This window comes from Poecilia reticulata, linkage group LG23 (genome assembly GCF_000633615.1).
Source record: "Poecilia reticulata strain Guanapo linkage group LG23, Guppy_female_1.0+MT, whole genome shotgun sequence".
Taxonomy (NCBI): domain Eukaryota; kingdom Metazoa; phylum Chordata; class Actinopteri; order Cyprinodontiformes; family Poeciliidae; genus Poecilia; species Poecilia reticulata.
In genome coordinates, this window is record NC_024353.1 from 1971621 (window position 1) to 2032869 (window position 61249).

The following is a 61249-nucleotide window of genomic DNA, read 5'->3' on the forward strand; positions in this document are numbered from 1 at the left end:
CTTGTGTGTTGGCGGGAAGAACAAATACGGAGCACTGGAGGAGACAAACGAGCGATATCTGAAGGCCAATGGGGGGAAATGGATGTTGGTAGGTGCTAATTATTTCTATAGGTAGAACGCTGAGCTTGTTTTTGTGGCGTCTGGGCCGGAGTTGCAGAGGGAGAATGCGGTGAGAAATGTCTGAGTGTTACAAATGTGAGAGCAGTTAACCTTTAAATGACCTAATTAAACCACAGAGCCATTAGGAAACCTGTGATTAAACCGAACCTGCTCAATGACGGGAATGAAGGACATCTATTCAGCAGGTTATGTAAAAATCTTTTTTATTATTCGTCAAAAAGGGGAAGAAAAGCGTATATTTCTGTCTATTTTATATGTTTATTAAATGTTTCTTACAATATCTGTGAAATAAAGTTTGGTGTTCTGTTAAGGAAATCAGTTTTAGAGATGTAGCAATAAAAGCTGGACATTTGTGCCATCATCTCAACTATGATTAAAAGCAAACCGTTATTCTTCTGCAGTCTCACTAAATTTGGATGATAAAAACACTAAATTCTGCAAAAATTTTATGGAGATCCATTTCAGCCAAAATTAACAAGTATTTATTTAACTTATTTAATTATACAATACTTTTTTATTATTTAGTTTTGGCTAACATGGCTCTCCGTATTCTGTAAGTTGTAGCCTGAAACAAAACTAAAAACTAAACTTTCTGTCTAACTCCTGCACACGTAAACATACCCAGAATGTTTGCCCGAATGTTTTGTTTTGTATTATTATTTTATTTAGTGTTTTGTCATCCATTAACATCCTTGAAATTAGACAGAAAACCTTGGAATGATTTGAATGTAAAAGAGTAAAATCATTTTTCTAATGGATCACTTGCTTGTCTGTTTTGATGTTTTTAAAACATCTCAAATGAAAAACAAACTTTTATCAAGACAGAGGAAAGAGCTTATAAAATAAAAATAGTGGAAGCAGTATGTATAATTTCACATTAGATGATAAACCAATAAAAAATAAATCAGAAAAATGTGTTGAATTAAACTGTGACTTAAAAAATGATTTAAATCTTATACTCTTATTGTAACTGGAATCCCACAGGGAACTGTGTTTGGTCCCTTTATTCAATTATTTATTTTATTTCAATTAACCTTTCAGAAATATGCTGCAAATTTTCAAGTCTAATCTGATGGATTTGTCCAGAATTCAATAAAGAAAATTATATTTTAATGTTAAAAATCTTAAATCCAAATAGCTGCTTTTAGAAATTTAACTGCCTAAAATCTGAAAAGCAAATTGAAAACAATCAATTTCATGTTCTTAAAGTCACAATTAAAAAAGCAAAAGTGTCTTTATCAAACTTCTACATTGTTTTGTGGGGTAACATTTTCAACAAGTCTGACAGATGTGTGTAATTTTTATTTTTGAGCTTCCAATCATTTTACTCCCAAATCTTAATGTATAATTTCAGTAATCAATGATGGCAGCAGACTTTAAATATGCAACAAAGGATTTATAGTCTGGCAGATGGACGATTAACTTTTAAATAGCATAAGAAATATTGTGTGGAAATACAAATACTTTTTATGTTAATAACATAAAATAGCTCCAGAGTATCTAAGAACCCTGGATAAAAGACGAGCAGCATTTTCTGAATATCTGAAGCATTTTTTCCACGTGTTTTGGTATTTACCCAACTTAGCACAACATTTCAGAAACCAGCTTTATAATGGAGATACTTTTTGTGTAAACATAAGACGATAATCCCTGTCATGTCACTTGCACTTGTAAATCTGCCAAAAAGGCACTTAGTGACAACAAGGGCTGTGAGGATAATTAACACAAAACAGTCTTTTCAGGATAGCGCTACCAGGGCCGCTGGGGTGTCATTAAACTGTTCAGTAACAAATTGATCCAGCTTCGCTCTTTACACCTTTGCCAGTGGGGAAAAAAATAGAAACCACAGCAAACAGAAACATGATCCAGCTCATCTAACACTGCCAAAACCTGAGAAGCTCCTGAGACAGAAACACGAAGCTGACGGTGTGTTTGTGTTATTATATCAGCTGCACATCCGTGTGCCTGACACTCAGAGACGGGGCTGCTTCTCCGCCTCACGTTGTGTCGGTGCATTTAGATTCCTGATGATGTTCTCATCGTTTCCAAACTAATCAATTAGTGAGGTAATTTCAGTGTTTTCCTGCGTGTGTTTAGTTGCAGGCATGCAGCTGGAAGCCACCTATGTTCCTGCTCATGAATGTTAATGATGAAATCGTTTCTCACTCATCGGCTCCTTTTTCCAAAGTCAGCCAATGTGACAGACTATGTGCTGTCTGTCTCCTCTGTGGGTTTTGTTTTTTGTCTGAAAATGATAAACAGCTTCTAGATCAATTTGATCAAACCTGGTTCAATTAAAAAATGTGTTTCTTCTTATCCTCCCTGACATAACAGGCTTTCATCCTTGCATGCTGCTTGCTCACCTTGTTCTGCAGGTAGCGGAGGGAACGCTTTGTACCGCTCCTCTGAAATATCAACACTGTTGCATTGGAGGCCACTTTGCTGACATTTACCATGACATTTGACATTATCACACTCTGTCCTCCTGCACGCAGACGCAAAGGAACACAAGCAATGATTACAAACTTGCTTCAAAAACCACTAAGTGTCTGAGTTTCTCACCTGCTGACTCCACAGAGAGTGAATTTTGTCTAGTTTTTGCTTTGCCTCTGTGTATTTTCAAACGTAACTGTAAAAAGTTTTGACAATCCTCTAAATTTGCCCAACCTTCTTGTAATCTTAACGTTTCTACATTTTTGCTCAAAGTCTTTTTTGACTTTAAGTGTCTATTTTCCCGAAATGTACATTTCCACCAGAAATTTTCTAGAAAAAAACAAAGAATGTCAGGGCTCAAAAGGTGAAACATTTGCAACAAAAATCTGAGGACATTTTTAATTAAACGTCAAAAAACGTTGACTTTTAAAACTCAGAAAATTTCTTAGGTTTTTATTTAAATCTCTGGTATTAATCTGGTATTGACATTGGTCCTAATATGCCACCGTAGGACCTAGATGCAGGTAATATAATATTTAAATTAATTTATGAAACTAAAAAACTGCATACAGCAAAAAAACACAGAAGGAAATAACAGCAAAGGCTCATATCGCAACCAGTAACAAATCATGATTTCTTTTCCTTAAATTGGCAATTATTAGCTCAAATAAATAAAAAAGTAAGACAAGCTGTCATTTTTACTTTCAGGTTACAGCATACTGCAGGTTGGGGAAGCGTAGATTCATTAGTGCAGAATGAAATATTTGAGCCACAGTCATTTTTGCACCATCATAATCTATTGAAACAACAAGCTAACAAACTCATTTCTGAGGAAAATATAGTGAAAATTGGACAAACAAGCAGTTTTCCTTATAGTCCAATGTAAATGTTGTATTATTCACTCTGTAATGAAACTAAATTTGTGTTTTACTAAATCATGTTCCAGCAGTTTATGAAGGCAAAGCGACAAGAGGCTCGTTTTGATATCATTGCAGTAATTATCTCAATCTCAGAGAAAAACAAAAATATTAACAAATCCTGGCTTTTGTCCAACAGCAATGAAATAATACAGTTATTATGAGTGTTAATTTGACTTCAGACATGCGTAAATGGAGTACAACAAATAACCCACTCCTCATTTTTCTCTATCAAACTGTAAATAAATTGTGTTTTTGCATTGAAAACCATCAAAAGTCCAATGGAAACCATGTAAGATCTTTGGAAATATGTTCGTGTCCTTGGAAGCAAATCCCTAAACAAAGCTGGATTAACCAACACTCAGGATTATTTGGTGTAATTCTGTAATCCAGACCTGCTGCATGTAACATAAAACACTACACACAGGTTTAAAATCAGATAAAAATCAAAACTGACATTAAACTCCTGATTTTATAACATCGTCTCATCTCTAAATCTCACCACAGAAATCTAAAAAAAAATACTCAGTTTCATTAGAAACCACACAAAAGACTCAGAATCACTGACTTATAAGACCCGATAAATCAATTTTAATTCAGTTTTTCATCAAAATACGCTGGAAAAGAGTTCAATCATAAAAACTACTTAAGGATTTGATTACAGTTGTGGAGTCGTAATAACAGCCGTTTCCTACAGAAACCGAACCCAGGAGAAAAATATCATTGATTGCAGCGACATTAGCGGAAAATACTGCAGTTCAGCTCTTTTAACAAGTGCAAAAAAATAATCCTGCAGTTTCAACTGTTGCCTCATCAGCTGAAAAATCAATAAAATCTAATCGTATAATCAAAGAACAAAATAGAAACAGATCAGTAACTTCTCGCTCTGAATTATGAGCATTTATTACAATTCATTTCTATTCTTTCCTTCTGCGCTCTAAAAGCATTCCTAATTCCTGCAGGTTGACACAAAACTGAAAACGAGGCGCCTGAAGGTTGTTAAAGCTTAAAAACCAAACACCTTTTAGATAAAATTATTGTTTGGTCTTCATCTGGCATTTCAAAACAAGAGCTGATTTCACAAAATTATTTATGACCGACCATAAAGACGCAGCAAAATCTCAATGACTGAATAAATAAAGTATTTTTTAAATTCAAATTTAATTGATTGGACTGGTCTTACATAATAAAAATTATGTAAGACCATATCTTCACAGATTTGTTTAAAAAAAATGAGTTTATCTAAATTGAGAAAGCTTGATCAAAGCAAATGAAACTACAGCAGAAGAAAAGAAAAAAACTGAATTTTTCCACTGAAAGGTAACCTTGGATGACAAGATTTATTAAAATCTAAAGACTATAACAGGATAATTCATCTGAAACTAATGAATTTATCATTACTTTCCCTCCTCAATAAGGAAAAATGAATCAAGGGTAAAATATAACAATGCACATAAAGAAAGACTGAATCAATGTGTATTGTTCGTAAAATCTTTTTTTCTAGCCGACAGCATCGAAGTAAATCATCGCCTCTTCTTCGCCTGACGTTAAATCCATCAGAAAGTAAAAAAACATAATGAAGAGCAGCTTTGAAAAAGATCTAATGTCGCTATTCACTACATAAAGCTGTGGCATTGAGCAGAATAACCGTCTCACTGATCTAACTTGCAGGTTAGATCATCCAGAATCACCACAAAAACGGGCAATTCATCGTCCCAAAAGGCCAGATCAGAGTCCGTGGAGGAGGGTCTCTCTAGCTTCTTAATTAAACAATTAATCAAATATAACCTGACCTTTTTTATTAGCTCTGATTGGTCGCCAGCAGTTCATCCTAAAAATGCAATAAGAAACAAACATTCTGTTCTGCAGCTGTGCTTTGTGTTTTCAGAAGAGTTCAGAGCTTGTTCTGTTCCAAAACATCCCTGCTAACAGTTTTAAAAGCACTCATGTTATTATGGAAAATCTCAAAAACATTTCTGTTTCCAGGGCATATTGATGCGCTTGTTTTTGTAGAGCTGTGATGAGACTTATTTAAATAAAAAGCAGTCCTGGTTCTCCAAAACCCGCTTCCACAAGAGGCACAAGAGCGGAGTTAATATTTTGTTCCATCTTTGGGCTCCTAATGAGGAAGCCTGTGGGGAGAGACAAATAATGTGGACAGTGATTGCTGTTATGTTTACGTCTTTGCATCAAGATAATCGTTTCCTGCTTTCAGCGTTCCAATTACAAACCTATAAATGCCAATTAAGTGTTTACTATGAAGTCATTTTGATTTTTTTTTCAGCCACACAACAGAAACTCAGACAAACTCAGAGACTGAATCAAACCATCAAGTTCAGAATGAAAGCAGAGCAGGCTTTGGGAACGTTGTCACGGCGACAGCAGGGTTCGGTCTATGAAATTTCAGATTTTTGTACTTACATTGTAAATACAAAGTTTTAAAATGAACCTGTGGCTGGCCTTTCCGAGGAGGTTTGGCTTTAAATATGGATGCATGGACTGAAATATAAACACTTTCTCAGCCCTCAACAATCAATACCAGATAATTATATATTTATAACTGAGTAATTAGTTCAACTTCTTAAGACTTTGAAGACTTCCCAAAGTCCAAAAACCTTTTTTCTAATCCCAGATTTTAGAGCATGGTGATCCAAAATCATGTTCTATCACATCAGGGATTTATTTATCCTTCTGCTGCGTCATTTCTGTTAATCTTTATTGATCACGACACTCCAAAATCTGATCTGATCATTGATACAGCTCTGGAAAAAGTTAAGAGATCACTTAAAATAATCAGTTTCTCTGATTTTATGTTTCATAGGTTTATGTTTGAGTAAAAAGAACATTGTTATTTTATTCTATGAACTACTGTCAGCATGTCTCTGAAATTTAAAGCAAAAATTTTGTATTTATTTTCAGGAAATGGTAAATAAAATAACAAAAAGGTGCATTGCTTTCAGACCTCAAATAATGCAAAGAAAACAAGTTTATACTCATTTAGAAACTATACTATTGTTTTAACTCAGGAAGAGTTCAGAAATCAGTATTTGGTGGAATAAAAATGAGGTTTTCAATGGTGTTCAGTGCAGTATTTAGGATAAATATTTTACAACTTTCACAATAACAAGGGTTTCCGAAACAGCCAATGTGCAGCTTAATGTTTAAAACTAACCAATGAAATTAAATTGCAACCTCATGCAGATCAGATAAAGTCACCAGCTGGATGTTTGGCTCAAATGTTTTTGCTTTAATTTTTGGGGGGACAATTAAGGATTTTAGACAAATTCAGACATAAAATCAACTGTATGTGACGGTTTGAGTGAAGCCCTCATGAACTGAACTCCACAGGAGGCGTCGTTGGTCTGAAACGATTCCTTTAGTGTGTTTCACGTTGGCTCTTCTGTGCCTGACCTTTTGATTTCAATAATTTGACCCACAACTCAACTACATCTAGTTCAATTCAACTTTTTCACTTGGTAGTTAAATGAAGCTCATTTAAGAGATGTACAATTGATGAAAAGGCTAAGAAACAAATTAAAGCACCACAAGAAATACTGAAAGAAAGTATTCAAGTTGAAAAGTAGCAGAAAAAATGAAACTAAAACAGTAAAAAGCACTCGAATTTTAATGTAAACACCAGAAAATACCCTAAGATTACCAGCTTCTGCAGCTAATCTGACTACAGCTCATGAAGTAAAAACTTGCTGCCTCTATAGTAGCACCAGGGTTTATTTTTTATTAGTTTGATGACATTAAACTCAGAGAACCTGGGAAATCCAACAATATGGAGAGTAAGAAGAAGAGATTAGCGACGACGCCAGAGGATTTAACGCTCTGCTCGTCCAACACACAACAGTTCCTCCAACCTAGGAGCGACTTCTGGCATCTGATGGCATCCAGCAGAAACAGCAGTTTGGACCCGGTCAACACCGTCCTGGCAAAGCACATGTGACAACATGACAAGCCGCCTGCTGGGGGCTGGAGGGCGACTTCCAGAAAGTACCGTATGCATATGAGAGAAAGCTCTTCAGTCTGCAAATGTTCTCATCCTGCAAACTCTTAAACATTTTCATTCAAATAAACATCTATTTTGATTATTTGCAAAAATAGTTATGAATAAGGTGAAAAATCTTAAATAGGTAAATGTTGAAATATTTCAGACATCTATGAAAACAATGCCACAGAAAATTTGTGCTGTATTTAAAATAAAAAAAGATCCAACAACACAATGAGAGATTGTCACTTTTTTTTTTGCCTTGTCAGTGGTTACTTTATCAGAACTTTAAAAGTACTTTCCAGGAACAAAGTATTTTCCTGAAACTTTGATTGAACTTGTTATTTAATGTGTTATTTACTTTCTTGCAACTTTAAATAAATATATTATGAGACCTTATGCAAAAACGTTGCTTGAACTCAACAAATACTTTCCCCGAACTTTCCAGAAATTGCTTGCCACTTTCCTGGCAACAGGCTGAGTTAACTTTTTACGTACCAGTACTTTCTTGGAAATGACTGGTTCTTGGAAAACATGCATTTTACTTTGTAGTACAACAAATCTCTGGAGCTCCTTAGGAGGTGGAGGCAGCAGTGATGTTGGCTAATATGAAGGCAGCAAAAACAATTAAAATAAAACTCCAACGATAACATTTTCCTGCCCAATTGAAGCTCTAACACGTGTCAAACCCACTGTAGCTTTTTATGTGGTCCTCTAAATTTCAGACTAAACACTAAATGTGCTTAAATATCATGTTACCAACTAAATTAATGCAGTTTTTATCTATTTACTGCCAAATTATATCAATTAGTCCCTCCAGTTTGTTGAGAACTAACGTGGAAATTTATGCAAAAGCAACAAATCCCTCCACTTTTTTGCACTAATACATAATTGGGACATTATTGCAGATTTTTTTTTTTTTAAATTGTCAAAAACTGTACTAAACCGCTGCCTCAGCTTTAATTGATGTCAGATTATAGTCCATAATCTGCACAGCGAGTAATAAAAAGTCGCATTTACCGACATAAACAGACACAAATATTTCCAAATTAATACCACAAAAACACAAAAGTATCACATAATCCTTGAGGGACTGAAAAGTTGTTGAATTTTAAGAATTCATTGATATTTTAACAGTTTGTGATCAGGTCTTATCAATGCATTCTGGCACAACCGGCCCTTTAAGAGCATCCCTGATCTTGATTTGACCCAAAACAAAAATGAGTTTGACTCCGTCGCTCTTATACTTTCTCCTCACAAACATGTTTGCAGTAAGTTAGTCAGATGTGTTTATATGACGCGTCTGAATCATAACTTCAGTGAAAATGTTTCTCTTTCCCTTCCGGTTAATTTCCCCTCGTTGATAACGTCCCTTCAGGACAGTTTCGACTCAGAAGCCACAGCTGAAGGTTTCTGAATCACCCTCGGTTTGGATGTGTCACTCTCCCGCTACAGCTGTTATTGCTCTCCTCTTTCCACGGCAATTTCCAGTTTCCCTTGGCTACAGCTTCGTGCCCCTTGGCTGGCACAGGGTATAAGATAATGAAGAGAAACACCATGTGACGATAGGTTGGATAAGTATCTCCAGGGAAGCCGTAACAAAGATTGAAGAACTTTCTAACTTTAGATTGTACAGCCTTCTGTGTGAAAATGGGAGCAATGCCTTGGCATTCGTTGTTCAAGATGATTTTTTTATGTTATAATCAAGTTACTGAGAAATACAGACATGTGAACATCAACATAATTCAATTGTTTTTGTATGTTTATTACAATTAAGTAAGATTAAATGATTTTATTAGATGATAAATAACTATTTACTAAAAGCTTTAAAGGGAGTTCTTATAACAATTAGCAAAGTTGGACAATTTTTCTGACCTTCAGAAATGAATAAAAATGCAAAACACCTATCATCCCTTTTTGTAAAACATTAAATAATCATCCTTCTATGGTGCTGGATGAAATCCTTTATTATCCTCCGTGTTCTGATTATTGCAACATGTCTTAATCCTGCTTAACGTGTTATTTTTGCACTGCTTTGTTAAAAATCCAACGATATTTTTTCAGTTTCAAAAGGATTAAACAAAGCCTGAATTTCACCGTCACCCATTTTTTCTATAGAGTTTTCTTTTGTTAAGACCAAACATGTAATCTTAAGCTCCTTGTTTAAAGTGTGAACGCCTGTTTTAGTCCTCAGAGAGTCTGGTCCATATTGACATGACGGCATCAGTAGCTGCAGATTTGTCGGCTGCACATCCATGATGCGAATCTCCTGGTCCACCACATCCAAAAGGTTTTCTATTGGACTGAGATCTGGTGACAGTCGAGTTCAGTGAACTCATTGTTCAAGGAACCAGTCCGAGATGATTGGCGCTTTATCCTGCTGGTAGCAGCCATGAGAAGATGGTACACTGTGGTCATAAAGGGATGGACCTGGTCAGCAGCAACACTCAGGTAGGCTGTGACATTGATGTGATGCTCAACTGGTACTAATGGGCCAGGAAAATATCCCCACATCACTGCACCACCACCGCCAGGCTGAGCCGTTGATACAAGGCAGGATGGATCCACGCCGTCGTGTTGGTGACGCCAAATCCTGACCCAACCATCCGAATGCCGCAGCAGAAATCGAGACTCATCAGACCAGGTAATGTTTTTTCAATCTTCTTTTGAGCCTGTGCCTCAGTTTCCTGGTCTTATCTGACAGCAGTGGCACCCGGTGTGGTCGTCTGCTCCTGTAGCCCAGCCGCCTCAAGGTTTGACGTGTTGTACGGTTAGAGATGCTCTCTGCATTCCTCGGTTGTAATGAGTGGATATTTGAGTTACTGTTGTTGTTCTATCAGTTCCAACCAGTCTGGCCATTCACCTCTGACCTCTGGCATCAAGAAGGCATTTACGCGTAGTGAATCTAGTGAACTGCCGCTCACTGGATAGTTTCTATTTTTCGGATCATTCTCTGTAAACCCTACAGATGTGTGTGTGTGTGTGTGAAAATCCCAGTAGATCAGCAGTTTCTGAAATACTCGTTCAAAGTCACTTAAACCACCTTTCTTCATCGTTCTGATACTTGGGTTGAACTGCAGCGGATCGTCTTGGCCGTGTCTACATGCCTAAAAGCACTGAGCTGCTGCCGTGTGATTGGCTGATTCCACATTTGCATTAATGAGCAGTTTGACACTTGTACCTAATAAAGTGGCCAGTGAGTGTATTGTGGAAAAAAAAATTTGCTGTATGGTTAAACTTCTAGATTATAGCTAAGAAGTTGTGATCTTATTATATTTTAACCTTTATATGTTAAATTTGGACTAAATTGTTCAGATTTTGTTAATTCTTTAGTCATTATATGATGTAAAAACATGATTAAGTTACAGGAATGCATTTTGAATCGTTTTCTAGGTATAATCAAAGCATTGGTTTTAATGTACTGAAGTAGGAGCTGCTTAAACAACACTGATTACGAATTGTTACAAGATTTCACCGTTTTAACATGATTACTAGTGGTTCTTCAGCCTGTAATCAACTGCTGAATTAATTGCAAAACACTGTTTTACTTAAAATTATAAATGATTTTAATTAAATAAAGTTTTATGTTCATGTTTCTAAATGAAAATCTCTTAAATCCCATCCAAAGAAAGTTGAGTCTTTGGTAAAATGAGCCTAAAATTTGATTTAACCGACTGTTTTTAACACAAACAGGGCAGCTTTTCATTGAAAAGTTTGTTTCACAAAACTGGAAGAAAACCTTTAAGAGGCTGTAAAAGACGCGAGACTGGAACAAATGTTCTCTTTCCAGCAGGAAAACAACCCTAAACATACAGATCTCTGCATGTTTCTCAACGGTCCAGTCAAAGTTCAGGCCTAAACGCAAGTCAGGATCTGTGACCAAGATAGAAAATTACAATTATCGCAGATAATTCACTAAATCTGACTAAAATTGAGATATTTTGCAAAGATGAGTTGGCAGAAATGTTGGTTTCTGGATGTTGGAAACAATTTTTTTCTTTCTCTTCATAATTTTGCACTATTCTGAGTCGATCTAACGCCTAAATGTTTGGCGTTAACGTCACAAAGAGTGAAAGTTCAGAAAATAGTTTCGCCAGGCAGCATATGTGCATGAATAACACAAAGAGGTCAAGTAGAGTTTATTCATTTCCTTCTTCAAGTGACAAACTGCAATAGCCGACACGTCCTGAACATTATGTCCTATTATTTTAATCTATTAGAATAATAAACCTTCTGGTGTCCATCCAGAGACAAACAGGCTGCAGACTGGAGTTTATAACCCAGCATGGCAGACGGGGACACGCACAGGTCGTCTGTCGCTCAGAGGGAGAACTCCAGTCATTACCAGAAAAAGTAATCTCGTTACAACCAGCAGCCAACGGGATTCACAACCAAACCGAGGCGCACTGCTATTGGGTGCAGCGGATGGGTTGGACTCCGTCACCCCGCTGACTGCTACACTAATCGCGGGAACGCGACGCGGCCAGTCGCTCCTCTGCCTCCGCTGCGCGCTGGTTATGGATCAGGACGCAGCGCGCCTCCCTGCTGTCTGCGGCGCGTAGAAAGGTGCCCAAATGAACCGCCGCCCTCCCGGCTCCTCTGGAGTGCAATGGCTTAACAGGAGAGACATGAGTGTCCGAGCGGACGACAGCATCACCCTGTGCCAGAGGGCTCTGCAGATCGTTACGGAACTTTGCCTTGCGGGACACGTGGACCGAGAGAAATGCGCGGACATTTTTCCCTTGGAGAGCAGCATACAAGGTAAAGGACACGCAGGTAAATTTTTTTTTTTTTTTTAAGTTTTTTCCTTTCATCTACTTTTAGCCATTTTTGGAGTAAAGAAAGTGAGCGCAGCAGAAAGACGAAAGAAAAGCACTTTGTGTTTAGTTCGCCATGTTCTGAAACTGCGCCTACCTGTTACGCCACACTGATCAGTCTGCAACAGGTGCATCAGAAAGAGCTGCAACAATCCTCTCTTTCTCTTCACTTCATCTCCCTTCTCAGTCTTTCAAATTATTATTTTAGGGATATGAAGTGTGGATGGGGAGGAAAATGTGGAGGTAAAAAAAGTGCCACTAGTTTAAATATTTCATGTAAATACAAATACGACAAAATATTAATTTAGAGCTCTAATGACATTAAAATATATAACGCTTTTTCTGTATTTGGGTATTTTGTGGTCTGGAGCTGCGGCTCATTAGGGGGCGGAGCCAACAGTACACAACTCAGTAGATAAGAATATTCCCCAAAAGTGAACATATTTGAATTATTATACACCGTATAGATCAATTATGTTTGCTGCCTTATAGAAAATGAATAAAACGCTTCAAACTGTCCAGAAAATTGAGCATTTACTGAAACTTTGTTCTGATGCACAACTGAACATCTTTAGAGCAGATCAGATTTTTAAAAATGAGATATATATGTTGGCCAGTTGATTTAACGCCACTACAGACCATAAATGCACAAAATTACAAGAATATTTTTGTAAAACAACTTCCTCTTCCAATGAACAGCTTGCTTCTGTTAAAAATAATTATTTAAAAGTAGCGCAACACATTGATATGAGTTTAACTTAAAGTGATAAAAGATTAATTAAAAAAATCATTAATTTCTTAAGTAGGTGCATATTTTCCAAACTGGCTTCACAATATTCTCAATGCTGTTGGTGTTCCTGTTGTTTGAGTTTCTTATTAACTAAATTTTTTCCTTCCACTAAATTTCTACGAATGTGCTGGAAAGGAGTTAATTTCAGTTGTAATTTGTGGCATACTCTCTTTATGGAGGATGTTCTTGATGATCTGCTGGACAAAATGTGATCTTTGTAATGTGATAATACCAGAACATTTTGACATTTAAGATTCAAAGCTGGAATTGTGATCTGCAAAATCAACAGTTGGGTAAAAATATAATCACTGTTTACATGCAGTGATTCTTTATTTTTTTAATTTCTGGCCATCAGATTAAATTTTCAGGTGTATTGTGAGTATTTTTGACATTGTGACACTGTAGACACTCAAAGCTGTTTACCAAACAGATGCAGATGCTGCCAGCTCTTTCTTACTCTTCTCTTTCTACCCTGTCTGTCATGTCTTTCTTGTGTCTCCCGTCTTCTTCTGTGGTTTAATAAATGCAGACATCTCTATCAGCCTCCTTGCTGTGGTTGTGGGTTTCTGTGGCCTCGCCTTGCTGGTAGTCTCTCTCTTTGTCTTTTGGAAGCTGTGCTGGCCCATTTGGAGGAGCAAGACTCTGTCGACCCACACCGAAAATGGCCTCCACGTGGGTTTCCCCGAGGCGCCTCCTCCCAGTGCCACCCCGGTCATCGAGTGCAAAGTGGCAGAGGTGGAGAAGAAACACCCTCCGGAGGTGAAAGTGAACGGACGGAGCAACGTGAAGTACCTTGAAGGAGCCATGAAGATCAGTCAGACATCGCCAGACATCCCTGCAGAGGTGCAAACAGCCCTGAGGGAGAAGATCAGCAAACAGCCGACGAAGATCCAGAGGCAGACGACTGAGCCGACATCCTCCTCCAGGTACCAGACGCAGCCCTGCATCCGCCAAACACTCACATATCCGCCAAGGCGGGAAAACTACTCAATTTTCTACCATGTCACTCCTATGGTTTAAAATTATTTTAATGAAACGTCGAAGACAGGGCTGCAGTGAGGTTTTAATGATGCAGCACTGCCCCTCCCCCACCTGCTGCTGCTGCAACTAAACTAAAAAGAAGCCGTTTTTCTCATAGGACAATAATTTTTTTTAACATTCTGCTAGATTATAACTACAAACCTTAAGTGATTTTCTGAAACTTTTTGCAGCAGATCATCATGACGTTTCCTTCATATTTCAATGCAGTTGAAGCTACAAGCCTTTAGTGGCTTGTCGTCATAACATTTATGCATCTAGACACTCAAAGTTGTTTTTAATCCTTTTTACCAAATATGAACAACTCCGTGAAGTTGGGTTGAGACAATCTAAACATCAGTTTTTAAGATTCTCAGTTGAATTTAGGTCCAACATTAATATTGTTTGATCCAAGCTACTCCAATTCAACTCTGCATGTAGGAAAAGAAAGCACCCTCACAGCATGATGCTGCCACCACCATGGTGCAAATGTGGATAGGAGGTTTAGGCATGTTAATTTTCTGCCACACATTTCATCTTGCGTGCTCCTTGTTTAGTAATGTTCTAGGAAAGCAGAACTTTTACTTTGTAAGACATAGAAATAGGGGTGCACCGATTTCAGTTTTCTGGCCAATTGCTGATTACCGATCTTTTAAAAAACCTAACTTACTGACTCTGATTTTGGCTGATACCATTTTTTTGTCTGAAATGTTGCTCAATATATCTTGAAAGTTGCTGAACTGGCAACAGTGGGGTGACTTTTGTGAACTGTAAATGTGCAGACATGACCTGGTAGGCCAGTTTGTCAGTCAAACTTTTCGCACGAGAGAAAAGAAAATCACAGTGGTTGATATTTAGACTTTTTCTGAGGTTGATAACATCGGTGGACAAGATCGGCCGATCGTTGATCTCCGAAATTCAGGAAATCGGCAGGTCATTGCCAAATACATGTTAAAAAAATTAAAAGCTTAGTTTTAGAATTGAAATTTGGAAGAATCGCAATGTCTGGGCAAAAGTTAGACAAAATAAAAGCATATCACAGTTTGCATATCAATAATATGCCATGCAGTTATAATTGAAAGTAGATTTTGTGGCAAAGTTTACTTTCAGGTGTTTGCAATAAACAGAATACACAAGAACAGTTCAAACATTCAAAACTAAAACTCAATCCAAGTTCAGCTGTTAAACCTACTTTCAGTGATTTCTGCTGTCTCAAAATTTAAATTCTTGAAAACCCTTGAAACAGGAAGACAGTCGCATACATCAAAGTCAACCAAGGTTGAGCTGCCTGACTTGTACTGCATTGAAAATCTGGTGAAACTGGAAAAAATCTCAATGCAGCACTCAAACCCAAGAATATTAGAAAACATGAAACTTTGGGTAAGATTCCTCAGAAAAGCTGCTAGAAGTTGGTTGTCTGGTCATGAATTATGTTTGCAGCTTTGCTAAGTACTAAACATGCTTGTCATGAAGCTGTATTAAATTGTTATTGATTTGTTTTGTTGCAAATTTCTGCAGGTTTGCCTGTTGTGTTGGGACGACTAATTGTAGGTGCAATTTAGAAGAAAGGAGGTCCTGTTATCTGTTTTTGTAAACATCTCATACCCGCCTCTGTCTGCTTCGGTTTGCATTATCCTCCCCAAGAAATATTAAAAACTGCTCCCTCGGTGCAGAGGGCGGCTCATGACAGTGTCCTCGAGGTAGTTTGCCACGCGTCGTGCAAATCATCGCTGACTGCCTGGTGACCTTGGGCAGGCATAGCAAACTGAAACAATACAGAGAAAGTGACGCTCCATAGCATATCTGACATCCAGTTGGAACCCTATAATCACTTGTGCGTGAGAGTCGAGCTGCTATGGCAACGTCGGGAAGAAACCCCAGTCATTAAACAATCAGCTCTCGCTTCTCTTTGTTCCCCAGCTCTGTGTTTAAACTAGAACGTCCATAATTAGCAGAGCTGCGGGGCCGGAGCTGTCACGGTGGAAGGGCAGGTTCCTGGTGACACGCAGCGGGCAGCTGCGATCGGCTTCTCACACGCAGCCGCTATCGACACTTGCTTTTGCTCGTCATTAAGCTCATTAATTCAATTATTTTGCTGCCAAGGTCTTCATGAATCGCACACCCACCGGTCAAGCTGAGAGGCCGAGCCGGAGATTACGACGCCCACTTTCACAGGCCTTCCTCCCACTTTTCTGACAGCCACGCCACTCTCTAAGAAATGCCTCCGATCGCTCAGCTTGGGGATGTTATGACACCAAAAAACAGTCTTGACGTTTTGCTTTTTTTTAATTTTTTTTATTAGGAGCTATTGATTTGTTGGAAAAAATAGCAGCAGCTCATGTTTTAAGAGGGCTTTGGCTTCCAGCATGTCACATTTTAATGAAACATAGTTTGAATCTAGTATTGATTAATACTGGGAAATGTTAAATGAGTAAACACAGATCACATGGTGAGATGTAATTTTAGATGAGGGGGGGATGTGTTTTATTTTTTATTTTTCATGTTTCAACTGGAGATGCACCAATCTGGTCCCAATATTGAAATTCTAGACAATAACGACACAACCAGAGGTCAAATAAATTGTGACAAATAATTAGGTGCAAAGTAAGTAAAATTCATGGTGATAATTTTCTCTTTAGCCTCATATAAGCTGCACAGCCTCCCTGTGTTGTTTACTGTGCTTTAGTGTTGCATTTAATCTTCCGCTGTGCTTCCCATGCAGTACAATTTGTGCCACTGCTGTGATTGTCTTACTGTCGGAAAGCAGAAGGGCCAGTTGCTAGGTGACAAGATTGGAGACTCAAACAGAGTTTTGTCTGAGGATATCTCACCAAAATCTGAACAAGGAACATAATTGGTAAATGAGTCTAAATGTGAATGCATAGGATGCAATTGCTTTTTCCGTACAACAAAAGGAAAACAAATCTAGTTTGTTTCTTAAAATTTAATAGATATTTTTTCCAACAATTTGAATACGGTTTTCAGTGAGTCTTTTTGCTTCAAATGGCATGAAAGTACTTTATTTAAATGATGATTTAAATGGGTGACAAAAAACATCCAATCCATTCTTTCCTTACCTGAAGGTATAATTGCCTTCCTTGTTCAATCATGAATGTGATTAAACACATTTTTGTTGCTAAAACGCTACAACTATCTCAAAACATAATTCGTCTTGACCCAATCTATAGCCCACCAAAGCTGCTCTTGTGTTCTTTTCTTTCTTGCCATGTATTCTTGCATCTTAAAAACATGTTATGTAGATGTAAACATGGTCAAATGAACCAAAACCACTTCTGAATAATGTTCGCACTGTTATCAGTTGTGTTCATTTCACTTTTTTCACTTCCAAGTGTCTTTTGATACTGATCAGATGCAGAAAACAGTGAAGAATTAACTTAAAACTTTTGTTTTTTAAAACAGACTGAATTATAAATGTATTTTATAACTCTGCACCAGTACAGCTCATTTAAATACAACAACAGCTCCATAAGCAGCCTTGGAAAAACAACCTTAATTTGTTCAGTCAGTGCAATTAGCAGAATAGCAGCCAATGTAAAACAAATAATCAGGAAACTGGAACTGACAATGACTACCTTGGTCAAAAGTAAAAATAAACTGCAACACACATTCTTTCAAAATGGTTCAGAAAAAACAATCAGGCATTCTAAATATAATGTAAAATAATAAATAAATCACTCAAAGCATAGAATTAGACTGAATAGATCTGCTGTTACGGATCAGGTACATTATCACTGATACCAGATGTAGAATTTTTCTAAATATTGGCACTGATACAGCAACTGGATATATTGCTTTTCCTTGACATCTCAATGTTGTTTAACTCATTTGGTTTTCAAATTAAGCAATCAAATGAACATTAAGGGATGAAATTTCATTACTGTAATGTCTTGATGAAAAGTAGTAGATCTTCAGTGCTTGTGAAATGCCAAGCCTAAAGTTTTTTAGGTTTAAAGACAAATATTAAGTTTGAATAGATGTTTCCTTGAAAAACACCATTAGAAATCCTCTGTTGGTGTCTGCAGGTGAGATACTAATCACTCATAACTGCTTCAATAAAACATGAGCTGTCATATCAGATGTTAAAATGTTCTCCAACTGTGTCCACAGGCACAATTCGTTCCGGCGCCACCTCCCTCGCCAAATGAATGTCAGCAGCGTAGACTTCAGCATGGACAAAGTGCCTCTCCGCCAGTCGTCTACGGTCAGCATCGGAAGAATAAAACCAGAACTGTACAAGCAGAAGTCTGTGGACTCTGAGGATGAGGCCAAAGGTCACGTCGAAATCTGTGGGAAGCTCAGTTTCTCGCTGCTTTACGACTACGAGGAGCAGGCCTTGGTGGTGAGGATCCTCAAGGCCTTGGACCTTCCGGCCAAAGACTTCACAGGCACCTCCGACCCGTACGTGAAGATCTACCTGCTGCCAGAGAGGAAGAAGAAGTTCCAGACGCGAGTTCACCGCAAGACTCTGAACCCCACGTTCGACGAGACCTTCCGGTTCCCCGTGGCGTACGACGAGCTTTGCAACCGCAAGCTGCACTTCAGCGTCTACGACTTTGACCGTTTCACAAGCCACGACATGATTGGCGAGGTCGTGGTGGACAACCTTTTTGAACTGTCTGATCTGTCGAGGGAGGCAGTGGTATGGAAGGATATCCACGCAGCAACCACAGTGAGTAGCAGCTTAAAATAAGATCTCACCAAATCCTCAGATTACTGATACTACGAGTATCACTGCAGCCAATGAGGGTAAACATTCTGTTAATAGGGTATTTATGCTGTTTTTAGAAAGCTCTCATCAGTAAACATCGCACCAATTGACTTTTGAGAGCCTGAAATCCTTTGCCCTGCTTGACATAAGAAGCAGGTGGAACGCATTACATAATTCAAACGCTTTGGGAAATGCATTTAATCAGCCAGACACCCACACACATTTTCCAGAAACTGCTGGGTATTCTGCACACATAAATAAAACCAGCGAGTAAAAATATCCAGCAGCAGATACAGTGGATTTTTAACAACAAAATAAACTGAAAATCCTGGCTGCTTAAGCAGACTTCACAGCTACAAACTACTCCTGATAGACGGAGTAATTATCTCTTTAACACCAACATTTATCACACTTTGCCCCTTCTTTAATAATGAAAGCATTTACTGCGATAAACGCTGGGTTTGTGTTTATAATGCATACTAATTTTGAAGCAACTGAGAACCTCAGATTTAGTTTCGCACAGAATGAACCTAATGAACAAACAGATTAGAGATTTTCTGAAGAAGTAAACAGCTATAAAAACCTTTTATGGTGTTTGCTGCTACATTTTTATGAAGATTTCTGCCGTTTGCTCCCTGGAGTTACAGGAAATGTTGGCACACAGAAGTGATCCTGATTACAAGTTGGCTACCAAAACTGGTTTGTGTGTCTATCCTCTGTGATAAAACACCAGAGGCTATTAAGATGTTTGCAATATCAACTTTAAAAGTGCATGAGTTTGTGGAAAACTGGTTTATTTCCATTTGAATGGAGATTAAATTCATTGTAAGGTAAATGCATTGTTGAAATTTGCAAGTCCAAATGGTTTTGTTGGTCACTGGCATGAAAATTAGGCCCAAGATTATGATAAAATGTTAAATGGGGTTAAGATCATCACTCTTTACTCCTAAATCCACAATCTAACCTTTAACCTTGAGATACTGTTGCAATTTTCTTACAATATCCTGCAAGAATTCCCAAAAAGAGGCAATATGGTATAGAATCTCATCTTGATATCACGTTAAGATCAAGTATCAAAGTATGTTTTTTGTATGTGCAGCCCACATTTTTAACTCACTTTTTACTACTTCGGAAGGGAAATAAAAAGACTTTCCAATGTACATGATTTATTGCCAAGAAGCATTATTACATACAGAAAATATCCACTAAATTCAAAATTTCATTTGTGATAAGATTGTATAAAAATTAAACCAATTAGCATCAAAATATTTATATTCTTAAAATTCCTCAATTTACAAAATGAAATGTTTTCTTCGAATGTTGCTTCTCTGGTTTTGTTATAACACCTGGTTTGTTTCAGACAAAATAGGATTCAGATTACATGATATAAATGTTTCTCAGACAGTCTGTGAGAAAACTGCTGTGACCTTGCAGATGCTTTGGCATCTCATAGCTTCTGATAAGAAAACCATTACCCAGCTGCTTCAGACACTTTTTCTTATCTAATCCCCGAGCCAAACATCGAGGCTGAAGCAGCCATTCCCCAGATTTATTTTTTATACTGAATAGTAAAAATAAAAAAACAAAATTAGATTGTATCAGGGGTTTCACTCCTCTGCAGACTGTCCTGTTGTCTGAGCACAGAGTCGAGGCAAGAACGTTGTAGGCTTGTAATGGGACAAGAAATCACAGCTTGGTTTTATTATAATTTGGAATGCTGTGTAAAAGTATTTGCCTTCTTAAACAGTACTTCTTTTGTTGTTTGTTTGCTACATTTAAAAGTTTTGTGTCATGAAAAATGGAAATTTTAAGTATCAGCATCCAAATGATGATATAATTTGGTAGCCAACATATCACACTGTCAAAGTGCAACTGCACAAGATTAGTTATCATGAAGATATTGACGGAAAAAATATTTTAAAACTTCATTGCTGGACAAGAAAGGCAAAGTTAGCTGTTTAACTTCACAATAATTCCTGGTCTGATGACTATGAATGCAAAGTTTCCCCAGAAAACCTGTTAAGCCCGGTGCTAGGGCAGTCATTCATCCAGCGGCCCGTCGTGTTTTTGAGTTAAAAAATGTTTAAAGTTGATAGGAAATTTGAAAATATCACTTGATAATTATGTGTTATTGGAAGATTAACACCTGAACACCAACTATAGTCTTAAAAATTTCAAACATTTTAAAAAGACTTAAATAAATAAACAATGCTCAGCCTGGTGTGGCTGCAAGTAAAGCCTGGTGGCCCGCCAGGCTTATAAAACACTGGGAGAAACCCTGGAATGTGTCTGAAAAATGCAAAATTAATTTAACCCAAAGAAATGAAGCAACAGTTATCATAGGCCACGTTCACACTGCAGCCTGAAGTGACACAATTCCGATTTATTTATTTTTTTGGCACTTCCAAATATATGCTGCCTGTATCTGATCTCCAGTGTGAACCGCAAACGACCTGAAAGTGTCCCGCATGCGCAGTAGAGGGCGCAATTACGTCACAGATGAAGAGTGTGCTCAGTGTTTTGCCAACCGCCATAAAAAAGAAGAAGAAGAAGAAATGCTCTGTGTTTGGGAAAGTAAACATGGATGGTAACGGTGGAGCTTAGCTTATGATTTTCAAGTTGTAGTCCGACCAGAACCAGAACATTAACAGCTTAATCCTCATTATGGTCCGCCATGGTTGTTTTTCTTCCCGCTTGCGCGCATCATGACGCAGAATAGTGTCGTTTGCCGAGGATCAATGACGCCCAGGTCGAATGAACACGACCTGGAAGTTCAGATTCTGGTCACATTTGAAAAGATCGGATATTTATCAGATATCCAAGTGGCCTGGGGCGCATTAAAAATCCGACCTGGGTTGTTCAGACTGTCATTAAAAAATCAGATACGGGTCGCATTAAGGCAAAAATAAAAATCGGAATTGGGTCACTTCAGGTGTGAATGCAGCCAAAGGTTCTGCATTGCTTTAGAACTTACGGGTGTTTTTAATATACAGAATGAGGTCTGCTCATTCAAAGCACGCAAAAAAAATGTATGTTCTCTCCTTTCCGTCGCTTTAGGAGAGTATCGACTTGGGCGAGATCATGTACTCGCTGTGCTACCTGCCCACAGCGGGGAGAATGACCCTAACAGTCATCAAATGCAGAAACCTCAAAGCCATGGACATCACAGGCTCTTCAGGTAACCCGAAAGCAGATAAAGCTCACATCAAAGCAAACCGAGGCTTAAATTAACTGAAACGCCACAGCCTATAGCGGGAAAAAGCGGAGGAGACACGAGATAAAATTATTGTTTCAACTTCCTGAGAGAGAATATATTTTCCTAGCTGTTCTCCTTTTTGGTTTCAGTCAAATTCAGCACATTAAAAACACTAAATTTGTCTAAGGCAGATCCGTATGTGAAGGTTTACCTGGTGTGTAACGGACGGAGACTGAAGAAGAGGAAAACGACAACCAAGAAAAGCACACTCAACCCTGTTTACAACGAGGCCATCATCTTCGACATTCCCCCCGAGAACGTGGAGCAAGTCAGCCTCTCCATCATGGTCATGGATTACGATCGGTAAGTTATCGAGCCAAACCTTCTGGTTGTATAAAGAGATCAACCAGTTTCACTTATAGTGATCAGGATGAATGCAGCATATTTAAGGAGAAAATGGATTAACTTCACGAATCAACCAAAGCAGCTCCAGGGATGCGTTAAAAGGTCTTAAATTCATTATTTATGGTTTTTTTGCATCATTAATTAAATCAGACTTCTTTCCGCATGCACAGAAGAGGAACGTAAACGTCTCATAACTGCGCGCCGTTTAGTGAAGGAATAATTGACGCTGCCATTTGTAGATCAGTTTTAAAGTTCAAGATCAAGGAAGTCAAAAAAAAGAGAGACCAAAACTAAATATCAATGGGTTTTTGTGGAGCAATTTTTGTAGAGGAGTCTGTTTGAATGTGTAGTCAAAACAATTAGTCTTGGGATTGTGATGACAGACGATTACATGTCAGACAGCTGATCCAAAACGCTGCTGCTGGCGTTCTGATTAAAACCAGGAAGATAATGAGATGGAGCTCTTTATCTCAGCCCTACACTGGCTCACTGTAGCTCAGAGAATAGATTTTAAAATACTGCTGACAGTCTATAAATCACTGCACAGCTTGGCATTACAATACATTAAAGATCTGCTGCTGTTGAATCGACTTTGACTTTGTATTTTTAAGATGTAAAGCACTTGAAAATGCCTCGTTGCAGAAAGGTGCTATTCTAATAAAATCTGTTGTCTCACATTAATGACGGATAAAATTGGCCTTTCTGACTGCTGATGCTTGGATACATATCCACCACATATGGAAGTGGCACATATCTGATTTTCTTGAAGTGTGAAGTGAGCCGTTCAAACTGCAATGAAAAAGATGAATATGGGTCACATATGAGCAAAAAATAAAAGTATTTTATCGGCATTCAATGTGTAAACGTAGCAGCGACTTTTAGCCTTCATGCACTGGTGCCTACTCTTCCTCTTTTATATCTTATAATAGGATATAAAATTAAAATGTTTATGTTGCGTATTCACCCCTTCTGCTCTCTGCATATGACTAGTTCAGCTCTACTTTTTCAGTCTTAAATTTAAAAAAATCACAACTTCTCTTTGCCAATTAGGCCCAGAAAAATCACTGCTTTATGAGTTCAGGTGCATGTTAATGTAAGTGCTTTACTCATAACAGGGTTGGACACAATGAGGTGATTGGTGTGTGCCGAGCCGGCCCAGATGCTGTGGGCCTTGGACGAGATCACTGGAACGAAATGCTGGCTTACCCGCGAAAGCCCATCACACACTGGCACGCTCTGGGAGAGGTACACAAACACCCCTTCTTTTAATTCAGCTTGTTTTACTCCTGAGTGAAAGGAGCTGCGACTTACAGAAATTCACAAAGGTTCCTGAATGCAACATTTACCAGAATTTTCTCAAACTCTTTGAGTCAAACGGCTATAAATCAGCAAATGTTACAAATTGATGGATTTTGTCTTTTCAGACCAAAATATTAACTGAAGAACAACTGAATGCTAAAACTTACTTCCAGCTTTTTTTTATTAGTTTAATGGAAGTTTGAAATACCAAAAGCACAGCTGGAGTGTAATCAGCAGCTGCTTGTTGATGCATGGAGACATTTAAAGCTACTCTGAAAAATGTTTTTTGGCGTAAAATCTTACAAAAACAAAAAAATTACATGTAAGCAAAAGGTGCAGATGCTGAAAACAAGATTTCTTTAAAGTTTTTCTCATTTTACTTTAACTTTTGCATCTTTAACCCAATGAAAACAAAGTTTTCTTCTATAAGAGAGCTGCTTCACTGACGTTAGTGTAATTAATTTCTTGTTCTTCTTTTGTCACACCTACTCTCCACCTGATGAATAGGAAAATACAGGTGATTGCATATTTTCCAGTAGCAAAACTGTTTTACTCTTTAGTTTTAAAAAAAAACTGTGATCAAAGGCAAAAAAACTGACCAAACAATTTTTTTGATCCTAAGAGATGTTTCAGAAAGTCACGACAAGATCAACATTTTACAACTTGTCTATTAAGTTTTTGTCAATATTCAAGTTGTGTTTTTATTTTAAGTTGTTTGTAGCTGGAAGCACTAAATAATACAGCAATACTTTCCTAAACTCACATCTTAAACCTTAAACCCTCAACTCAAAAGTAACTGCTGAAAATATACTTATTTTTACAGATCTTATTGGTTATTTTCATGTCTTATTTAAAGGAGATTACAACATTCTGTCAGGGCTGCACAATATTGTAAAAATCTTAATAAATGTCTCTTAAGTTTTCATTAACTTTCATTAACTTGTAAATGATTGGAATGTTCACCGACTTCAGTCTACTTTTTCTAAACTTACAAGTTTATTTTGAAATATAGATGATATTTCCTCTGGTCTTATACTTTTACAAAATTTGCAAAACATGCACCTTATTCTTACTACTACTTTCTAAAATTATTTAAGATACTTAAGTGAAGTTGGTGTGGAGCTGAAAGTGAAATCTTAGAAATAATTGGACTTAAATTTACAAAGATCTTTCCAAAAACTTACAAGAAACTTTTCTGAAAAGTACAAAGAACTTTCTTGGTAAACTCTAATTTTCAAGTATATCATAATGCAACCAAAAGCTATTAATTTATATTAAATGTGAAGTAAATTATACCTGAATAAGTTATGACATTCATTCATTATGGCTTTGAGTCTGCGCAACATTGAATTACATATTTATTACATATAGTGTTATTATTTAAGCTAAACAGAGATTGGTTAACAGTTTTAAGACATTTATTCATGAGTTGAAGTGGCTGAAACAAGGGAAAATTGGGTCTTTTCTTAGTTTAATTAATACTCTACATTTTTCTAAATCATCAGAAACAGGAATAGTGTCATCTATATTTTTAACGGTGTTGTTAAAAGATAATTGACAGACTTTCTGAAGGTCCTTTAAAGTTGTTTTGTTGTTTTGGGGACTTAATCTACACAAAAATCTTCAGGTATCTTTCCATTATTAACATTATTTAGCTGAGGCTTTATTTGCCTATGATCACAGTGAGTCCGTCCTCAAAGCCACAGACATACCAGATAAGTTCCCAGAAGCAAACCCAACGCCTCGGTAACTTCGCTCTGTTATATTTTGCAGTGGCAGGGAAGAGCTGCAAGCTTTGAGAGTCAAGGTTCGTGTCCTTCGCCCAAACCTCTGCAGACTCCCTGACGATTCCAGGTAGAGTCAGAGCATCGCTGCCGTGGGAAACCAGAGATATTTACTGTTCTGCAGGGAACAGGGATGGAAAACTGATCATTTGTTCTGGGAATTATTCACTTGAATCCAACGTCTTTTAGTGAACCACGGAGACGGCTATGCACAACACTCACAGGCATTCAGTTCGACAGTCTATGGAGAGTTTTTACCATCCATCTACAGAGATTATATCAGTAATAATATTAATAACAAGCATCTCTTCAAGGAGTCCATGATAGTTCATGTGCAACTATTTAGTCCCTTTCAGTATTTCAGCTCTTTTAGCCTTTGCTATTTTAATTTGAAATGGCACAAAGTTAAAGGGCTACGCCACTCAGAGCCATGGAAACATTTAGTGAACAAACAAGTCACCATCCGATTTCTGCAGGTAGCTAAACATCTGCAAGGGCTGCGTAAAATTGAGAAAATTCATCCGTCACATTCAGAGAAACAGCTGCTGCTGCAGGAACGAGTAGCAAACAAATTACCAGAGCGATGGAGATCAATGAAATACAAGTTAGTTTGTCTGAAATTATTCTGTGCTGTTAGTTTCTGAAAGCCAAACTGAATCTAATAAAAAAGCTGAGTATTTATTTTTTTACTGACACAAAAGTATTTAATAAAACGTAATCTTTGTACTTCCTTTATAGTAAAGCTGAGGACTCCATTGATTTGGCTTCAGTTGGTCAGAAGTTTCCATTAATCTGGGGCTTTTACTGATCTGTTTGAATCGTTTTTTCCAAACTGGATGATTATAGAGCTGGAAGGAGTGAGAACATTTTCCACCCAACAGTTTGGACCCACTTTTACCTCTAAAACTGCTTTAGTTCCTAATTAATTTGATGAATAAAAGTGTCCATTTTGACATTACAGCTTTAAACAGCAGCTGCAAACTCACCCAGTGCATCAAGAATGTGGATCTTGAAAATATAAAATGGTGTCCTTTTGCATTTATTATGGGATTTGAAAAAACTCTGCTACAAGTTTCAACAATTTACCAATTCTTAGGACGGACATTTCCCAGTTCGTTTTATGGTCACAAAAAGACGGTTCAAATAAATCATCAAAAATCTAAAAATTATCAACTTCTATCTGCAACTGTACATCAGTCAATCCCACATTAACAGATTATCTCACATATTGAAGAATTGGGAGATTGAACAAAAACCTCTTTAATTAAATATTCTTCATAGTCATAAATTCAGGGAAGCATTCTGAATTCATCCATATCAAATTCATTTCTGAAATCTTCATGTTGGTAATAAAATATTCAGCCTAGCAATTAGAGAAAGGCTATGTACTGTTATCTTATTGCACATGCAGTATATGATGCTTTCCTTCTGCTTTATCCTCAGTATGAAAATGTCCTATTTTTCTTGTAGCATGCCTGTTGCCACTTTAAATAAAAAAAGCACCTACTGAAGGGAAAAGAGTGCAATGTTTAACTCTAAAAATCTTAAATTTTGTGTTTACAGTTGTGTAGATATGCACAGAATCCTGGGTGCACAACTCTGTTTCAACAAAAAGTTGGGACTGTGTAAATAAAAAGCAGAATGCAGAGATGTCAACATTAAATTATCGTAGATGGCATAATAATCACAACAAAATTTGGATTTATACTCATTAGAAAAATCACCAAATAAGTAATTCTGCAGATAAAGAATCACCAATATGGATCCACTGCAGTTCTCGGATGGATTATCATGGTTTCTATGCTAGAAAATAAGAAAAATATATTTATTATCACTATGTAACTGTATGCATATTGCAAAAATACTGCCTGATTGTAAATGTTGCCTAATTACTTAAGTAAAATGCATAAAATAATGAGTTTGATTAAAACTGCAAATATTGAACAGCTCCAAACGCAGAAAGACATTAATACATTTTAGCTTTTCATTTTCGTTTGCGTTCCCTCGCAATAAGCAAATGGTCTATTTTCTATTCAGTCACAAACGTCAATTTAAAATGTCAAATATACAAACATTTAAAGAGCCTCAGTGAAAATGTGTTTATGTTCTTAACTTTAATTGAAAATTTATTTATTCACTGCATGTTTGTGTAAGGTTGAGATGGAACTGCACATTAATTTATTAACCATTCAGACTACCAACACAAAAAAGACAACTAAAACTGTCAGATATTATATTATTACCCTGTGAAAACGATCTATTAACATACATGGAAAAACCTTAAGAAAACCTTGTATTATAGCAGAAAGTACGGTGGAAAGACTATTAGCATTCAATTACGTTATTGCGAAAGAACGCAAAAGAAAACAAAATCTTCCCTGTCCACTAAGGAGCTCCGTAGATTAAACAAAAAACTTCAACTTTCAAAATTAAAAAAAGAAAATTCCTTTTTGTGTTAAAACTGTTTTCTGCTTCTAATTACATCCCACACAGATCCCAACTGCGTTTTGGAAACAGGGTTGTTCTCGTCAGCAGCTACGTTTGTAAATACCAAGAAGTGAAACCTGGAAAGTTGTTGTGAATTTATGGAAAAACAAAGACATCAAAAATGTATTTCTATCGTTTGGTGACACTTTAAAAGTCTCAGACTCGTATTCAAGTGACATTTCTACATGTCCTGTAATAGTCGTGAACAAATGAGTGGAGCTGGGAAGCCCAGCGAAGCCAACTCTTATCAACTCGTTCTGTATGTAGGAGACTAGAGCTTTGAGCTGTAATTGTTTAACTATTCGGTTCAATCTGTATTAAGCGAGAAATACCTGCTGCCAATGTCATGATGTGTACAGTTTGTGATAACTTTTGTAAAACATTTGAGATCTGATTTATTGTAATTGTTTCATATGTATTTTAAAAACAAATAAAAATGTCATGGTTTGTCTTTTAGGTGTTAACGGGGATTTTCTTTCGCTTTTTGGAAAAATTTTAAGGAGTTGTAGTCAGATAGGGAATGAAAATATTCTCCAAAAACTCAGATTTGAAAGCTTTTAATGATGAAACATGCCGACATTCCACAGTCTATTTCATGTTTGTGACATATTTAGTTTGACATATTTAGTTTTTCTAAGCGCCTCTTGTGCTATGCCACACTGACAGGGGGCAGTGTTGAGCCCCATTAGCAGAATGGCTAAAAGGTGTTGTTCTTCTACGATTTGAAAAGACCAACAACATGCAGTCGGAACAGAACCGACCCATGAAGACTCGTCTTTCCTAATCATCTCCATTGAAAATATTAAAAACTGTAAACAAAATTTGACCTTATAGGCATAAATAGAAGCTTTTAAAACAAATAAACATTTCAGGTAAGTTTTAAATGAGAATATAAAATTCTATTTTGGGTTTTATATATTTCTACATCTAACTCCGGAGGTTCCTCTGCCTCATCATGAATGTCGCCAGCACAAAGTTTGAACTTCGACCAGATGTAGAAACATTTGAGGAAATGGGAGCAGAGACTGTGTCATCTGTGTCATCCAACATCAGTGTCTGACCTCACAAATGGTGAAAAACTCATTCCTAAACCTTGTGGAAATCCTTCCACAAAAATAAATCTGTTAAAGTTTATTTTTCTATTTGTTTCTATTCTTCCCAAAATATCTGAGATGCTAGGTTAATCAACAGAAAATGTATTCAAATTTGAAAATAACTGCCATGATTTAAAGAAAAAAAGTATAACCCAATCTATAAATCAATTTAATTTTTGTTGTCATTTTAATATATACTTCCTTGTTTGCTTGCTTGCTTGTTTGGTTATTATTTTTATTGCTGTTACTTGATCTATTACCTGGTTAATTATTTTGTAGATCAATACCGCTTCCTGCTTTTTGTCAGTAATGTTTGTTGTATGCACACTAATTGGTGAGTTTAAAGAAAACCTCTCTGTTGAATGTGAGATGTTAATAGTTCATGTCTGTCGAGTCAAACGACCTAAGATTTTTATCAAATTCAAATTAGCATACAGAAATAAACTGCAACTATACAAATAAATTCACAGGTGGAGATCAGAAACATTTCTGCTCAGAGTAAAAAAACAAAAAACACATTTTACTGACTGTTATTCCTGAACTTTCATTAAATGTCAATGAAAAAACCTTTTGCTCTGCAGGTGAAATTATCTCCAACCAACAAGGTGAAAATCAAGCAGTCATTCAGTCTGAGTGATTACACTGTGTCACCTGGCTGGACTTTTAACACCTGCCTAACAGATGGGAAGAGGTCGAACACAGGCCGACTGCTGGCAGTTTAATTAACGCCCCCTTTGCACGTTTCTTTGATTGCTGTCTGTTGCAGCTCTGCATAAAATCTTGTCAACAAATCAATAACAACAATAAACAATAAACTTTTTCTGGAGAGGAAAGCCAGCTGTGTTGTCAGCAGATTGAAGTGCTTTTCACTAGAGAGAAAAATATGTTTTCTATTCTCCTTCCACAAAATTTGATTCAGAGTAAACATTTACTCTGCTCTTTGCAACATTTCTTCTATTATTCTTTATAGTGAACAAATTAATTTGGACTCTAATTTGCTACAAACCACAAATACTTTAAAATCTCTTATAATAACATTTCTAACTTAACATTTTAATACTTCATTGATCAAATAGATGTCAATAAGTATTAAAATACAAAATGCAGGAGCTAACGTCCACTGTCTTCCTTATTGCTTTTTCAATTCAGCCAATCAGCACCAAGGAAAATAAATGCTGCTCCCTGATTGGCTGCTTTGTAAATGCCAGCCAATGGCATGTCGAGTAGCTTTAAATCTAGATATTTAATCTTCCAAAGATGATTTTTGATGGATAAATAATTTGTTACTTTATGAGTGGCTTCACTGTAATATTAAATGTATTCATTATTTTAGTGATTCTAATCTTTAAATTTTATTTAAAATGTTTATCCTTGCATGAATCTTAAAATACAGACATTTTCTGATTCTTCTTTTTAGAAAAGTGAAGAATTCATCTTTCAGATTTATGAGTAAAAGTTTGTATATTAGTATAATGTTAAAATGTCAAATTATCCCTCATTTTCCAGTTTGCATTTCGATTAGAGAATTTTTTTTTGCCTTCCCAGCTCACCTTCTGTGTTGACCATCTGTCCTCTTATCTGCGCTGTCGTCGGCATCGTCCTCATCTCTGAAGTTTGCCAAGGTCACGCTGCGTCCTTGAACCTCCACCAGCCAGAAAATGATAAATGTTAGAACCACTCTGGGTTTGGGCTTTAATAAAAACCAAAACAGCTCCTCTCATCTTTTTGATGAAGAGATATTCAGAGGACATTTTGCTCCATAATTTCCTTTTGATCGATGGCACAAGATAAACAGAAAAAGGAGGGTATTGCATTAGTTTCCTTGGTGATGAAGGCTGCCCAGTTGTTGTGTGCTGAGCCCGTATTTAGAGCGTAGTTGTATCTTTAGTTAGCGTCTAATAGCTCCACATGGTGATGGGTGTAATTAAAGCTTTGCCGTTTCCTGACTGGTTATTTGTGTTTGGTATTTAAAGCTGTTTAAACACAGAGGGCTAATCGTCCTTCTCAACGTCAAACAAAAGAGTGGATTCTGCAGAAGACGAGAAATTAATTTAAGTTCTGAGCTTGAAGATTTGCACACTGTGTTGGACACAAAAGGTCAAGAGTCAATTCATAACCTGCAAACTAGAGGAAACTGCTTTTATCATGAGAACAATAACATTTAAAGGGGGAGAGGACAGATCATTACACAACGCCTCACAAACACTGCAGCCTCATGGCTATTTTTATGGCTCGGTTTGTCGCTGCATGACATAAACCCACAAATCAAATTTAAATTCATGACTTAAAATACAAAAAGCTCCAAGAGATATGCAAATTTCATGTGGTTATGATAAAAGGCTTCATGTCGGGGAACCAAAACAAGAGCAGACATATAAACTACAGATCAGATTTGGATTTTCTGTTGACACATTTCTCCGTCTGGTGCAAAATCAAAACCTTTCTCACATTTTCTTTACTCCTCTTTTGTCTAAGTTTTCATGAAAACTGTTTCAGAAAACGTAAACAATAACAACTGAGCAGAATATTGCAAGATGATAGCATGGAAAATATGCAAAAATCAAAGAAAAGCAATAAATAAATACCACGAAGAAAACACAAAAGAAAGAAAGGAATATACATCTGCAAATTTTGCACAGTAGTATGAAAAATTCTCTGCTTTAGCATTTAGCAAACACAGATGAGTTTGATAATGGCTAAAAAATACAAAACATTGCTTAAAATTTAATTTGTTTCAGGAAAAAGTTATCTGAACCAATCTGGAAATGGTTGAATGCCGTAATAAATGAACAAATAATTGTGATAAACCACAACATTATGCCCTCAACACCATCCTGGCAACATGACGTAAGCACTACAGACCATTTTTACCTCACTTAAGGTCAGTTTTCAATATTTGGCAATAATAAATGAGCTACAAGGTCAAAACAAACCGTTTACTAAAAAGTTTCTTGAAGATCCAGAGACATTTGCAGGTGTTGTCGGGATGGAGAATGTCCATCTGTTTCCTGAGAAGGTTCACCTCTGAATGAGGGGTTTGGAGTGGCCTAGTCAAAGTCCTATTTAAGATGCTGCTTCATACCCTTTAACAGGTCATTTAATAATGAAAAACCATTCAACTTGACTAAATAAAAAGGAGACTGGGTCTAAATTAGTGATGTAAAACACTTAAACTTTTGGATTTGGGGTTCAATGCTAAGCTAATGGGTCACAATGAATGTAATAAATAAAATCATTTGCACTACTAATGTTGAAACTAATGGCAACAAGTTTTAAAACCAGGTAGTTACATAACCACCCACACGTCTCATGTCAATTTATTTTGTTTATAATTTGAAATAAAATGACATGATTAATAGAATGCCATTGCTTTGCATATAAGGCTTAATTTATTTTTAATGTAGCCTGAAAATGCATCTTCTGGACCACCAGTTATCACTATTACTGGCATAGAGGAGATAAACTGTTATGAAGCACGATTTAGAAATTAGAAAGAGGAAACCCAGAGGGCATGTACGGATAAAAGTGGTTATGAATAGCCGTTTCCCCGTTGGGTGAAACCAAAGGAATCCTCTTTCATTCTTCAGCTGATTCGTCTTGACAGAGACACCCCGCTCCCTTCAAACATGATTTCAATTCATCCTGAAAGCAAGAATGGACGCACTCGAACTACAACCGTTTGTGTTCCTTTAACTTATGAGGATGGATCTCATGATGCGAGATGGACGTAAATCAGAAGATGACATACAAAAACCAAAAGGACACAGCTTCTTTTTCAGACCAAATGTCTCTTTTAGGTTAGTTAGAAACATCTAAAATATTTCTATTTGCTAAATGGCACAATAATGAGAGAATATTGGCTGATTTCAGTTTCACATTAAGTTTCAGTATATTTATAAACGGCATTGTGAGCTTTCTGGAGAAACAAAGGCTCCTCTCTGGATCCAACAGGTGTGTGCAGCAGCCCTATCATCAGCGCCAGCGGTGACGGGAAGAACACGCTGTAATAAGAGGTTAGCGGGAGAAGCGTCACTGAGATCAGGCCTCTCTCCAGCTGCTCTGCTGATTTACATGGCAAGCAGAGGTGGAGGAGTCGTCATGAATCAGCCGAGGGAGAGCGAGAGCCCAGCGGAGGACGTGTGCGTGAATGCAAATGCAGCCGTTTGGCCAGGGCTGCTCATTCCGACACAGGCATGGCTCATCCGGCGCTGCGGTGATTCATAGCTGGAGACAAATCCAGAGTCCAAATGCAACAGGTGGGAACATTCGCCAGAGCAGAGAGGAAGCAGGAATAAAAACAGATGCATATGAGCGAATTAGTGCAAACAAACGTCCTGACATGTTGTCCTCAAGCAAGCAGTTTGGCATTCCTAATCAAATAACCACACACACAACGTGGACCAGACACACTGGTCAACTCAAGGAAGGAGAAGCATGGATAAAAGTAAATATGCTGCAGCATTCAACTCATCTGGTAGAGAGACAACTTAAATTATGTATTAAAAAAGGTTTTTAAAGATGCGCATCCTTAACATTTTTGTTAAATCCGTCTCTATTCTTCGCCATCGCTAATTCCAGTTCCCCCTTCACATTCACTCTGGATAACTGATATTATGTTGTGTATGGACTTAGAAAGGATAACATTTACTGTTCGAAGTTCTAAAAATAGATTTTAGAAAGTTTGACACCCCTTCTTAATTGTTTATAAGTATCCCGTCATTTTTTTATTCATTTAAATTCACCAGTTTCTCTGATTTTACATTTTATAGGTTTATGCTTGGGTAAAATGAACATTGTTCTTTCATTTTATGAACTACTGACACCAGGTCTCCAAAATTCCCAGCAAAATGTATCATTTATTTGGAGAAAATGAAAAGATGCAATGAAAATGTCAAAGAAGTGAACTTTATTTCAAGCTAATCAGATTTATCGTAAATGACATCAGATGTGAACTCAATAAATTATTTTTAAAAAAGGCATTTCAGTAACTTTTTTTATTTTTTAGAGATGCACTCACTTATTCAACCACTTTTTAGTTGAATTGTACAGGAAATGCTCCATCGAAAGGGTTTTATTTTTATTCGTTGTGCGTACTCGTTTCAGATCTAATCAAACCGGAGGAGGTTTTTCAGGTACTATTGAGTCCTGTTCCTGTCATAAAAAAGAAAATCTTTATTTCCACGCCGAATGCTCCTGTTGGGCGTTTGTACTGTATCAGCGCTGGCTTTCAGTGAATGAAAAGCTCCCACATGCCACAGAGTGAGTCACAGTTTAACCTGTTTAATGCTAAGTTTAATCTTTGCACTACGGTGGTGGGAACTGCCTATATTTGTCATGCATCCCCACAATATGTGACGACAAACAAACACGCAGGCCTGATGTGACTCAGACACGCCAATAAATATTAATACTCCTCTTTTTCTAATAATGGGTTTCAGACAACATGAGCCCAGAAAATCAACTTTTCACTCTGGTTTATTTGGACACAAATGATCTTTATATCATGAAGCTAAATGTTCACAATAAGCAATAAATCAATTAATCTCAATTTCCGTTAGAACAATTTATCATTTTTCATTCTCTTTGCACCACAAATTGTATGAATAAAAACAAATATGTCACTTAAACATGAACAATTAAAAGGACATTTCAGGAATGAAGGTTGTTTTCACACATTTGTACATATCAAGCCCTTCCTGGGGTTTACAATGCAGCACTGATAAAATACATGACAACATTAAATCTTTATACAGCCAGAGGGATGGTGGCTTGAACATTTGCCTAGATGGCATATAGAGATTAATGCCCTGCCGGATTGGCTTAATCTCCTTTATACCCCTCAGTGTTACCAACTCCCACCTCAATTTGAAGCAGACTGCAGATAAACCCGACCGGCTCCATCTCTGGGGAGAGATAATTTATCCTCAGGCCAAAGGTAGCAAGAGACACTCGGCTCAGGAATCCCAAGATGGTTTCCCTCAAATGACGTTTTGTGTGTTTAGAATAAGACGGCACAGAAATCTGCTCCAAAAACAAACAACTATATAGAAAAACTGCCAAATAACCAAAATCTCATCAGCATCACTGTTTCATTATTTAAAAAAGCATTGAGAAAATGTAACCCCTTTATGCAGGAATTATGATCCTTTATGTCAAGATTTTTTTCCCCCAAAGTTTCCAAAGGTGGGAAAAAAATTGCCCAAAAAAAATACAAATAAAATATTTTAGGATTTTTTTCTAGGTGATCAGCTGTAATTTTCTCCAAATACAAAGTTGTTATTTGGAAAATAAATTAGTAGTATTAGTCCTTACTACTAGTATTAGAGGTTACTTGAGATCACAATATTTTTTATCTGCAAAACTAGGAGGGACTGGATATTCCTGAGTAGCTCTTTCGTCTGTCGGCCATATTGGATTCAACAAAAATTTTCTTGCACTTGCAGTGAATGGCCAGTAGTTAGCAGTGTGCTGGTTGACGCACTAATGTCAGTGGTCTGTGTGCATTTAAAGCATAAAAACACAACAAACCCAAGAAAATGGCTTTTAGATATTTAGATAGCTGTCCACTATTTTTACTCCCAATAAACAAAATAATTTGGAAAAGTGTAATACAGACGGCATAAAAAGGACAGGTGTAAAACCAGCATAATTACAGGATTTGAATCTTTTGCCTGCTGCCTCCTGGATGCAGATGTGTTGTATGTGGGAGATGCATTGATAAAATATCTAACGCCTTCAGCTCTGGATGGGGTGATGAGATTAAACTTGAATGGAGATTTAAAGCAGTTGGACAGTTTCCCTGGAAAACTATGAATTCCTTCTTTGTAAGTCTAAATTTATTTCGAACTGTTTTGAACTTGATTATAATAGGATTTAATTGTTGACTGCTTTGGAGATGTATGCACTTGTTTAGTTTATCTGTTCAGCAGCTTTTGATGACTTGGATCTCTATGAATAAACCAGATACAAAGAATTTCTACATCTTGCTGCACCTGCCTGCATCTTCCACCATGCTGCAACAAGTTGAACTGCTTTAGAAAAGTCTTCGTATTTTCCTATTGCAATTAAAGCCTTAATGCACTTTGCAAAAGTGTCACATTTTTTAAAAGTTGCAACCACAAACTGCAACATCAGGGTTAGATTATGTAACGTCAAACCTCCCAAGACATGGATGCCCACTTAAACTCAGCATTGGCATGTCAGCAGGTAGTAATTAGTTTACTGCAAATGTCCATCATCAGTCAGTTCTGCATGATTTGACGCCTTAAATCATATAGAAAATAGAAGTTCGCTTTTAGAAATTGTCACAAATATTGGCATATACTGAAGACTTCAGTCAAATCCAGATTTTATTGCAGAAATGTTTTTCTCTGCGATATTTCAGCACCATGAGTAATCAGTTCCTGTTATCCACTTTTCTACCCTTAAAAACGGGGAAAAAGAACATTAAATTCAATTAAGGCAGAAACTCATCTTCATAAATTAAAAAAAAAAAGATTTAATGAAATAGCTACTTGCCTAAACTTGCTCATATTTCAAATAAAAATGTTTTTTTTGTTGTTTACTAAAACCATGGCCAAATCGACTGGGAGAAAAATAAAAACATCTTCAGTCCTAGAAATAAAAAGCATAGAGATCCATCCAGTTGATAGAGGAATTGTCCAAAGAGAAATAATTAAAGATTATTCTCTCTGTGCTCAAAAAAAAAACAACCTACATATACTTTGGGCGTTTTACACATCTTAATGATGTAAACAGGATATATTTTCCAGAACCGTGTGGAATAAATCAAATTATCTCAACACCTCATAAGTAATCAGAGTGCAGCTCTTCCTCCTAATTAAAACAGAAATCCAGTCTGAACCGAACCAGACAACAAGAGTCTTGTCAGAGTTGAAAGTCTGGCTCAAGAAGTGTCAATCATGCAGCACGCGCATTATCTGCCAGTCTGTGCTGAGTGCTTAATTAACAAACAACAGCCTTCCTCGTCCATCCCCTGATGACCCAACACACACACACACACACACACAAAACACTTTACATGTTTTATATAAACCCCATCCTTCACATCCAGAAACAAATAGGGACGTTCAGGGAACATCTTGTTCTTCGGTGAGACATGAGGGGGCTGCTCATGTTCTGCTCTTCATCTCTGCTCAGGTTTAACCGAGCATGAGGGAGACCTGGATGCAAGCGCAGCCTCTCCCCTTTTCCATGGCAACCGGTGGGCATACCGTCACATCTGGCAGAGTTTAATGGCTCGTTACGGCCATGAGGGCACAGCAACAGTTAGAAGAGCAGAAACTGCAGGGGGGAGAGATGTCCACTCATTTATCTGAGCTGGGCTTCTCTGCAGCTACTGCTGGTGAAAAGGGGGCATTTCCTAAAAAAAAAAAAATCTGCAAGTTCTTGCAAGGGCTGTGTTATTTACAAATGTTGCTCTTCTGAAAAAAAACCCCCATAAAACTGGCTTCATGTGCCATATTTTAAGTTTATTCCTACATAAATGCCATTTACTTTGTACGTATTGGATTGAATAGCTTACAATTGAAATGCTCGCAAAGCGGGTTTGTAGTGCCACCTAGTGGACAAAACATTTACTGTAGCGTAGAGACGACGTCCAGATTATTATTCTGGAGTCCTAAATGCTCCGATATCCAGTTTATAAAATGTTACCTCTACCTTTAGAAACACTGGTATATTTTCTTAGGTTGGCCACTTCATTAGGTACACCTTTCTAGTTCATTATTGGACGCCATTTTGCCTTAAAAGTGACCAAAGTTCATGATGGCAACGATCTAACAAGGATCAGAACCATTCCTCAGAGTTTGGTCCATGTTGCTGCAGTTTAAATGTATTTTTAAACTAAAATTTATGTTGAGTTTAAAACACATCTTATAAAAATATTTGATCGAGAAAAAAATAAATACTTGTAATAAATATTTTGTTTTTCTTCAATAAGTTGTGAAAGTAAAATAAAATGAAAAGCTGTTGAATCCTTTTATATCCATTAATATCGTTTAAACTGATGTCTCCTGCCGTTATAAATATAGAAACTGCTATTTTTACTTTTAGGTACATAACTCTCAACTTCAAAAATATAACTTCTGTTGAGGAAAACCATTTACTTGCTTTGTTTAGTACTGAAGTGATCCAAAGGTTGTTTTTTTTAATGCGATGTTAAATCTAAATGTTTTATCCCATTAACATTATGTTTGAAACTGTTGTCATAATTTGACAACTAGGATAAATAAAATCAAGTGTGGGCTTTCAGGACGTTTCTATTGCTCTAATTAAATCTGCAAAAACACAACTTTCCCATATTAAAATTTTGATTATACAACTTGGAACAATGTGCAGAAACATTGATGATAAAGTTGATGTTTCTTCTTGTTTCACAGAGGAATAATGAGGAAACACTGAATGCTGCTCCTCAGTCTGTGAACCAAAATTAGCTTGTAAAAAAAAAGAAAGCCAGCCACGTCGCAGCTGTTTGACTTTTGGACTTTTAACTTGACCCGTCCCAAATTTATCGAAATGTGTCAAGAGGTTTCCAAGACCAAGAACCAGGCAGTCAGTCATGAATTACAAAATGGACAGAATAGCTTTAATGAGAAGTATGCAAGTCTTAGCGCGTCAACAATAAACAGAAATAATCTTTAGGAAGGTTTGTGGAAAAATTTAAAGCTTCACCAAAACATTTTATAGTCAGATTGTTTTTTTTAAATCCTCAATTTATACTAAACTTGGTTAATTAATTCATATAATGCCTTTCAGTCCCCTGAGCGTTCAGAAGGAAGGAATATGCACCAAAAAGTCCAAACGGACCTCAGTTTCTCAGCTGTTGTAGACCCTGAGCTTTACTTCCAGGAGCCAGCTTTCCCTTTGGCCCCGCGGGAGCTCTTGGACGTTTTGGAGCCTCTCTGGTGGTCGCTGACTCGGTTCCGGAGAACGTGGATTTCATATTTTTGCATCTTCAGCTTCTCAGCCAGCTCAAACTTCTCGGCGTGCAGCTGGTGGAGCCACTGCCACAGGTCCTGCGCCTTCTCCACCAGCTTCTCCTGGCTCAGGTGGTCAATGTTGAGCGGCTTCCTGCGCTCCAGCAGGGCTTTCTTCTTCTCCTCGCGGGCTGTTAGCTTCTTGCCCTTCTTCTGGTCTACTTTCTGCAGATAACCTCCGAAGGACTTGTTGGAGAATATCTTCTTCTTCTTGGCTTCCTCCTCGGCCCGCAGCTTGGCGGCCTCCTCTTCGCGCCTTGACCTCTCCTCAACCACCCGAGCTTGGCGCTCTCGCTCCTGTTCTGCTCGGACTCGCTGCTGCTCGGCCCGGTCGGCGCGGCGCTGTTCGATGCGGCTGCGCAGGGCAATCAGCTCTTCCTCCTCCTTCTGGCGGCTGGAGAAATGCTGCTCGATGAGCGTCTGGAGGTCGTTGTAATCCTTCTCCACTCTCTTCCGGTGGAGATCATCAAAGTCGACCTTCTCTCCATCAGGGAGCTTTGGAGGAGCCATGTTTGGTATGTAGGTAGTCTTAAACCGAGGTTTGGACCCTTTGTCATGCTCGTTCTCATCCTCTTCCTTCTCTTCCTCCTCTTCATATTCCTCCACAATCTCCTCAGTGTCTGACATGTTGGATCCTCTGAGCAGAACAGACCAGCTGGAGTGGTGAGCACAGGAAGTAACTGGAGGTCTAAGTCTGCAGGTTGGAGGTTTTAAAGGTTTCCTTCATCACGTGACCCCACAGAAACAGTCTCCAGGGTTCGGGTCAGCAACAGGGTTGATTTGGAGACAGATGGAGGGTTCTATTTTCTCCTCCACCAAATCGTGTCATAAACACTCCCCTACTTTATCTTCTGAAGAGCCTCCTGCTGCCTACACTGACCCCAAGGGCCTCCTCGTTCCTTTGTAAGGACAAAATGAGGGACTATTTCAGAGACACAACAGATGCATGCATACTTGTGTTCTCAGATCTCCCACAAAGCAGCGCTGAGATTATTCCAGCACAAATAGCATGCATACTCTGAAAGACGTAGAAGAGCAGCTGGTGATGAGCAGAGGAAAAGTAGCAAATCAAACTTTTGCAGTGATTCTCTTAGAAAAATCTCTGATCCTCCACTTAAGGTTAAAAGCCAGTGTTAATCCAAACAGTGCTTAAAGCCTCCTTAACCAGAGTGTGTTGCAAGGGTTTAAGTAAGCCTCCACTTAGTAGGATTTTAATAATTGGTAAATTAAACCCTTTGCAATTTCCAATGTCAACATTTCCCTCTAATTACATTTTCACTATGGTTTAGTGAGAAAAATACATCTAAAATGTGATTTTTGATCAGGTTTTATCCCTAAGACATGCTGAACAAGTGCAGAGTTTTTCAACAATATCTGGACATATGAATATTTGACGTCATGCAAGAAAGAAAAAAATTCAAGACCTTCTGAAATTCTGGTGAGGAATAAATTAGGAGATTGCTTTGTTGAAAACTCAGTTTGTTGCAGTGGGATTGAAAAGAGTCGATTGTAGATTTCTATGAGTTTGGTAAAGGGTTAACAAAGGTAAACTGTCCAAAAGATTATCTGTGAAGGGGATTTAAAACAACTGTCAACCTGAAAGAAGCCCGCAAGATGATAAAACAAGTCCTCAAAACCCTCCAGGAGGTTCTTATTGATATGAAGGCACCAGTTTAACTTTGACGGAAGGTTTAAAGGAAGTAGACATTTGCTTTTTAAGAACTTAATGACCATGGACAACATAGACAAAGACTTCTGGAGTATTGTTCTTTGAAGGGATACATCTAAAAGTATATTATTTGTGCATTTATACAGGTAAAATGTTGACATTAACCAAATATAGCATTTCAGGAAATTAACGTCGTACCAGCTGTGAAGCATGGAAGTGAAGAAATCATGGTTTGGGAATACTTTCCAGCTCGCCGTCATACCATCCAGGGTGTAAACGCAAGACCATCTGTGAAAAAATAAGTGAAATTAATTAAAATAAAACTATCCTGCAACATGACAATGAGCGACAACATACCAATAAATCCACCAATGACTGACTGAGATTTAAGAAATCAAAAGTCTTGGGTTGAGTCAACGGTTGATCTTGATCTGACCTTTGATCTCTCTGCTGGACCTAAAAGCAGAGAAAAGAGACGGTTCAAATCAATCTGGGGAAGGATCATAACCCCATCTCCATCTCTCTTAAGCAGCAAAAGCCAGTGAGGTGGATTAGCAAACAGCTGGATGACTCCATCCATTGTATAAAGACGCATGTTTCTGCAAGAATAATTAGATATAGTTTTGGCTTCACTCTTAGGGATTTAATTAAAGGAGGCATTCAGCACACAGAGGATTAAAGCATAATTACTTTCATTCTGACATCTAAAAACATCAACAACTTAGTGTTCCCAAGTCTTGAGTCATCTCTGGAAAAGGACAGAACTGAGTGCCAGCAACAGGTGCTCCTCCGTGTCTGGGAAGCCTAATTAACTCGATCTGTGTGCCTCCTTGGGATAAAGCTCTTGATGTTATTCTACTGTAAATGTCAATGATAGACACGCTTTTATCTTCGGGGGATAACATTTCAACCCCAGTGCAAAACTTGGGAGACTCTGTCTGAGTGAAGACAGGCTAATTACGGCCTGAGAGGATAACAAAGCAAATTTTTAATGTCTTTCCAGTCTCGTCCCAGAGAGGACTGGTAAAACATGACGACAACAGGTGGTTAAACTATATCCAAGGCGCTGCTTGCCGCTGGCAAGGGACAACTGTGTCTATCACCAGAAACAGGCAGCAAATGATCAGAGCTATGTATATCCACAATTGTTCTGCTTTTACTCATGTGTAGCCAAAAATGTCACTTAAACTGTAAAACAGCAGAAACACCAAGTGCCTTTAAATCTAGACTAAAAACACATCTGTTTAGAGTTGTATTTGAAACGTATTCAATAACAAATTTAGTGATTGCGCTTGACTTAATGTAATGTTTTGATTGTTGATTCTATGTTGCATGGCTATGTGTTTTTGTTTGTTATGATGTAAAGCATTTTGAAATGCCTTGCTGCTGAAATGTGCAATGCAAATAAAAATTTATTTGATTAGATTTATTTAGCTTAAAATGCGTATGTTCAGAGTAATATTTGTCTAATTGTTGGAACTATGAAATTACCGCCATTGTGCGTGCTTGGTAAAACAGCGACCTCATGTGGTTCAGGGTGCAGACTAGCTTGTTGGATTTTTAGCTTAATTTAACACTATAAGTTTCATTTTGAAATAAATGTCCTCCGTTGTTGTTTAACGGTAGAAATATAAATTAAAGAACTTGAGGTTTAGATTAAATAAATATTAAATGAATCGTCTTTTTCTGATGAATATCAACTTATCACACAAAGTTCACATTGGCATTTTGTGATTTTTGCTCGCAACGTCCTGTTTTATGTCAGCTGACAGACAAGAACTACGATTTAAAATTTGAAAATACGATAATTAGTTTCGAACAAAAATAGAGGAGCTTGGCATGATTATCGTTGACTTCCGAGGGCCTTTCAAATGACGTAGGCTAACTGTTAACAGTTAGGAGTTTGTTTGTTTGTTTGTTTGTGGTCAGCTAACAAACCTAGCTAGTTCTAGCTAGCTTGCGCTAGCCGAAACCTAGCGAACTAATTAAATAAAAATAAGTATTGGGTGTTTATTTATTTATTTATTTATTTAAGGTGTGTTATTCTACCTTCCTGTAAGCCAGGTGTCTCCATTTGGTTGACAGGAAGTTGCCAAAGGAGACAGGAAGTGTTGCTTCAATGAAACGCATGAAATCAAAACTGAAGACAAGAGTACAAATATTATCCTTGGAGGTCTAAAAGGCATAAATTCAAGCTTTGTTATATAATGTCATGCCTTTTCCAAATTATTCTATGACTACAAACCTCAGCTGACTTTTCTAATTCAGCTTTTTTTTTTTTTGCAGTTATTTCATTGGTGCCTCTTTTTTATATCATAAATAATATCATACTTGTGCACTTTCAAGCCCGCTCACACAGTTTAACAAATTTACATGCACATATCAAACCTTCCATTCTATGTAATCACATTTCTAAATGGTGCAACTACAAATACTCACAGTAACAAGCCATCCAGTCCATACAGAAAAATCAAATAATTAATTATCCATAAATGATGTGTAATATAATGATATGGGGAAAAAAGTATTGGACACATGAAGAAGAAACTACGCAGAAAGACAGGCACCAGGTGAAATCTATTAGTAATTAGATAGCAGTCCTGCTAGTTCTAATTAATACCAGCTGGTACAGTTCTTGATGAAAGCCTGGAAAATTTCCTGTTCAGTAAAGAAACATGAACGAGGGGATTATGTATGGAAAATGACATTTTCAACCATGGTGTTGTCTTGCTACATTTTCAAAATATTTTCTGTAACAATAGAAAACATAGTTTTTTGTTTTAATGCTATAATCAATAAAGTATCCAGGGTAACTTTGCTAATTGAAAACTATTCAACGTGTCCCGTGTTACTTTTAGGTCGTTTTCTTTATTAGTTATGAAATCTAGTATTTTTCTTCCCACGCATCCCTATAATTTATTTTAATATATTTCTTCTCTACTTCAGCAGCTCTCCTGTTTACCCGCCGAATCGTTTATGTAAACCCTGCAAAAAGATTCGCCTCTTTTGGCTTTAAAACAACTCTTCACTTACTCCTCCTCCTTGTAGCTTATGTGATTATTCCTAGCATACATATTGATAAAAGTAATCTCTGAAATTAATTATTTTGCTGTATGCAGCCTCATCTGAAACGGGAACCCGCTCCCATAGGTCACCTAAAAGAATCGGCTAATTAAATCGGCTCGACCGCGAACGACACAACGTGTGTGTGCTTCCGGGTGTTACGTACCTTTCACGTGCCTCACTAGCTCCGCCCCCAAGGTTGTGTAGCGTTATGAAAGCAGATCGGTGGGAATGACAACGGAGTCACAGCAAAGAACCCCCCTTAAAACCGGTAAAATAATCCACATTATTGTTCATTTTATGTCAAATGAACTGTAGCGATTAATGTTTTTGGCTGCTGTCGTTACAATCACTCCCTTCCGTGTTGTGCTGCTGCAGCTGTGGCCTGGCGCAGTCATTGGTTTGTAATACATACATAACAGGCACATGCAGCATCACATGTGAAAGACTGCAGTCATAACTGTAATCAGTGGAGATCATTTTCTTTTATATAAAACCATAATAAGTGTTGTTTCCCTAAATTATACACAATCCTTGATTTGTTCCCACATTTGGATGTTTTTATGATTCACTCCATTTTTTAAACTAATGAAAATCTGAAAAGTGTGACTTGCTTTTGTATTCAGCTCCCTGAGTCAACAATTAAGACAGGGGTGTCCAAAATGTGGCATTTAGCCTTTGAAATGATTTTGATCCCCAACAAAATAGAAAACATCTGAAATTTAAATAAACAACAAAATAGAACCACAAAAATGTTTATATATTTTTTTGTTTTTCTTTTTTTTAAAAAAAAAACAAGTCTGAAATATTTTTTTAAATGTTTTAGGTCTTTAAATATTTATAGATTTCATAAAAGTTGTGTTTATTGTTGAGCAGGTAAATGTTTAAAAAAAAAAAGAAAAATTACAATTTAGTACTTTTTGCATTTTAAATTCAACACATTTTGACGCCCATGAGTCGTTTTAATTTGCTAGTTTTGGCTCTCAGGGCAAAAAGTTTGGATAGCACTGGATTAAGAGAATCATCTTCCCATCAGTTCTTGCTGTTATCTGGTAGAAATAAGGAATACATACAATGTCCGTGCTGAAAAAATACCGCCACAGCATGATGCTCCCACCACCTTGTTTCTCCATGGAGATGGTGGTTTTTGCATGTAGACTTAAATATTCAGTGATTATGAGACTTGTGGAAGTAGTTGCAGTTATTCAGAGACTAGCTGAATGCTAGCTGTCACAACTCTTTACAGATTGGGGGAATGAACGCTGTTCTTCTTCTTCAGAGATCCGCTGTGATGCTCCGCATCACCACTGCGTCTCTGTGCGCCTCCTGCCAGAAGATGAGGCTGCTGCTGCCTCCCTCTGCCTCCCTCACCTCCCACAGCAAACGGGAGGAGAATCAACGCACGGTTGACTCTCTGTACGAACTATCGGTGGACATCAGAAAGGTCCGCAAGGTGAAGGGTTGGGTTTTGTCTGAGAAGACCGCCTATGTGGCTGAGACAGCCGGTCTGCTGAGGGACATGGGCGCTGACACGGCGGTGATCGCCCACATCCTTGAGACCCACCCCGAGGCCATCCTGTGCCGCCCGGAGGACGTGGAGGCCCAGCGGGACCTCTGGGGGTCCGTATGTTCTGGCCAACGCACCCTTCTGAGCATCATCGAAAAGTTCCCAGCTTCCTTTTTCACCGTAAGCCACCACAGCAACCAGCAGGCCAACATCCTCTACCTCCAGAGCCTTCGCCTCAACAAGAAGATCATCAGCAAGCTGATGGCCAGCGCGCCGCAGAGCTTCAGTCGACCCGTGGAGAGCAACCAGGAGGTGATCCACACCCTCAGAGAGACCTACTTGGACCTGGGCGGGGATGAGGGTAACCTCCGGGTTTGGCTGCAGAAGCTCCTCAGCCAGAACCCGTACATCCTCCTGCGTCCAGCGGAGACCTGGAGGGACAGTCTGGGCTTCCTGAGGGAGCGGGGCTTCACCACGGAGGAGCTGCTCAGCCTGGTGTCCAGCCTCAGAGCCTCCATCTCCGAGCTGCAGCCTGAAGCCATGCACCAGGCGCTGGCCTACGTCCAGGACGCTCTCAGCTGCTCCGAGGACGAACTGAAGCAGGTCGTGATCCGCTGCCCGGCTGTTTTGTACTACTCGCTGGCCACCTTGGCGGGACGCTTTCAGGGACTGATGGACGCCGGGGCGAGCGTCGAGCAGGTGAAGGAATCCCCAAACGCCCTGGAGCTCACCACGCAGATAGTGCTGTATCGGATCCAGAAGCTAGCGTCCTACGGGTACGACGTGCGCTCCGGCAGCTTGGACGTAATCGTAGGAACCAAGAAGGACTTTGAGATGAGCTACGCCAAGCTGAACCTCCGGCAGCAGAGGCCGCTCTTTAACCCTGTGGCTCCACTCAGGTGTTGACTAGTACAGCACACTACTTAAAAAATCTTTCAAATGTGGAGACAACCATACATTGATCAACCCTCAGTGTATGGTTCTCATATTTCTCATTAGCCTCTTGAATTTCAGGACAACAGACATTTTTCAAAATGGCCACTGTTTTTGAGCCGACTTTCGACTTTGCTCATCTAATTCATACAACTTTAAAGTAATAACAGCAAAATCAGAAAATGAGGATTTTACTGCTTGAAAATCTCACACCAGTTATAAACTGGAAGGAGATGAAGATGTCTGACCGTCTGTGTGTTTAGCGATAAAGCTTTAGCTACTGCTAGTTTTCTGTGTTTGGCGGTTTAGCGTTAACAGAGCTAAGATTAGCAAATTAGTGGCTAGTGAAGCTAACTGTTTGGTTAGCTGTAACTTCTGCTGATTTTAGTGCAAAAATGTATTCTTTTTTATAACTATGGCAGCCATTTTGTAAAATGTCCACCAGAAAATGAAACACAAGACAAAACCATATGATTTCTGTGGTTCAAAATATGTAACCAAACATTAATTTTGGGTGGAAATATTAATTTTCCATGGTGGCCATCTTGAAAAATTTAAGTTATCAGCAAATATGATTTCTATGGGTCTAATTATGTGTCACTTGAGACCAAAAGTATTCATCTGGGATAAATATTGGCAGATGTAATGCAGATAAATTTCCTTGGCAGCCATCTTGAATTTTTCAGTGGCTAATTTCTGATTTATTTATTTATAAAATTTTCTAAAACACAAGCCCCTAGGAACAAGTTAGGATCTTGTACCCGCATTTGAAAGATTTTGATGAAATATTAAATTATCTGCAGCACCAATCTGTAAGTTATTCAAATCTCACAAACATCTGGAAATACCCGAGATAAGAGCTTCTTTTTGTTGCCTTAATACTGTTTATACGTTTGCCAGACAGCTGATTATGTTTGTGGGAATCTACTCGCTTTGCTGTGACCTTACTTTATTTATGCTGCCATATTGGAGACTTATGTGTCATTGCCTTCTAAAATGTTAAATATACTAAATATACAGTGCCTTGAAAAAGTATTGATGCTTTTGATTTATGATTTTATTACATTACATGTACACATTTTATTGTATTTATTGGGATTTATGCAATAGACTCACAAAAAGTAGGGTAAAATGGTGAAGTGGTACAAAAATTATGCGTTATGTTTTTGTTATTATGGTTTAAAATATATATATTTTGTGGGAGAAGCAGCATTTAGTTTTAATACTCCCCTAATCTGGAATAAACTTTATTTAAATCAAAGTTAAAACCCCGTTTGGTTAGGATTGCCTTCAATTAATAACTGGAACATCATTAGTTTTAGTCTAGATTGCAACTCTTTATTATTTTCCTTTAATTTGCCACCACAATGTTTTATTTCTATCTTATAAAGCCTTATGAGCTACCTTGTTGCTGGAAGAAGCAACACAATGATCAAATGGTAAACTATATAATCTCCTCACATGTTCAAGATAAAACCCACAATTTGATTCAAATGAATACACTAGAGTCTTGTTTGTGGTACACGTCTTTATTAAGGATCTTACAGGGAAGTCACTGTGATGCAAAGACTCTTGAGTCCTTTTTTATTCTCCAAAACTACTAAAAAAAAGGGCAACATCAAGATGGTTAATGTTATTTTGCCTCCACACTGAAAAGGAATGAGACACGTCTAAAATTACTGAGATCAACCAAAACACTCTGTCTTTGTCAGTTTACGATAGATGGATCAAGAAAGAACAAAGTTTGGGGAAAACGATGGTTAGCAAACACAGAAGCTCTCTCAGTGTTTTTTTTTTTTTTTTTTTTGGAAAGTCTTTAAATGTTTTTTATTATTATTATTATTTATTGAGAACTATCAAAACAAAAAAAGATCTATCCATGATCTCATATCAAAAATATATCAGTGGGTTTATGGCTACACAAGGAGAGAAAACATACATAAAATATCCAAATATGTACAAGTTGTGTGAGCTGCAGTTAGCAAATTCATTATATACACAAGGATGTTTGTCGATATTAAGCCAGAGAAGCGCTCAGCGAGTGAGCCGCTGCGCTGAAGTGCAGTCCTCATCAGAGTCCACAGTCTGTTTAATCGGGAACGTGTGTGTGTGTGTGTGCATTTAATCATCCTGAAGGTGCGTTCATGCAACACCGTGGTGCTGGAGGTAAACCTTTAGTCCTTTAGTGTCTGCTTTGATTTGGCTGATTACATGAAGGACCATGAGCAGAAACACCTGAAAGAAATGAAAAAAAAAATAAGATTTTTGTCATAAAACATAACATTTCATCCCAGTGAGTATGAGTGTGTAAAATAAATGTGTCACTAACTCTTCAGTGGTTGCTCTGCCTCTGGACTTTAGAGCCTCTGCCGTGGCCAGAATCCTCATTGGGACGTTTTCCGCTGGTCTGTGTGACGGGATGATGCTCGAATCCTTAAAACAAAAACAAAAAAGTGACATTTAGAAAGTTTTAACAGAAACTACCCCACATCACCCATTTAAATGGATTTATTTTGCACCTTTCTGCAGTGCAGGACCTGGAATCTGTGGGCTGCTTTGAGTGTAGCGCATCATGCTGGTAGCTGGAGCGTAACTGGGAACTACAGGAAGATGAAACAATCATCAGAGTTGATTAAAACAAACAGGTTGACATGAAAATATGAATAATTCAGAAGTTATAAATAATCCCTACCCTGCTTGTGTGTGCTGGTGCTGTTCTGTGGATCCCCCTGCAGGTAAACCATCACCCCGCTGCGCCAGTCTGTCTGTGAATGAACTGGCATCTGATAGGCTGAAAAATCAAAGAAAGACAGAACACATTTAAACCGATTGAATTTTAATGAGAAATGTAAAAGCAAGGAGGTGCAGCTGTGCAACTTTATTTAAACAGAATAACATTTTTTAGTCTTACTTGTTGGAGCCTGGGGTGAAGCCTCGACGGGGAACGCCATAGCATCTGAGGACGCCTCATTGTTTCCATTGGTGTTGGATGGAACTGTAGCCAAAAGGCCTGAGGATGTAAACAATAAAGAGTCAATCAATGTGGAAAGATACCTTACATCTGAACAAGAGAGAAAGAAAGTAACGAGTCAGCATACCCAGGCCTCTGTAACAGGAGAGCTGCTGGTAGATCTGCTTCATTCGCTCGATGTTGATGCAGCTGGCCTCAGCGTGGTTCACCATGGGCTTGGGGTAATGCACGCCGATGATGCACTTGGCAGCCTTCTGCACAGACTCCGGAGCATTCCAGGGATCGTAGATGTACTTCGCTGGGAATCCTCTCAGAATGGGTAGGTAGCGCCTGAACGGAGGGACGGAAACAGAGCGGGAATGTGGCGGATTATTCACCTATCCCAAGGAGGTTACAAACAATATTTTTTGGAAGTTATTTGTTTTATTAGGACTATTTTGCACCACTAAATCAAAAATGACATACATTTTTCTCAATCAGGTCAGGTTTTTATTAGAAATCCGATCTAAATTGATTTAATTTTTTTGACATTATCAGTTCGTTTCCATTAATATTTCTCATCCAAAAAGGTCTTAGGAGGAAATATTGTTTTTCAACATCTTCATTGTGTAAAATTCTCCGTCTCTTTTCTGTTCTGATGGAATCGCTCCTCCTGCTCATCACTCATTGATCCCAGATTCTCAGAAAAACGATCCAGATGTGAGAACAAGAAACACATTTCAATGCTCATGTCGCATCCATAGTTCAGAAAGCTGACCTGATTGAGCAAAACCAATTAGATTTTTGGATTCAGCTAATTAAAATTACCCTAAAACGGTTGAAAAACCCCAGACAAAGTTTTGGGCTGTTGACCTTCTAAGGACACACGGCCACCAGAATCGACCTAAAACGTTAAATTCAGAGTGGGACTCAGTGACGGTACCGTATGTAATCTCCGTTGGGGTCGGTGCGTCGGCCGAACCCGACTGGGCAGTAGCAGTGGAAGAACTGCTGGAAGAAAGAGCTGCACGAGAGCCACATCCAGCTGCCGGCGTTGACGCTCCAGTCTGCATCCAGCAGCAGCTCCTCGAACACCTGGAGACGAAACCGAAAAGGTTTGATGCGTTCTGCGAAACCGCACAGCAACTCAAAAAGTCGGCGTCCTCTACCTTCATGCCCTCCTCCCAGCTGATCCACAGGTCCCCCCGGGTCAGGAAGCAGGCCACGGCGTGCCGGGCCAGGTGGTGGATCCAGCCCTCCTGCCTCAGCTGCGTCATGATGGCGTCGATCCAGGGGAAGCCCGTCCGGCCCTCGGCCCACTTCGCCAGCGCCTCGGGGTTGCGGTCCCAGGGGATCTGGACGCAGATGGGGTTGCTGTCCATCTTGTCGAAGCAGGGGTTGTTGGTGGCCGCCGTGTAGAAGAACTCGCGCCACAGCAGCTGGCCGTACAGCGACAGAGGAGGGGAGCTGTTCTTCTTCACCTGGGATCAGACGTTAGAGAAGATTTAGATGGGCAATCGCTTTCTACTTGTCTAAACCTAAGATTGCCACACAAAGACGCAGATGGAGCATTTTCCCAGCATTTTTCCTAATTAAAGCTAATGCTACTCTTCCTGCAGCTGACTTTGTGTCTTCTCTTCTGTGTTTTTGTTGTTTCTTCCAAGGATGAGCTCATTAATGGATATTTTGCTGGGTGTTATTTTTGTTTTGTGTTTCTTTCCCATGGATCCCATGCTCAGCTGTTTTTTTATTTTCTTTTTTGGCGACTGAACCACTTTTTTCTTTGGTTTTATTTTCATACAAGGTCCTTGTGTTTAGCTGTATTTCCCTAGATGAAGATGGAAATAGTTTTTTTCTTTTTTATAGAAAGCACTCCTAGGTCAAGCCGACCTCTCAAACTAAACCTGATATTCTTCAGTGTTTATTCCTGCTAAAAATACGTCGTTCCTTCCCACTGTTGCCACATGCTTGCTCAGGATGAGGGCTTCATATAAAAGTTAGCTTAACTTTCTAAGACTGCTAACTTTTAACCATGTGGCTTTAATAACTACACATAAAGCTAATAGAAATGAAAATAACTCCTAAACTTGCACCATCCAAGCAAAAAGTCTCATGGTGTTGGTAAAAACACTCACCTTTCTGAAGAGGTCGGTGAGTTTGAAGTAGAAGAGGCGGCAGGAGAGGCAGCCGAAGCGCAGGTAGGGGCTGAGGCCGGTCGGACTCGCCAGCAGCGAGTTGGCGTTCATTCTGGGACGCTCGAAGTTCGCCACCCACGCCTGATGGCGAAACCAGTCGCGTTATCACAACTGAAAAAGCACGAGGCGATTTAAAAAAAACAAGCAAAAGATTGGACTGACCTTCCTCTCCAGGTGCCTCTCCAGTCGAGTGAGAGCTTCGGATTCTCCTCCAGGCCACACAGCCGAAGGCAAACCTTCGGTGTCAAAACCTGCGAGTTCACAATAAAAGCACACAATTTAAAACCAGCTTCATATCTCAGAACATCATCAGATTTGAATGCCTGAACTAGGAATGCAAGTTAATCTAAAGTTAGTTGAAATTATTGATCGACTAACGATTAATTGATAAGAGGCCACGTTCTTAAAAACCAGGGTTTTGTCTTTCCATAAAGGGCAACATTTTTATTGCATTATTAAACTCAGGAAGCCCTGAAAATCAACCGTGCTTATTCACACCACATCTTTTTCCATCATGTTACAATTTTTCTGCGCTTTGCCCTCCACCTTTCTCTCATTACACCCTTTGTAGCAAATCAGTAATTGTTGGGTGAAAAGTTGATGCTGCTCCGTCAACGTTAATGTGAAATTTCAGGAGTTTGTCGAGTGTTTATATTTCAAAACAGATTCTCATAACGACTCAGTTTCTCTTTTCTGTTCTGTTATATCTCCACCATTTTTAATTCTGAATCTACTTGCTCTGCTTACGGATAAGCAGTGGCACCCTCTGCTGGATGGAGGTCAAACTACAACACTAAAATAAGGTCTAAGCGGATCATTATTTTAATCTAATATTAACAGTAATTTGATTAATTGTTTGTGTCTTTAGGCTGAACTCACCTAGTTCCTCCAGAGAGGGGACCCCAAACTTATCGTCGTGGTCTTCAGACAGCGGCGTCGTGCATTTTCCCATGACCTCAGCCGTTATGGACTCTGCAGGCAGCTCCACGGCGTCCATCCGGCTGATGAGAGTCTGGAACCGCTTGTAGGTGAGGGGAGACTGGCCCCCGTTTAGTTCTATGATCCTGTTAAACACAAAAACCAAACATTTGGTTTTAAACCGACACGGTAATAACAGCAGCAGGGCTGTTTGGTGTGTGATAACTCACTTGTCCAGGTCGTAGAGCGTGTGGGAGATGCGAACTGTCACCTCCACTCCGGCCTCAGAGGCGAGCTTCTTAATGGCAGCATCTCGCTCTTTCCCAAAAGGCTCAGAGTCGTACTCGTAAGAGAGCCGAGTGATCTTCCATTCCTGCAAAACAGATTCAAAACGATTACTCAGGACTTCCACGAGAGTCCCGCAGCAACCCAAGTGTGCAGAATATAGTGGGTCAAATCACCTTGAAGAGTCTGGGAAAGACATCCGTGGGTTGGCCTCGGATCACGAACAGACGGGAGTTGAGCTTCCGGAGGCTGGAGTCCAAATCCTCGAGACTCTGCAGCAGGAACCTGCAGAGAGGCAGGAAGAGGAGCTGCATCAAACTTTTAAACTTTTATTTATTCAAACTGGTGTAAAACAACGACGCTCTGTTTGAGGAAGTGGAGAAAATAGAAAAAATAAACACATTAGAGGAAACAATTTAAGATCAGTAATCAAATTAAACTCATTTTCATTATTTTATGATTATTATATGATTATTATTTTATGATACTGATGCCGGACCAAGAGTAGGATCAATTTAACCTAAACCAGTTTTCTTTCTGAACCAGCATGTGGCGCTCTAGTACCACCTTCCTGGATGCCCTGAAGACCTCCAAATAAATCAGATGTTATGCACAAAATTTACAACAATAAGAGTGTTTTTCTACATTTGAATGTCCAAAACAGGACGTTTTCTTTGTGATGACCTACATCTGAACAATGCCTCCCATCTGAGGTGAACCTGATCTAAAAGCTGCGCTTTCGAGGAGTGAAAGAAATAATTTGATCTTATGTTGCTGCAGCTCAGAAGGCTGAAAAGAAGAGTAACCAGAAACATCAGTAAACCAGGACAAAACGGACAAAACTCGACAGGGAAGCAGAGGTAAGTGTGTCACTGGGGATAATAGGAGCAGCCAGAAGAAGCTGGTGTTTGTACACAAAGAACTGGGCAAGAAATCAAATGTTATCTCACACATTAAATTTTTTAATAATTATCAGTGCTAGATTAATACTTTATTTATGGGTAATTAAGGACATAACTGTCACAGTGTGTGTGCATGTGTAGCTAACATGTCAGTCTTAGTTAAAGATATATAGTTTAAGTTGGTCTTAAGCATTATATGGTAAAAAAATAAGAATTTCATACAGATTTTACAAGTTTTCCCACTTAGAAAGTGCCTATAAATTGTGAGATTTAAAAAAAAAGAACTCACACTGTATGATTTTTAAATAGTTAATTGTAATACCTGCACCTGTTTTAACTTGTTACACACTTTCAATCAATAAACTCCAACATTTAAGTGTTGTTCTTCTGTATACTTCCAACAAAAACAAATGAAATCCAATGATAACTCAATCCAAAATAGTTATATTTATACAGAAAGGAAACAGAGTGCAGTTCAGATTTAATCTATGATGTGACTCAGTAGTTAAACTGGTTTGAAGACAGGATCTATACTGGGAACATTTCATCGCAACCTTCCTTTATCAATACAACAAGCCCATAAACTAAGATGATTAACACAGCTACTTTAGTCATTATTTTAAAAACCATTTGCTATTTTTAATTTAATCCAGACACTGAGTGGCCATTCTTTAACTTTCCATTAAGCAAAGCTGTACTTTTTAAGAGATGATCCTGCTGTTCTGACAGCAGCTCTAAAGCTGACATTTTTAATACCGTTGACTCTTTCAAACTTTTACTAAAGAATACTTCAGTGGATTTAATTTCTCACTAATCAAACAAAAACGCTGGACGACTCAGACAATCTTAATAAAGCTGAAGAATTAAGAAAATTCATGCAATACTCTAGCTTGGTTTTTTGTGTGTGTCAGACAAAGTAATCATACAATGTAAAACTAATTAATATAATAGAGAGCTGCATAAAACTTTTATTTTGCTGATTATTGTATGGAACATAAATAAGTACTTTAACAGATGTTATTATTCTATTTAATGCCCTAATGACACAAATTAGCCTCAGCAGCATTCTATGAAACCAAATTGAATAAATAATATAATTAATAAATATGGCTGAAAGAGACTAAACTCACTTTTACTTTCTCTGAGCAGGAAGGTAGTAAAAAATATTTGACCATTTTCTGCCTTATTTTACTCTTCAAATCCTGAAATTTCTGAGCTAGAACAGAAATTATGATCATGTCTGTCTCCTCTTTATATATTCTGATTCAATGCTTAATCACACAAACAGAAAATTAATTTAAAAAGTTTCATGAACGTGATTTTAATCAGATATTTTCAACCTGAATGTTTTTTTCCTTTTAAAGATCCACTCGGCTACAAGTTGTTCTTTTTAGTACTTTTTGTTTACAGCACAGCAGGGCGTTTTATATCACACCTACACATGGGTAAACACAAGCAGAGCAGCAGCAATGTGGAGCTTCCCGTCTTGTTGCTATGGATACGGACAGCAGGAGGCGGAGGCATCCTGCAGCAATCCCACCCAACAGTTTTTACACCAACATAACAGCAATGTGAATGTCCTAATTACTTCACCAGTGTGTAAGTTAATCTGAGTTTTAGTTATTTTTTAGTTTTAGTCAACAGAAAGCATCGTAATAAGAATTAGATTTTTTTTATATCTAATTTTTTTGAGTAAAATGAACATTGTTCTTTTATTCTGTGAACTACTGACAACATTCAGTGTATTATAAGCCTGGCGGACCACCAGGCTTTACTTGTGCCCCCACCAGGCTTATTAAAATGTTTACATTTTATAAGACTTCATATTTGGTGTTCAGGTGTTAATCTTTCAGTCTTTTAATAACATAATAATCAAATTATATTTTCAGATTTCCTGTCAGCTTTAAACATTTTTAACTCAAAAACACAATGGCCGCTGGATGAATGATTGCCAAGCACCCAACCACCAGGCTTAGCAAGTTTTCTGGGGGAAACCTTGACATGTCTCCAATAATCAAAATTTGTTTTTATTTATTTGCAGAAAATGAGAAATTGTCAAAATCACGAAAAATATGCGATGCTTTCAGACCTCAAATAATGCAAAGAAAACAAGTTAATATTTATTTAGAGACTATAATACTAATGCTTTAACTCAGGAAAAATTCATAAATCAATATTTGGTGGAAAAACCATGAGTGGGTTTCAGTGCAGCTTTTCCAGAGCTGAACATTTCATAAAACATTTTAGAGAATACATGGAGAGTAGAGGATATCTATTATTATTGTTTAGCTTTTCTGTAAAAAAATAAAGTGTTTTTCTAGCCACTCTGAGGCTTTCTTACACTTGAGTTAAGCTTTTTTTAAAGAGTACCTCATGTTAAGATAGTAGTTTCCCTTGCCTGTCAAGAACACTGAGCAGCAAACAAAATGACTCTAATTTAATTTGGATATTTTTTGTTTTCAACCATAAACAACCTTCCATTACCTGAGGATGGAAAGTTTTCGTGTTGAAACTTTTCACCTTCTCCTTTTGGCTAAATTAGTTGAGATTTGTTGAGTCACCATCTGACGTCCCCACCCGAAAACTACGCACGTATTCAGGGACAAAGATGGAGGTTTAGGCTCACAGCTGTTCTGATCCAAGGTCAGCTTAACAACGTGAGACTGACCCAAAAAGAAAACCACTACGCAGCTCAGTTATAGTCCCGTCTGTATCCAACTTTTACTGTTTCTCCCTCTCATCTTTAGCTACTTCATAGAACAGTTCTACACCAACACGATCACTAAGAAGGAGCCTGTAATCATGACGTGAAAACAGATATCAGACGGCAGCAGCTTTTGTGGGGATTAGAGCTCATTGTGGACCAAAGCTGGGGTCTTTTAGTCTGGCAGGACAGCAGAAATAGATCAGAAAAACCACAGAGTTGAATGGTTTGCTGTTGACACACTGACCTACTTGTTCCACACCAGGGAATGTCAGCGAGAAGCGAGAAGTTGCCATTATTAAGTCATCTGGAGCGACCGTATTCGAGGAAAATCTCAGAGTAATGCAGTTTTAATAGTGTTTTGACGCAAAAACTGCATGGAAACGTTGAATATGTACACAGTAAACGGGACGAAGGAAGGAATCGCGGTATTGTGTGTCTGCACTGCGTCACAGCCGACTGCTGTTGCGTAACACTGAAAGAAAAACATGGACGCTCAACAGAACTGAATGAGATGACATATGAAACGAAAACATCCATTTGTGGACTGATGAATGAACAGCATGCTAAGGTTTGCACACACAGCAGCAGCTGGAGTGGAGACTGACATGGAGAACTGAGAGGGAATCCGTGTTTTGACTGGCCAAAGCGTCAACGCAACACCGAAGGACAACTCTGAAGGGACAAACATTCCTCCAACGTCAGAACCTGGGAAAAGTATTCAAACCCCTACAACTGCAAATGTCAATGTGCTACATCGACATTTTATGCGGTTAGAGCGACACGATGAGGGTCTGCAATAATTTGTACAATCACGTTTTACTGGAACTGCAGCAAATGTTTGACAATGATTTTCTCAGCGGCAAAAGCAAATGAGGTGGATTAGCATAGCTAGTTAACAGCTGATGGTGTGATTTAAGATGTTACTGTGTAATATCACTTCTGCTCCCTGGAAACTGAGCTGTTAGCATGTCAGGATAGCCTTCAGTCAGAGGCATTTTTACACTGAATGCATGACTGACTGCTAGAGGATGTCCTTTCTGCACACAGCATCATACAAGTTATGTCGACGTTTTAAAATACTTTCAAAAAGGTTGTTTTTTTTATTAAATTAGCTTTAGGATAAGCTTTAATTTTCTAGCTTTACACAAATACACAATTTTTTTTCAGCCATTCTTCTTAAAAAATATATCTCAAGCATAATCAGTGGGTGATGATCTACACTGCTTGTGGTACAAACTGTAAACAAGACTCCTGGCTCTTCCAAAAAAGCTCAAATTTGCCAAATGAGTGATAGCAGTCGAAATATTCTGAATGTTAAACAGTGAGTCTTTCCAGCTGCTGGAAACGTCTCCACAATGTTGTCCCTGACCTCCCTGCCGTGTTCCTTGGACTTTGTGGTACTGGATGTTCACTAATGTTCTGAGGCCTTCACAGAACAGCTGGATTTATATAATGAGATCACTTCTGACGGCAGTGACTTGGAATATATTTAGAAGAATGTAGGATCTGATTCTTAATTAATCCTACATTTATGGGGGTTTTTAAGAATAAAAACACAAGTTTCTTATTCCATTTCAGGGTTATATGCTACTTTGTGTAAGTTTATCTCATAAAACGTCAATGATACAGATATTAATTGAAAAATAACATCCTAGAAACTCTAAAAAACATGCAAGAAACTTCAGATGTGCTGGAAATCACCAACATTTAGAAGATCAGTTGAAACAACAAGAGTAAAGTCATCGCTTCTATGAGTAATCAGGCTTATATATCAGTCAGATTATTGATACTTTGACCTTTGCTTATTTATATAATAATGAACTAGCTGTATTATTTTTTTTTTTTTACAAATAATAATATATATGCTTGAAAAGAAAATCAATGTGGGTTAAACTTGTTTGATTCTGCAGGGTCAAGCCATGTTTCATATGTGCGAAGGTTCACTTTGATTCACAGCAGTCATGTCTTTTTTAATCTGGGACTCATTTCTTCATACAATTACATAAACCTCTAAGTTTAATTGAACTAACCCCTGAGAAGAGAAACAATAGAAATCCAACTGAAGCGACCTGTTAGGGTTTTGTATTTTGGAAGTATTTACCATCCATTAAGTCCCATTATGGCTCATTTCACTTGCCGAATATGCAAATTTTTTTGAGTCTCATCAAGTTAAATTTGCATCTGATTTTATCAGTTATGTCTTGGTTTGGTAACTCTGTGTGTTTCCATCCCTTCATTGTTATTTCAAGTCTTATTTGGACTTTTTATAGAAGCTCTTGTGATCATTTGGGTCACTGAGTCTTTTCTGTATCTGCAGTAACTTTCTGTCTCGTCCCTGTCCACTTGCTACATGAATGAAGTCTAGTAACTCTAGATCTGCTTCCAACTGAGAATTTATTTCCTTCAAAAATATTTACAAAAATAAAAAGGTTCAGGTTTCTTTTTTAAGTGCGATTGTTTAAAAGTAAACCTGAAAACAACACAAACCTTTCCAATCATTCTGATGTAAATTTGCTGCCATGTTTGAATCATTTTTGTGTTGTAGACCCAGTTTAAGACAAATCTGAACTGTCAAACAGATGACCTCACATTTGACCCCACATTACTTCTGCAAACAGAACAGTTCACGAGAACTCAATGACTGCAAGCATAACAAGCCCACATCATCACCCAGCCACCATTGTGCTTAACAGTTGGTATGTGAGGATTTTTTTTAAAGAACGGTGCATTTTGATCCAATATCTTTAGTAACAGCAGCACTGTTATTTGTAATATTGTTGTATGTTCCCCAACTTCACAATTACTAATTATCAAAGGTTTTTTAGGGGGAAAGTAATAATTCTCTTTATTTTTTCTTTCTAATTTCATTTGCATCACCTGATTTTCACTTACTCCCCTAGTAGATGCTCAATTCATGAGGCAGAATTCTGCATTTTACTCCATTTTGTCCCAAATGTCGATATAATCTGATGTTGTATTAACCTAATTTTAATCCTGGGAAAATCTTGTAAACATGAATGCATTATGAAGTGTGTTAATGGGTTGCTGCTCTCACCTCCACCTGTTGATCCCGACGTTGGAAGATCCAGCGAACCAGGGGTCGAGGATGTAAACGCAGCGGACGGTATCAGCCCCCAGCAGAGAGTCCTTCAGCGACGGGTTGTCGTGGAGCCGCAAGCCCTTCCGGAACCAGTGGATCGTATTAATGACCATTACTCAACTGGACGAGCCCTTTAGTTATTCCTTTTGTGAATGATATCAGCAGTCTTCTTCTTCTTCTTCTTTTAACGGAGCTCACTTGATTATTATTCCAATTCGCAGGTAATTATTATAGTCCAAGGAGAAGAATATAGAATAAAAAATAGAAAGTCACTTCAGATAAGAAAAAAAACCTTAAGCCCGGATTTTTTTTTTTTTTTTTGATTAGCCTTGCTCTAACAGAACTTTTTCCATAATGTGGAAGAATTGATAAACAGCTGATTCCTGAAGCATTTGGGCGCAGAAAAGTGAGTTTTCCAAGGAACTGTAATGACGTGAACCCGGCGAGCTTTAGGACCCTGGTCGCTGCAGCGCTCTAGCCTGGTTTGTTGTATAACTTGTTATTCTGAATAATGAAAAACCCACAAATATTGAAAAAAACAATAAACTTCTCGACTTGTCTCTTACTCTAATGACACAATATGACTGTTAAAGACGGAATATTTAACTAGCCTGTTATTTTAGGAGGTGAATGACCAGAACGCTCCGTAGCAAGACCGGTGAACACCAGGAAAGCCTGTTATGTAAACTCGAAACCACGAAATTCGTCGCTTTAATGTCGTCCAAAGAAAAATCCAGTTGTCAAAATCCTTCCTCGTGCTCTTCCAAACGGGTTTCCACGCTAGAAAGCAGACGTCTGAGTGAAAATAAGTGGTGATTTTTTTTTCCCCTTATGGCCAGAAGACCGCCGATTCTCCCGTATAGCCGCACCTACTGCAGTTCCTCCGCCAACTGGCGACGTCCTCTGGCTCAGAGCTGCGCTGTGATTGGTCCAAACCGATTCGTGCGTGTCACAGCGTGGTCACGTTTTAGCAGCGTGCTCTCTCCTACGAGGCGAGGCAGCCAGCGTGTGCGCTGGACTCTTGCTTTATTATCAAGTTATGACCTCATATGGTGTCTTAGACTAGCATGTTACCAGGTTAAATTAGTTATGTCTGGATAACTAAGGAAAATGAATGATTAATGGGAGCACAGCTGGTTATTTTTGAGGACCTAAAGCAAGCAATAAATATAATTAAATGAATGGTAAATAAACCCCATTGTTTGCATAACACCACACAAGAGCTGATTTTGGGGGTGTAAATGAGATCTCCCCATAAATATTAAAACAGCGTTGTCAGAAAAAGACCCGGATCAGCACACGAGGTCGTACGTGTGTTACGTATTGTTTACAGTCGTTCAGCTGCAGCTTTACCATATTTAATCCCTTTTTGTTATTAGTCAAACCGTTTCACAACGGTGCTTCACATTTACAGACGCAAATTATTCGACTTCTTTGATTAGGTAGTTTTAAAATTACATTTTTGACTATTTATTCATATACAGCCCCTCTGCATGTGAATGTGCGCACATTTTCCTCTGCAAATACATTACTTAACTCTTCAATGACAAATAACGATTATGTAGTTTTATCAAAAAAATAGTTTGTTTATTATCTGCATGCTCGGTTTCTTTTTAAAGATCAAAATAGAAAAATGCGTCATACACCTATAACAAAATGGCTTTGCAATTATGCAAGCTGAAAAGATTTCTGCATTGGTCGGATGTTGTAATGAGCCATTTTCACCAGAGAGGGGCGGTATGAAATCCTGCCTTCAAACTAACTTTCTTGGAAAGTGAAAATTAATTAAAATGTATTCATTATTTTAGGAATTTATTCTGTTTATTTTTGCCTTGTAATTTAAGGACCAGTTATTCATTTATTTTTTCGTTTTACGTCATTTCAGTTTTTTCTTCCTTTTATCTCGTATGTAGTTATTTATTTTACTTTCAATGTATTTC

At 38.1% G+C, this 61249-nt stretch overlaps 4 protein-coding genes across 12 annotated transcripts; 2 read left to right on the top strand and 2 right to left on the bottom strand.

Moving 5' to 3' along the window:
• The first annotated feature begins 11763 nt into the window (after positions 1–11763).
• Positions 11764–28448, top strand: syt10 (synaptotagmin X). 5 transcript variants are annotated; one of them, XR_532683.2, is made up of 9 exons: positions 11764–12240; positions 13601–13997; positions 18217–18778; positions 21875–21995; positions 22205–22376; positions 23534–23663; positions 24225–24234; positions 25491–25571; positions 27995–28448. XR_532683.2 is itself a non-coding variant. In XM_008400463.2 (8 exons), the coding sequence occupies exons 1-7, from the start codon at positions 12039–12041 to the stop codon at positions 25560–25562; spliced, it is 1656 nt and encodes a 551-aa protein (XP_008398685.1). In that variant the 5' UTR covers positions 11764–12038; the 3' UTR covers positions 25563–25571; positions 27995–28448. The 5 variants fall into 5 exon arrangements, 4 of the variants coding, with proteins under 4 accessions (XP_008398685.1, XP_008398687.1, XP_008398684.1 ...); XM_008400463.2 differs by lacking the exon at positions 24225–24234; XM_008400465.2 differs by lacking the exon at positions 27995–28448 and having other exon boundaries at positions 25491–27939.
• Positions 28449–30638: 2190 nt separating this feature from the next.
• Positions 30639–44060, bottom strand: LOC103459141 (troponin T, cardiac muscle isoforms). Of its 4 annotated transcripts, none has more exons than XR_012468477.1 (4): positions 43189–43314; positions 41107–41205; positions 40948–41037; positions 30639–30724 (listed from the first exon to the last, which is right to left on the bottom strand). XR_012468477.1 is itself a non-coding variant. In XM_074186848.1 (4 exons), the coding sequence occupies exon 4, from the start codon at positions 39705–39707 to the stop codon at positions 38943–38945; it is 765 nt and encodes a 254-aa protein (XP_074042949.1). In that variant the 5' UTR covers positions 39708–39979; positions 40948–41037; positions 41107–41205; positions 43979–44060; the 3' UTR covers positions 38668–38942. The 4 variants fall into 4 exon arrangements, 2 of the variants coding, with proteins under 2 accessions (XP_074042949.1, XP_074042948.1); XR_012468476.1 differs by lacking the exon at positions 30639–30724 and adding an exon at positions 31236–33306; XM_074186848.1 differs by lacking the exons at positions 30639–30724; positions 43189–43314 and adding exons at positions 38668–39979; positions 43979–44060.
• On the top strand, positions 43997–47287 carry LOC103459140 (transcription termination factor 2, mitochondrial-like). Of its 2 annotated transcripts, none has more exons than XM_008400467.2 (2): positions 43997–44083; positions 45092–47287. In XM_008400467.2, the coding sequence occupies exon 2, from the start codon at positions 45104–45106 to the stop codon at positions 46223–46225; it is 1122 nt and encodes a 373-aa protein (XP_008398689.1). In that variant the 5' UTR covers positions 43997–44083; positions 45092–45103; the 3' UTR covers positions 46226–47287. The 2 variants fall into 2 exon arrangements, with proteins under 2 accessions (XP_008398689.1, XP_008398688.1); XM_008400466.2 differs by having other exon boundaries at positions 44011–44083; positions 45059–47287.
• A 473-nt stretch (positions 47288–47760) lies between these two features.
• On the bottom strand, positions 47761–60203 carry cry1a (cryptochrome circadian regulator 1a). The gene is made up of 14 exons (XM_008400469.2): positions 59265–60203; positions 52777–52885; positions 52546–52688; positions 52277–52461; positions 51560–51648; positions 51338–51478; positions 50372–50683; positions 50146–50297; positions 49351–49553; positions 49164–49262; positions 48945–49043; positions 48772–48852; positions 48582–48685; positions 47761–48487 (listed from the first exon to the last, which is right to left on the bottom strand). The coding sequence occupies exons 1-13, from the start codon at positions 59420–59422 to the stop codon at positions 48585–48587; spliced, it is 1872 nt and encodes a 623-aa protein (XP_008398691.1). The 5' UTR covers positions 59423–60203; the 3' UTR covers positions 47761–48487; positions 48582–48584.
• Between the last annotated feature and the right edge of the window lie 1046 nt (positions 60204–61249).

Excerpts from the sequence above, each read along its gene's own strand:
- syt10 (XM_008400463.2), top strand. The coding sequence starts at position 12,039 with ATGAACCGCCGCCCTCCCGGCTCCTCTGGAGTGCAATGGCTTAACAGG. Across the intron at positions 12,241-13,600 it reads ACAAGGTAAAGGACACGCAG|ACATCTCTATCAGCCTCCTT; the intron begins GTAAATTTTTTT and ends TAATAAATGCAG. Across the intron at positions 22,377-23,533 it reads ATGGTCATGGATTACGATCG|GGTTGGACACAATGAGGTGA; the intron begins GTAAGTTATCGA and ends TACTCATAACAG.
- LOC103459140 (XM_008400466.2), top strand. The coding sequence starts at position 45,068 with ATGAACGCTGTTCTTCTTCTTCAGAGATCCGCTGTGATGCTCCGCATC.
- LOC103459141 (XM_074186848.1), bottom strand. The coding sequence starts at position 39,707 with ATGTCAGACACTGAGGAGATTGTGGAGGAATATGAAGAGGAGGAAGAG.
- cry1a (XM_008400469.2), bottom strand. The coding sequence starts at position 59,422 with ATGGTCATTAATACGATCCACTGGTTCCGGAAGGGCTTGCGGCTCCAC. Across the intron at positions 49,263-49,350 it reads CTCCTGTTACAGAGGCCTGG|GCCTTTTGGCTACAGTTCCA; the intron begins GTATGCTGACTC and ends TTACATCCTCAG. Across the intron at positions 49,044-49,163 it reads TTCACCCCAGGCTCCAACAA|CCTATCAGATGCCAGTTCAT; the intron begins GTAAGACTAAAA and ends TTGATTTTTCAG.